The sequence below is a fragment of the Schistocerca serialis genome, chromosome 6 (assembly GCF_023864345.2).
Source record: "Schistocerca serialis cubense isolate TAMUIC-IGC-003099 chromosome 6, iqSchSeri2.2, whole genome shotgun sequence".
In the NCBI taxonomy this organism is placed as follows: Eukaryota; Metazoa; Arthropoda; class Insecta; order Orthoptera; family Acrididae; genus Schistocerca; species Schistocerca serialis.
Genome location: NC_064643.1, coordinates 445039956 through 445112044, shown reverse-complemented (window position 1 = coordinate 445112044; position 72089 = coordinate 445039956). Strand labels below are relative to the sequence as shown.

The 72089-nt window shown below is 40.9% G+C and overlaps 1 protein-coding gene across 1 annotated transcript; it reads left to right on the top strand.

The window, feature by feature from the left end:
* Positions 1 to 17776: 17776 nt before the first annotated feature.
* On the top strand, positions 17777 to 47148 carry LOC126484238 (cytochrome P450 6k1-like). Its single transcript, XM_050107652.1, has 5 exons — positions 17777 to 17866; positions 27213 to 28112; positions 28620 to 28856; positions 30210 to 30461; positions 46490 to 47148. Exons 1-5 carry the CDS (start codon positions 17815 to 17817, stop codon positions 46666 to 46668), a joined length of 1620 nt encoding a protein of 539 aa, XP_049963609.1. The 5' UTR covers positions 17777 to 17814; the 3' UTR covers positions 46669 to 47148.
* Positions 47149 to 72089: the final 24941 nt, after the last annotated feature.

The window sequence follows — 72089 nt, the reverse complement described above, 5'->3', positions numbered from 1 at the left end:
TTGGTGATACAGACCAAACAGCGAGGTCATCTGTCTCATTGGATTAGGGAAGGAAGTCGGCCGGGCCCTTTCGAAGGAACCACCCTGGCATTCGCCTGAAGCGATTTAGGTAAACCACGGAAAACCTAAATCAGGATTGTCGGACGCGGGGTTGAACCGTCGTCCTCCCGAATGCATGTCCAGTGTGCTAACCATTGCGCCACCTCGCTCTGTCAGTCTAAGTGAATGATGCTTCATAAACCTTTAGCACCAACCAACTTCACCCTTAAAGTTTCTTAAGTTCCCCTGTGGCGCTAGCTTACGAGCGTGTATTTGAATAATTTTTGTATTAGCTCCAGTGCCATTTTGACCGTGTCCTTGAAACCATTTCAATAAGTTATCTTCTAATGCTGTCCATTTTGCGTTCAGTCCTGTATTTGCACATTTAGTCTTCTTCATTTTTTTTCAGTTCATCACTAACCGCCGATCGTGAAAGGTTTGTTCTTTTAGTGGAGGGACGAAATTCCGCTCAGCTGATCTGTTTACATGTTCTTCTGCATTTGCTATTATTTTCAATTTATAGCTCATACCATATGAATACCTTTTAAATTTTTCCATTACGAAATTAGTTACTAACAAAAATATTGTGGTGTGATCGATTACACAATTCAGTTTCAATTCAAGTTCACTGGCACCGTAGGCTGCAACGACGCATCGAAGGCTGGACAAAATGGTCCGAATGGCTCTGAGCACTATGGGACTCAACTGCTGTGGTCATCAGTCCCCTAGAACTTAGAACTACTTAAACCTAACTAACCTAAGGACACCACACACACCCATGCCCGAGGCAGGATTCCAACCTGCGACCGTAGCAGCAGCGCGGCTCCGGACTGGAGCGCCTAGAACCGCACGGCCACCGCGGCCGGCGAAGGCTAGACAGTGTTCAGGATTTGTGATGGCGGGGCGGGTGGAGACAATGTTAGCAACTTGTGAATTCTCGAAAGTCATGTTCATCACATCGGTGCACTGCTGCTGTCAATTGAATCCCTTGTTGCCAGATGGAGGTTTCTCGCGGCATCGAATATATGGCATTTTTAAGACTGGCCGGAATTTTATGTCAAATACTGGACATTTTTATGTTAACTTCAAGACGCGCCTGAATTTTGTAGGCAATTTTTCGAAGAAAAAAGTGCATCTTACAGTCCATAAAATAAGGTAAGCGCGCCTAAAATTTTCAAACTCGATTTTCTCGATAAAGCTCGAGAGTTACGTCTTCCTGTTTACGTATATTGATGTCCTAGTCGTGCCGTACACACCCTGTCAATATGAATCAGATCGGTGCGGGAAAATTAGCACGGTCGCCTTGTTAGCAAGGAATATTCTCGTTTCCTGTGGTAGTCTCCTTGTTGTGTCTACCTTGCTTCGTTCGTCAAGCGTTACTTCGTCTTCAGGGTAGTAGGATTCCTTCACTACGTTTGCTACACTGTTCCCAGTTTTCATGTCAATTGTTAATCTCATATATGCTACTCCTTCGTCTTGGTTTACTCTCAGTCCAGGTTCTACGCTGATTAGACTATTCAGTCCATTCAACACGTCCTGTATTTTTTCCTCACTTGTGATAGCAATGTCAACAGCGAATTTCATCACTGCTATAATTCTACCCTGAAATTTCGTTTCCGGCGTTGCTTCCAGGATGTATATGGTGATTAGTAGTGGAGAATGACTGCATATCGGTCTTACGCCCTTCCTAAGACGATCACTTCCCTCTCTGTTTTCCATTTTTATTCATCCCTCTTGCATCCTGTAAGCATTGGACACCATCAGTCTTTCCAAAGAGCTTATAGTAGTTTGTCTCAGAATTTCAAATATTTTGAATCATTTTTCGTTGTCGAACACTTTTTGTGAGGCGACAAATCCTGTGAACGTACCTTCATTTTTCTTAGATCTTGCCTCGATTATCAACCTCAACGTCAGATCTGCAGCCCTGACGCCTTTTTCCTAAAGTCATATCGATAATCACGTAAACGATCATCATATTTATTTACCACTGCTTTGTTTGTTATTGTTGCCAGGGACTTGGATACAATTAGCTGTTAAGGTGACTCAGATAATCCTCTCATTTATCTCCCTTCCACGCCGTTGCGGTATGCTTACGGTCTCACAGATTGCACTTTCCAACTTGAATAATCATTAGGGTGTCATTGCCCCACTGATTCTAGAAAATCCTGTGGAATTTTATGCCTGTCTTTCGTCTTGTTTGATAACAAGTCTTCCAAAGGTCTTTCAGCCTCTATGTCCATTATGCAAACAAAATAATTTCTCTTGAAACCTACCAATTAATGTAATTATGTAACCGGTATAAATTTCTTTCTCTTTAGCGTTAATGAGAATTACAGCACTTTTACACAACGTTGAGACGCTGTAAGCAACCGAATACAATTGCGCATTAGGCTGTAGGGTTAGACTGAAGTTTGATTTCTCTTCCTCTTACCAAATGCTGTTAGAAAGCGACAAACTTCCAGACTTGTAAGAAATTTCGGGACATGCATTCCTTTATTTATAGTACATAAAAAAATACCTCCCGAACAGGCCATGAAGGTCCAACTGTACCGACCGGCCGCCGTGTCATCCTCAGCCCACAGGCATCACTGGATACGGATGTAGAGGGGCATATGATCAGCACACCGCTCTCCCGCCCTATGTCAGTTTCCGAGTCCGGAGCCGCTACTCCTCAGTTTGCCTCACAAGGGCTGAGTGCACCCCGTTGCCAACAGGGCTCGAACAGACCGGATGGTCACCCATCGAAGTGCTAGCCCAGCCCGACAGCGCTTAACGCCGGGGATCTGACGGGAACCGGTATTACTACTGTGGCAAGGCCGTTGGCATTTATAGTTTATAGCATACAAAGTATTATTTTCTGCTAAAACCGGCGTCAAGAGATAGGGGAAGGCGAGGCAAGATGGGGAAGCTAACTTTAAACCCTTAAAAAAGGGACAAAAATAAACAAATTCAAGTAGGTTTGATTACCATTTGTTTACTTAACCATTGAATTACAATAGCATGCAAAGAAACCTGCAAACCTGTTACATTTAGTTAGAAATATCTCGATTTGAAACATAAACTACCAATTCCCCGTCTTGCCCCATATGCGGGGTAAGATGGGGAACTAGCTTGAATTCATCTCTAAAGCTTAAATAAAGACTGGAATAACGAAATCACGTGACGATAAGGTTTCGAAACATGGTTCTGCAAATTGTAGAATCAGGTATTACGTTTTATTTAGGCCTCTTACATTCACATAGTACACAAGTGTGGACAGCCTCGTCATCATCACTTTCTGTCCCTGCACAAGTGTCGTGGGCACCCCGACGCTGAAACACAGATTTCTGTGGCACGTTGAACTGTCGAGCAGCCCTGAAAGAACCCATACGACCTTCCATAACAGCATTTACAACGCCTTCCATTGACTCCAATGACCAATCTTGCCTAGACGTTTGTCGCCGATACTTGCGAACCATCTGAAATAAAACACGTGGAACGTACTATTGAGTCAGATCGTTTCTGGTAATCTATGTTATGTAGTAAATACCATATTTCCAATAGTCAGCCGTTAAAGCATAGCAAGAATACTGACTTTGCATGGTTTGTGTATTTTTATTCACCATATAGCCTAAGGCATACTTTGTAATTTATTGGGAAACGTTGGAATAACGAAAACCATTCTATTTATAATTGTATTCAACGTATAATGTACGTGTTCAAAGCCCGCAGCGAGACGATAAGAACGTAATGGTTGGACAAATAGTAGGGGCAACACGAGGAAGCTCCCCATCTTGCCCCACCCCGTCTTGTCCCCTACTATGCTGTCAGGTTATATTACGCCTACATGAACACTATGTAGTGAACATTGACTACTGACACAGCAGTTTACTGTTAATAAGACGTACTATTCAGTGCTATATATACAGTCTGGACAAATGTTCACGAAACATATGTTTTAGGACCTCGAAACGTGTAAAACATTGCAAATCAGTATAACAATTGTACGTACCTTGCAAAGCTCACAGAAACCGCCGCGAAACTAAGGTTTAGCAATGTCAACACACTGGGACCTGTGTATTGATGATGTTGACGTAGCTATCTACAGATGGCAATACTCTAACTGTAGCTTACAGCCCTTCCCCGTCTTACCCCACCTCCCCGTCTTGCCCCGCCTTCCCCTACTAATAATTGTGGTACAACGGAACTCTCTCCTCCTTCCCCAACTTCGTGGGTTTTCATGTGCAGGTTGTTGGTACCTGGTGATTCCAAGTATAATTTTGGAAATTTTGATATAGTACAAAGCAATTTGTTTACGTTTACGACATCAAGTTTTGTCCAGCCCTCATCTTACTTTTTTGCCTGGTATTCTGACTGCGCGCAAGCGTATTTTCCTTCCCTGTTGGAACGCATATCAGAAGTGATTTTTTTGCTGGCACAACTGGTAACTTTTCCCCCCGAAAGCCGTTGAGTATTAGGCGAGTGTATTTGTTTATGTACGAACGGTGACACATCTTAATCGGTATTCACTTTCTGCTGCACAACAAAAAAGCATACTTGAGACTCGTCACCCTGTCGTGTATGTTCACTGGTGTGCAAAACGTTAGTAGGAAAGTAACTTTTGCGTGACGTGTAACTAAATGAAACTTGAATGGAATGGCTCTGAGCACTATGGGACTTAACATCTGAGGTCATCAGTCCCCTAGAATTTGAAAATAAGTAACCTAAGGACATCACACACATCCATGTCCGAGGCAGGTTTCGAATCCGCGACCATAGCAGTCGCGCGCTTCCGGACTGATGCGCCTAGAACCGCTCGGCCACCGCTTGAATCACACATATGAATGACTTGCAATAGAGTACAGAATGTAACTGAAACACACGACGAAGCAAACAGATATGACACTTTTATTTAAAGACTATAATTACGCTGGAATCACCGCGATTCTTGATGGTATCCTTGACATTATAAAGGGCGTAACATGGTCCGTAATATGGTGTACAATCACAACTGTCGGCAGTACATTCTCACCAACTTGCTCCCATACTATCTGTGAGATTGATAAAGAGTTCTTCTTGTAGTTCGTTCCATACCTCCACCAGCGCGGTTGACTAGAGGTGGACGGTCGTTGTTGTACGTAGACGTGATGCAAAAAGTTTTCCCAAAGCTTCCACATGTGCGCAATGGAATTTAAATGGAGGGAACGGGCAGATCAGTCCATTCACGGAACATCTTCTCGTTCCAACAGCTCCTCTACCTAAGTCGTTCGATGAGGTCGCTTGTCATCCACAAAAATGATGTCGGAGTCGAATGCCCCCTGAAACGACGAGCATGTCGAAGGACTATATAGTGTTGACCGGTGAGTGTACCATGTTCAAAGATCTGGAGGTCAGTACCCACATACAACGCTACACATTCCCACTCCAAAACATGTGGACCACCGAAACTACCATGTCCGTCAATGTTCCTATGTGCATCGTGTGTTCTCGTCTTTCGGCATACGAGGGTACGTAATGCACTCAGGAACACAGAAGAATTCTCGAAGATGATCGTTTTGGCGGTCCAAGTGTTATGGTGTGGGGAGATATAATGTTACGTGGGCGTACTGACCTCCACATGTACGTCTGTGAATGATTTGCGAAACATTCAGCTACATTCTGCACTACACTGTAAGAGCCCATATATGGTCCAAGTTTCATCGAGCCATGCTGCATGGCAGTGACACATCTTGCAAAAGTTACTTTAGTCCTTAATTGTTCCACATCAGTCTCTTGCCCTTCAATACGTCAATAAAAATGCGAAATTGTTATATATTTTGTTGCATATTGTTCTGTTTAGGCTTCTTTTGAATAGTTATATGACTTACACGCTTGTCAAATTCGGATCCTACCGCATCAGTTCACATGCTGCAAATAGACATAATCCTCCCGAAAAAGATGTGAAAAGTGCGATGACCAAGCAGTCACATACACATTATGAGTGTTGTAGCCCGGTCGATGTCCCTCGCCGAGGTAGGTCTGAAAGCGGTTCGTGAAACAGGTATTGAAGCAACAGACGCAGTTCAGATCGAGCCTAGAGCCACGTCTCGCAGCGAGATGGTGTGATATTTCCCTAGTCCACAAATTAATTTTAATGAGTTGCTCACGGTATATTCTGTTGTTTATCGTTGTCACGTGTCTTATTTGTAGTATTGTACTGCATCATCATCATCATCACTATCTACACCAGTCTTGTTCCTTTCCATCTGCTTCAAATCTCGTCAGGCTATTTCTTCATTCATCTTCCCAAAGGTCTTTTGCCTCTTGGTTTATACTGTTCGAGATATTCTTGCACCTGGCACACGGTTTATCTATTCTTTCCATCTTATGTCATACGGTATTGTTTTATTGTGTGAGCTATGCTTTGCATCTTCAGCTCCAAAGTCATAATTTTTCTTTCATGCATTAAAGTATGTCCAGCCACATACCTAAAGAAGTTCATTTTGCGTGCTCCTGTCTTCTTTTCATCGCCACTCTAGAGGCCCAGTTTCCACATCCATAAAGCATTGCAGGTACAGCCATAACTTTGTAGAACTTCAGTAAATTGTAACTATGGACTTTCTATCCCAACGTTCCGCGCATCGTTCCACAGATGTAGCTACGTAGGTCTAACTTATTTTGTATTTCATTATTTGGCCCAAATGTAATGCTGCACCCTAAATATTTAAATGTATTAACTTACTCTACAATCTTCTTGTCAATTTGGATCTTAACTTGTACGTGCTGTTGCCCTAAAACTATTATTGAATTTGTCTTTGTACTGGAGGTGTTCAGATTGTATTCTTTGGCTCTTATACGTACTGACTAACAATTACCTGGTCGTGCGCAAGATGCACTGTGCTAAAATCCACATTATTAATTTTGAAATGTTTTCATTGGTGACATCGTATATAATAAAAACAGCGGGTGAAAGGTGACACCCTTGTCTAACCGCTCGGTTTATTTAGGCCATATTACATCTGCTGTCTGCTATTTTTGTTTGTGTTCTGCTATTCATATGTAAATCATCACAGCTCTTACAAAAGAAGATTAGATCCTTCTGTTTCCTAAAATTTCCTGCATGCTGTTTCTATTTACTTCATGAAACGGCTTTTCGTAGTCAGTAAAGGCAAGGAAATTTGGTACACGGAATTCACGGGCGTTTTCTGTTAGATGTGTCACAGTGTATATGTAGTCTGAGCATGATCTTTCATTTCGAAACCCGTGTTGGGCATCTGATAATATACTTTCAGCGATTGGCGATAGTCGTTTTGTTGAAATTATAGCATAAAATTTATGACATATATTTAGATTTTATTACATCCTGAAGCATCCTGTTCGTCGTAGACGCTATTGTATCCTGCAGTTCCTCCAATGGTATTAAACCTACATTCCGATCTGCTTCAGCCAGAATCATCTGTGTATCTTGCATGCCCATCCAGAGTGTTTTATGGTATTGTAATCAATTAGTTTCAGATATTGTGTTAATTTCTAAATTGTCGTTATTTTTAGTTTAAATGTTTCAAGATTTTGTATGTTTTGTCTTATCTTTCTCTTACAGCATGTATAACAACCGTAATATATTTTTTCCCTGCTATGGTTTTTAAGTTCTCTGATTTTTCTTTTTCACTAGAGCTGGTTTTCTTACATAATGTGGTCTTAGATGTCGACCATATGAAGACTTTAACGTTTTTAAATAGGAATGTTTCTTCTCTTAAATTAGATTGTGTATTTTATCTCAGCAGTATCGCAGACCACCTTAAAAAAACTTTTCTTTTTTATGCCAAATGGTTCGGATGCTACTTTAACTGGTGGATTTTTTTAGTATTATTCTAGTCATGGTTGACGTTATTAACTGTTAAACTTATGTACTCTTTACAGATTTTCTGATATAGTAACTTGATGCCGCTACTTGAAGTAAATGTGATGTAAATATTGTATCAGCATTATTCAGTTTCTGTTTAGTTATTTTATTTATGCATTTATTTATTTATGCATTTATTTTACCTGGCAAGATTAGGGCCTTCAGGCCCTCTCTTACACCTAACCAGGAATACTCAGATTCAACAAATTTCAGTTTCTACAGAACATTAAGGACATATAACATGTTATACAGTATTAATGTTAAAGAAAAAAATAGAGATTATAAAAGTAGTACAATGATAATTATAACAATCAAAAAATAATTATGACAATCAAGAATAATAATAATAATAATAATAATAATGACTATGTATATGAAAGTAAACATATTTTTCTTTTATGAATGTCAGTCCTTTTGCTAGTTGGGAATTTTCTCGTTATATTCTTGCAGCTTGTGAGTTATTCTCATCAAGCAGAGACATAAGACGATGGAGTGGGGTGAAAGAGATATAGAAGAGGTAGATAGGTTAGAGGAAGAGAAATAGAATGGTAAGATTCGAAGCTATGATGGAGAGGAGAAAGAAAAAGATGAGAGGGGCACAACAATGGTGGCTATACCGTCCCTAATATGTAAGTCTTGAGTTCCCTCTTGAATGTTGAGTGGTTTTGGATAAGACGCAGATCACAGGGGAGCCAAGATGCTAGACGTATCCGATCTGGTATTGCGGTTGTGGAATGATGATAGGTGTTTAATATGAGAAGATAAGTATTGGAGGCACCAGTCGTATGGCTGAGATGGAGAATGACACGGAGAAAGATTTTGTGTTATGTAAAGGTACAGCCAAGATGCTAGACGTATCCGATCTGGTATTGCGGTTGTGGAATGATGATAGGTGTTTAATATGAGAAGATAAGTATTGGGGGCACCAGTGGCTAAGAAATCGATGAAGTAAGCACATCGTGTGGAGATCGCGTGCCTTATGTGGGCGTATCCAACCTAGCTGGGAGTATGAAGGACTGATATGATCATACAACCGTATATTGCATACGTATCTAACGCAAGCATTCATCACTAGCTCGAGGCATCTCGAATTTTCACTATTTGTGCCGTGTTGAACTACATCACAGTAGTAAAGATTAGGCAAGACTAGTGTTTGGACTAATTTTTGTTTAACATGGGTTGGAAATATTTTTCTAAATTTTTGAATTGCATGTAGGGAGGAGAGCGATTTCCGGCAAGCTGTACCTGTTTGTTCTTCCCAGTTTAGGTGTTCATCCAAGATTATTCCAAGGTCTTTTACTGTTTTTTGGTATGGTAGTTGGGTACCATTGAGGAGTATTTGAGGGACTGGTACGCGAAAGTACCGGCTGATTAACTTTGGATGAGATATAAGTATGACCTGGGATTTCTTGGGGTTTAGTTTCAGACCTAGATTCTGTGCCCATCGAGAAACAGAGCAAAGATCTGCGTTCATACTCGCTACTGCGTCAGCAATGTTCTTGGGGCTTGCACTTATGTACAGTTGGATGTCGTCGGCATATAGATGGTAGTTGCAGGAGTGAATCACTGAAGAAATATCATTAATGTAAAGTGAGAAGAGTAATGGACCAAGGACGGAGCCTTGGGGAACTCCAGAGTGCACGTTTTTCCATGATGACTTTTCCGACCCACAAATGACTTGTTGACTTCTGTTTTTGAGGTAGCTGTCGAACCAGTGTATTGCGCTGTTTGAGAAATTCAGCTGCTTCATTTTAATTAGTAATATATCGAAGTCAACTGTATCAAAAGCCTTGCTAAAGTCAAGCAGTGTTAGGATGGTAGCTTCACGTCTGTCCATAGCATGTTTAATGTCATCAGTTACTTTGATTAATGCAGTTGCTGTACTATGGTGCTTTCGAAAGCCTGACTGATATTTGTCGTGGATGTGATGAGTTTTGAGGTAATCCGTCAGCTGTTCATGGACGATGTATTCTAGGGCTTTAGATATTGCAGGAAGTATGCTCATCGGCCTGTAGTCACCTGGCGACTTAGGGTTGTCAGTCTTGGGTATAGGTTGAATTAAACTTTGCTTCCACTCAGTAGGATATGTACTACTGACAAGAGACAGGTTGAAGATGTCTGTGATAACTGGAGTAATAGTGTTTACGACGTTCTTAATCATGCCAATGCTCACTCCATCATTTCCTACTGCCTCGGAAGAGATTCTCATAATTGCCTTGTGTACTGTGCCGGTAGTGACATGTTTTAGGAAAAACTTGTCTCTCGAGAGATTGATATCTTGGGGCTGGTAATTTGTCGCTGCGTGGCAGTTTACAGCTGTTGAGAAGAAATCGTTTAATTCTTCTGCAGACGCTTGATAAACAGCGTCAGATCTTCGCTTCCCTATACCGAAACTGCGCAGCTTTTTCCACAGTGCAGCAGGTTTTGATATGCCGCATACGACAGAGCGGGCGTGTCTGATTTTGGCATTCCTCACGCTTTGCTTGGTACTATTTCGGAGATTCCTATAAGCTTCGTACGCCTCGGGAGTTGGGTTACGCTTGAAGGCCCTATGTGCAGCATCACGTTTATTCATTAACTGGCGTAATGCAGTGGTGAGCCACGGAGCGGGAGCTCTCTTTACCTTGACAGTGCGTTGAGGAGCATGTTTATCATACAGTGCAATAATTTTGCGACATAATTCCCGAATTTTTCCGTCTAAAGTCGGTTCATTGCTTATATCATGCCAAGGGATGTCTTCCATTTGTAAATGGTGTTATTATTGAGACTAACATGAAATGGTTTGAAGAGACATCTGGATCTCTGAATACTCTTGTGCCTTAATTAGAGAGCAAGGATTCTTATTTTCTATTACATATTTGAAGCAGAGCCTCTATCTCACCAGGTACATTGTGGACGTTTTTATGCCTAAAGGAAGTATTTGTTAGCCTTAGCCCATTGTATAATGAGAATATCTTCAATCTATATTTATAGATATTTATTACAATTTCCCCCTCAAATCAAATAACATTTGCCCTGGGGGTGTTCTACATGGAAATCTAAAACTGACTGCAGTATAAGAGACAGCTGCAGCAGTTTAGTATAGATTAGATTAGATTAGATTAATACTTGTTCCATAGATGATGAATACGACACTTCATAATGATGTGGGACGTGTCAGGTTAATAAAAGATGTCTGTACAAGATATTACATTACACAAAATATTGCATGACACTAGTGTTTAAGTTGGTTTCGAGTGGTCATCTAGAAATTCTTCTAATTTATTTTTAAATGTTGGTTGGCTATCTGTCAGGCTTTTGATGCTGTTTGGTAGGTGACCAAAGACTTTTGTGGCAGCATAATGTACCCCTTTCTGTGCCAAAGTCAGATTTAACCCTGCATAGTGAAGATCATCCTTTCTCCTGGTGTTATAGCTATGCACACTGCTATTACTTTTCAACTGGCTTGGATTATTAACAACAAATTTCATAAGTGAATATATATACTGTGAGGTTACTGTGAGGATCCCTAGATCCTTAAATAGATGTCTGCAGGATGACTGTGGGTGGGCTCCAGCAACTATTCTGATTACACGTTTTTGAACAATGAATACCTTTCTACTCAACGATGAATTACCCCAGAATATGATGCCATACGAAAGCAGTGAATGAAAGTAGGCATAGTAAGCTACTTTACTGAGATTCTTATCACCAAAATTTGCAATGACCCTAATAGCATATGTAGCTGAACTCAGATGTTTCAGCAGACCATCAATGTGTTGCTTCCAGTTTAACCTCTCATCAATGGACACACCTAAAAATTTTGAAAATTCTACCTTTGCTACAGGCTTCTGTTCAAAGTCTATATTTATTACTGGAGTTGTGCCATTTTCTGTACAGAACTGTATATACTGTGTTTTATCAAAATTTAAAGAGAGTCCGTTTGCTGAGAACCACCTAATAATTTTGTGATAAACATAATTTACAATTACATCACTTAGTTCTTGGTTTTTGGATGTTATTACTATAATTGTGTCATCAGCAAAAAGAACTATCTTTGCATCTTCATCAATGTGGAATGGTAAGTCATTAATGTATATCAAGAACAGTAAAGGACCTAAGACTGAACCCTGTGGGACTCCGTACTTGATAGCCCCCCAGTTTGAGGAATCAGCTGTTGTTTTAACATTACATGAACCACTTATTTCAACTTTCTGCATTCTTCCAGTTAAGTATGAATTAAACCATTTGTGCACCGCCCCCCTCAAACCATAATGATTTAGCTTATCTAAAAGAATTCCATGATTTACACAATCAAAGGCCTTTGAGAGATCACAAAAAATACCAATGGGTGATGTCCGGTTATTCAGAGCATTTAATATTTGATCAGTGAAAGCATATATAGCGTTTTCTGTTGAAAAGCCTTTCTGAAAACCAAACTGACATTTTGTTAGTACTTTATTTTTACAAATATGGGAGGCTACTCCTGAATACATCACTTTCTCAAAAATTTTTGATAGAGCTGTCAGAAGAGAGATTGGGCGATAGTTGTTGACATCTGACGTATTTCCCTTTTTATGCAATGGTTTTACAATGGCACATTTCAGTCTATCGGGGAAAACACCCTGCTCCAAAGAGCTATTACATACGTGGCTGAGAATTCTACTTATCTGTGGGGAACAAGCTTTAAGTACCTTGCTAGAAATGCCATCAATTCCGTAAGAGCTTTTACTTTTCAGTGAGTTTATTATTTTACTAATTTCAGAGGGAGAGGCTGGTGGAAATACAGTTGTTTCAAACTGCACAGGTATAGCCTCTCCTATTAGTAGCCTTGACTCTTCTAGTGATGATCTAGATCCTATTTTCTCCACAACATTAAAAAATGATTATTGAAAATATTTTCAATATCTGATTGTTTGTTAGTACACTTGTCATTCAGTTTTATGGCACTAAAGTCTTCCTGTGCTCTTGGTTGCCCTGTTTCCCTTTCAATAATATTCCAAATTGCTTTAATTTTATTATCAGAGTTACTGATCTCAGACATGATACACATGCTTCTGGACTTTTTAATAACTTTTCTTAGTACCACACAATAGTTTTTATAATATTGAACAATTTCGGGGTCAGTACTCCCTCTTGCTGTTAGATACAGTTCTTTTTTACAGTTGCAGGATATTCTTATTCCTTTAGTTAGCCAAGGTTTTTTATATGTTTTCTTGGAATTATGTTTAACTATTTTCTTGGGAAAACAATTTTCAAATACCCTTAAAAATGTATCGTGAAATAAGTTATATTTCAAGTTTGCATCGGGTTCCTTATACACTTCATCCCAGTCTAGCTGCTGTAGGCTTTCCCTAAAGTTTGCAATATTTATATTGTTAATTGAACGCACTGCTTTGAAATTCTGATTTGACATACTGCATGGAGCTATGTCATCTACTGTAACTAGCTGTGCACCATGATCTGAAAGACCATTCTCAACAGGATAAGCATTTATGTCCTTAAACTTATCTTGGTCTATAAAAAAGCTATCTATCAATGTCCTGCTGTTCTTTGTTATGCGCGTAGGAAAATCAATGATGGAGCTCAAATTGAAAGAACGGAGTAATACTACAAGGTCATTCTTCCTATTACACTCTTTCAGGGAATCAACACTGAAATCCCCACAAATGATCATTTGCTTCCCCCTGTCTGCCAGATAGCACAACAAAGCATCCAAGTTTTCAGGAAATAGCTGGAAATTCCCTGAGGGGGACCTATACACTGTTACAATTATGAAAGTGCCATCATTTAGTTTTAGTTCAGTGTCACATGCTTCCATATGTTGCTCTACACAAAATTTTTTAGTTTCTAAATTTTTCACGTTGTGGAAGCTTTTGTCATATATGGCAACTCCTCCTCTCATCATATTATCTCTACTTACATGTGCAGCTAATTTGTACCCCTTGATGCTAACCTTTTACATATCAGTGACAATGTGATGCTCAGACAGGCATAGTACATCTATTACATTCCCAGTTTCTATATCTTCTAAACAAAGCAGAAGCTCATCAATTTTATTCTTCAATCGCCCAATATTTTGATGAAATATAATAACATTATTTTTCACTTTACTTTTGTATCTTGAACTTTTTTAACATCTTTAGTACTTGCCTGGCTGAGTTTCCCACTGGACACTGATCTTACACTTAAAAAAGAGTTTCCACCATGAGATGTAGTTCCTCCCCCCTTTAAATTTCCTGCTATCAGCCCCGCCAGTTTACCCTTCCCTTTCTTGTTGAGGTGTAGGCCATGTCTAGTATAGTCCCACCTACAGAGTGAATCAACAGGAACCACACCAATGTGTGACCCTGCACCAGATCCAAGTAACCGCTCCGACTCCAAATTAACTCTCCTGACAGAAGAGCTAAAGTGAGGTCGGTCGTGGCGCTCCAGAACCGACACAAACACAACACTGGTATGACTCGATGTTGATGCAATCTTTGCCAGGTCACACTCTATGCTGTACCCTGGATCTCTGTCAATACTGTTGTCCGGCCCACCCACAATAACCACGGTATCTTCCTTAGTAAAGCCTCTACATAGTGAACCTAAATCGTCTGTAACCTGCCCCAGTCCAGCACTAGGTTTGAAAAAACTTGTGACCTATAATGGTTATCCCTACAATTATTCGTATGTAGTACACTCTAAGACAAACAAAACTTACACACTATGGAGGAGTTATGCAGATCGACAAAAACCGATATTCATACATGGGCGGTCGGAAAACGCAAAACTGTGAACTTTGGAGGACGATGGATAAACATATGACGCTGCAGCTGAATTTCACGAGCCGCTGACAAGGATAGCATGTCGCTACACGGCATGTAGTCTTTACTACTTTTATCCCCTGTACTCGGACACTAAATATGAGTCGCAGACGGGAGAGTGACCGATATACACAGATCTCAGCATTTGAGAGAGGACGTGCAGTCGGGCACAAAGCAACCGGTTGGAATCATCGGCGAATCGCTCAGCATTTGAATAGCAGGGCCACCATTAGTCGACGATGTTGGCAGGAATGGGTGAACCATGACCGAATACAGTTTCGAGTAGGAAGCCGTCGACCTAGACACCCACAGAATACAAGGACCAAGTAAGCGTCAGAGAGGCAATCAGAGGACCGGATTCATCATTATTATCGATCCCGAGTGCAACTGGTGCTTCAGCTACCAGAAGGACAATAAAACACGGCTCACAGAAAGGGGGCTGAGTTCACGGCGCCCCTTGTGCGCCTACTACCAGCACACCAACAAGCCTGTTCGCAGTGGTGTCGGCCACATTCGGCCTGGAACCTCACTGCTCAGTGTAGAATTGCTTTCAGTGATGAGCACTGCTTCAAACTGAGCCTCGACATATCGCACAGAACAGACACCACTCAAACATACACATTTCTGTATGAGCGCGCCGATTCCTTGACGTTTGTTTCAGTACAGATGCACTAATATCGTCTGAACTCCTACGGGAATTAATAATTTAGTAGTGGGGGGGTTAATGGACGAGGGACGCTATATTGCGGCGTGCGGTAAGATGGAAATTTGAGTCCCACAGAGACCGTGTGCAGATGGCCAAAGCGGTAAAGGCAACCGCTCATGAGAAACGGTGAATGCGGGTTCGCGTCCCGGTCCCATCCGAATTTTCAACTTCTGCCATTGTATTACCACAATGCCCTACGCGGCTGGAAGTCACGAATTCCTACTCATCCTTCTCTTTCTTTCTCCATTATCTGTTTCATATAAATTTCTCTTGGGTGTCCAGAAGCGATCCAACTGTTTCATTTCTCCAGTCTTGGTGATCAAGTGTTTCACGTAGTCAACCTGAGAATCGTGCGGTTGAAACTGGGACAGTGTATCCAGTTTCACCACCATGGAGCAGAAAAAACGGTGTGAAGCCTGGATTGTATTGCTTCGCTGTGTGGTATGCGAATGTTTCGACAGACAGTACTTTATTACAGTCTCTTTGACCGACATCAGTGCACATCAAGAGCACGTCTGTCAACGTCTGCGGATGATAGGCAGTTGGCACCATGTAGGTGATGTCGTAACGTGAAATTACCTCTGATACGAGTCTTGGATATAAAGCATTTCCACGATCAGAGAGCATCACACGGAGTGCTCCTTGCTTCAAAATAAACTCTTCTACAGGGAATTTTGTAGTTTCCAGAGCTTTGGCAGTCGGCACAGCTTTTCCGACACCGTAACAGGTGTGAACTGCAGACTGCAGACTGTTACCCACCGATTACCGTTTTCAGACTTTGGAAACTTCCCCAAGAGGTCGATTCCAAGCTGCTGCAGATGGGATTGGTACCAAATGGCCCGGAGGTAACTGTCACCCATGCTTGCATCTCTGAAGTTTCGTGGAGTGGCTGGCATAGTTTCTAACGGATTGATCTAGACTTGGCCGATGATACCTGCGTCTTATTCCGTCTAGAGTGCTCCCAAATCCCAGATGGCCAGATGTCGGAGCATGAAGGAGCCGTTCATGGATGGCTGTCTCTTCCCTTAACTTTCCCTTCACTTAACGCAGCGAAGACTGAGATTTCATCCGAGCGACTGTGTTCTGCCGAAAGGTTCCTTGAAAGACAATCGGCGTCCTTGTGTTTTCATCCGCCTTTTTATACCACTGTGATATCGTACACATAAAGACTCAGTGCCCATCTCGTCAGTCGACCATGTGGATCCGTCAGGCGGATCACTGAAGGATGGGATACAACCCACTGGCAATGCCCAATGACATAAAAGTTCACTCATATATTAAAGTCTTCGTTTTCAAGCCGTAGATAATAAATCGGTTATCTTCAGTGGTGGGCGTCATCATTATAAGTTGAAATAAATGAACGTGTTTTTAAAAGACAGGACTAGACATTGTGTACAATTTCTGTCTCTCGAATTAAATAATTTGTTCGTTCCAATTCATTAGGTATTTATTTTCATTCTTAATCAGTTTGAGGTATTTTTGAGGAATTGTTTTTCATTCTGGACAACTTTTATTTTTTGATTTTTGTTTATAGGTATGGATTTATCTAATATTATGAATATGGATGACTTGAACCAGGGTTCGTCAACTTCAGTATGGAATACAAATTTTACAGTTGTCGCTTTTTTCGCCTTCGCTAGCACTACTATCACTGCGATATTTTTCAGCGGATACTAGTTCTATCGAAGGCGAAAAGAACGACATACGAAAAGTTTGTATCCCGTACTATAGTCAGCTGAGGAATAGGATAGTTGTGATAGCAAAGACCTATATAGCTCAACTGAAGTACTGGATACAGATTTTAAGTAAATCGCTTTCTTTCGCCTTCGCGTAGTTCAGCTGAGGTATGGAATGGCGCTGTTATGTACGTCTAGTTTTCGTCTTCGCTAGCTTGCTAGTTGCAGGTCAACTGAAATATGGGGTGCAAATTTTACGTATGTCGGTATTTTCGCTTTCGCTAGTATCAGAATTACCTGAAGAGTAGAATGCTAGTGGTAGTAAAGGCGAAGAAAACAACGCTCGTAAAATTTGTATCCCGTACTTCAGTAGACCTACGTAGGTCAACTGAAGAATATGATACTAGTGCTAACGAATGCGAAAAAGTGGATATACGTTAAATTTGTATCCTGCACTGCTGTTAACCTATAAAGATCAGCTGATGTCCCGGATATAACTCATATGTCAACTAAAGTACACCACGCTAACATTACTTCTAACCATTTTTCTTTCTTTTTTGCACTTGTATTCAATTCTTCAGGTGAGCTACACAGGGTGGAGGAAAATTGTGTCACCAAATTTTAGCCCTGGATAGCTGATGCCAGTAGGAACCAAAATTATTTATGTTGTGTATGTTGACAACGCCACATTTTTAAACTACAGAGCTGCGCGGGATTAGCCGAGCGGTCACAGGCGCTGCAATCATGGACTGTGCGGCTGGTCCCGGCGGAGGTTGGAGTCCTCCCTCGGGCATGGGTGTGTGTGTTTGTCCTTAGGATAATTTAAGTTAAGTCGTGTGTAAGCTTAGGGACTGTTGACCTTTGCAGTTAAGTCCCATAAGATTTCACACACATTTTAACATTTAAACTACAGAAACTTGGCGCCACGTGCTCCGATTGTCATTGCACACACATCAAAAATAGTTTTGCATCACCTCGGTTCCAGTTCCGGAACCTGTACAGAAAATTGGAATATGGATCAACATAAACATCATTTCCGCCCTTTTTATTGCTCATGAAAACCACACATTGCATGTTGTATCACCATACAGCGAGACCTTCAGAGGTAGTGGTACACACTGGTACCTCTAATACCCAGTAGCACGTCCTCTTGCATTGATGTTTGTCTGTATTCGTCGTGGCATACTATCCACAAGTACAACAAGGCACTGTTGGTCCAAATTGTTCCACTCCTCAACAGCGACTCGGCGTAGATCCTTCAGAGTGGTTGGTGGGTCACGTCGTCCATAAACATCTCTTTTCAATCCCTCCCAGACATTTTTGATAGGATTCATGTCTGGAGAACATGCTGGCCACTCTAGTCGAGCGATGTCGTTATCCTGAAGGAAGTCATTAACAAGACATGCACGATGAGGGCGCGAATGTAAGACATAAAGACGAATGCCTCACTAATAAGGTGCTGATATGGTTACGTGTCGTACAGGCGTTGTGGTGGTTTCCATGACCACCAGCGGCGTACGTCGGCCTCACATAATGCCACCTCAAAACATCAGGGAACCTCCACCTTGCTGCGCTCGCTAGACAGTGTGTCTAAGGCATTCAGCCTGACCGGGTTGCCTCCAAACGCGTCTCCGACGATTGTCTGGTTGAAGGCATATGCTATACTCATCGACGAAGAAAACGTGATGCCAATCCTGAGCGGTCCATTCGGCATGTTGTTGGGCTCATCTGTACCATCTGTACCACGCTGCATGGTATCATGGTCGCAAAGATGGACCTCACCATGCACACTGTGAGTGAAGTTGCGCATCATGCGCAGCCTATTGCGCACAGTTTGAGTCGTAACACGACGTCCTGTGGCTGCATGAAAAGCATTATTCAACATGGTGGCGTTGTTGTCAAGGTTCCTCCGAGCCATAATCCCTAGGTAACGGTCATCCACTGCAATAGTAGTCCTTGGGCGTCCTGAGCGAGGCATGCCATAGACAGTTGCTGTCTCTCTGTATCTCCTCCATGTCCGTCAACGTTGCTTTGGTTCACTCCGAGACGCCTGGACACTTCCCTTGTTGAGAGCCCTTCCTGGCACAAAGTAACAATGGGGACGCAATCGAACTGCGGTATTGACTGTCTAGTCATGACTGAACTACAAGCAATACGAGCCGTGTCATCCTGGTGGAACGACTGGAACTGATTGGCTGTCGGACCCCTCCATATAATAGGCTTATGCATGGTTGTTTACATCTTTCGGCAGGTTTAGTGACATCTCTGAACAGTCAAAGGGACTGTGTCTGTGATACAATATCCACAGTCAACGTCTATCTTCAGGAGTTCTGGGAGATAGAGTGATGCAAAACGTTTTTTGATGTGTGTATGTCTACCACCTGTATTCTCTGTCCTGCATTCATTTGTTTCTCAATATTCGTCTTTGCTGTTAAATCTGTGCAATACATAAACTGTGGTAATTTCTGACATCATTGGTCAAAGGCGTAGGGCTGTATCCCATGCTTCAGTAATCCTCATCAGGCTAATCACCTGGCACAGAGAATGGTGGTCTGTCACACCAGTGAATGATTCGCCACGTACATTTGAGTTTGAGTCGTAACACGACGTCCTGTGGCTGCATGAAAAGCATTATTCAACATGGTGGCGTTGTTGTCAAGGTTCCTCCGAGCCATAATCCCTAGGTAGCGGTCATCCACTGCAATAGTAGTCCTTGGGCGTCATGAGCGAGGCATGTCATAGACATTTGCTGCAAGTACTGCAAGGTACCCTTGCTTGGTTGTAGAGTTCTTCATCTGAAAACATAACCTATTACTTTCCCAGCACCTTTATGAATTTGCGCTAGAATTAATAGTAACCTTTAACTGCTATCATCAGTGAGAAGTTCTGTCTCAGCATTCTCGTCATGCAATGGGGAAGATGTTAGCACCTCCTTAAGAACAAGGAAATGTCTTTCTACGCCCTCGTTTCAGGAAAATTTGTCATCTATGTACAGTGCTTCTTACAAGGTATGTGCCTTGGAACAGAAATAGTACGAGCACATTCCGGGAATATTTCTCAATTCACGAATGCGGCGAGGAGTTGGAAAGTCTACGAATGGTCTTATTTTCTCGGAATCAGGACGGACTTCATCGCCATTAATTTGATGCCCAAGATTTTTTTCTTATTTTAGGAAGAGGCTTTTTTTATGCTGGCGAAGCCCTGGGGTCTGAACACACTTCTCTGTCAGGTGGCTTAGATATTCTTCAAATCTCTTCTGAAAGGCAATGTATCCGGATAGCAAAGAAACATCATCCATTTAGGGTATCGAAGTAAATTGTACATCGTATGTTCGAAGGTGGTTAGAGCGCTACAGAGATCATGCGGCATAACTTTAAACTTATGAAATAATGAAGGCAATCTTTTCCGAGGCAGCCTTGTCAACCTTAATATTTCAGTAGCCTGTCTACATGTTCATTGTTGAGAAGTACTTCGCTTCTTTCAAGCAATACACTTGCTGCAAGTGATCATCGAAGGGATCGCTGTGTCAAAAATCTGCGCACAGTCACTGAATGCTGGCCCCTATTTTGACTGTATCAGAAGTGGGAGTCCTCCTACACATCGGTCACAAGGTCTGAAGATGGCATAATATATCGCCGACACTGATTGCTTAATAAAATAACAATTTGAAATTTAGATGGCCGAAAGGTGTATTGATTCGACATTCTGGATTTATTTCACATTTGCGACATTCAGCGTAGTCGGTTTCGTATCAGAGACCACAGTCTTCTTTGGCTGATGACAAAAAGAATTTGTTATTACCAAGAAGGAAGCCCCTTAGTCGTCTAGAGCACAGAAAGGCTAACTGTCGATGAAGACTTCACTGAGATTTCCTGACTTATTGATGACTGTCGTCCATGGAGGATTTTCATCTGTGACGACCTTACCTCCACGTATGATCACCTCCCTTAATTTTCCTGAATTCAGTGGTTAGATGGGCGGCTGGTATCTCGATACAGATGATATGAGCTGGAGAGCGATCTCGTCCAGGGTACAGTGATTGGATTTCTCCCACAGGTTGACAATAATAGTCTGCTTTTGATTTTTGTGATGGTCCATGTCTTGCGACGTAATAGTGGTAGAAAACTCATATTCTGTCTCTGCAGTAGTGTAGAATGTGTCCACATTGTTCACAGTGAAACTGGACTGCTGTGCTGTTCTCCAACCTGCAAATGTCAAGTTGTACGTGGGGCGTTGGTGTTGGTAATAAACGTGCTCTCAGTGCTAAGTATGTTGTTATATATGACTTCATACACAAAGGCAAGGACAGGTGGGTTAAAGAGTAGTTCGGCAACCATTGTCGTAGGAAAACTGGATAGGCGCAGAAATGATTAATGAACAAGTTAGCACAGTAAACAGAAGAATAACTTAACTGTATTTCTCCAAGCACACAAAGACTCATTACAAATAATACAGCAAGAAACAGAGTCCAGCTCTCAGCGTCAACGAGGAAAAGGTTCACTATAGTAAGCACTAATGGTGGTGTTGTAGCGAAGAGACTCCAAGTGAACGTATGGTGTCCGGCTGCCGCCGGCTTCCTATACTATGGCGGCAGAGAGTTCTTGTAGTCCAGAGCACCACTGAGTCCATTGGATCTCACATGTCTGCTGTCGATATCTGACGGAAACTTGGAATCCCATTGCCAACCTCGTGACACCCTTGGGGTAGTATCAATATGTGATGCCACAGTTGTACCTCATACATGACCCTGCTTTCGCATTTGGACTTGATTGCGGCTTCGATGTCATATTGTTCAGTAGAGGCACCAGGCTTACCACTGCTGCAATTAGGCAACATAAAAGGAGTGGCCTCCTTCGATACACAGTATACACAGTAGGTCCGTATTTCCACTTGAATTGACGGAGAAGTTGGTTGGGCGTGCATTGGTCAGATGCTGTGTTTTATGACATTGTGGAAAATCTTAGATGGCCGTGTCCTTCCTTCTTGGTGCATTTGACTAGCAGCGAACACTGGTGCCAAAGATCGATACAATTCTTCTTCGACATTCTCTATTACCTCCTGACGTATGGGGTCGACATTCATGGCTGTTATCTCTGGTGCCCCCCCCCCCCCCCCCCCCCCCCCGTGAACCATAGACCTTACCGTTGGTGGGGAGGCTTGCGTGCCACAGCGATACAGATAGCCGTACCGTAGGTGCAACCACAACGGAGGGGTATCTGTTGAGAGGCCAGATAAACGTATGGTTCCTGAAGAGGGGCAGCAGCCTTTTCAGTAGTTGCAGGGGCAACAGTCTGGATGATTGACTGATCTGGCCTTGTAACATTAACCAAAACGGCCTTCCTGTGCTGATACTGCGAACGGCTGAAAGCAAGGGGAAACTACAGCCGTAATTTTTCCCGAGGGCTTGCAGCTTTACTGTATGGATAAATGATGATGGCGTCCTCTTGAGTAAAATATTCCGGAGGTAAAATAGTCCCCCATTCGGATCTCCGGGCGGGGATTACTCAGGAGGATGTCGTTATCAGGAGAAAGAAAACTGGCGTTCTATGGATTGGAGCGTGGAATGTCAGATCCCTTAATCGGGCAAGTAGATTAGAAAATTTGAAAAGGGAAATGGACAGGTTAAAGTTAGATATAGTGGGAATTAGCGAAGTTCGGTGGCAGGAGGAACAAGACATTTGGTCTGGTGAATACAGCGTTATAAATACAAAATCAAATAGGGGTAATGCAGGAGTAGGTTTAATAATGAATAAAAAAATAGGAATCAGGTAAGCTACTACAATCAACATAGTGAACGTATTATTGTGGCCAAGATAGACACGAAGCGCACGCCTACGACAGTAGTACAAGTCTATATGCCAACTAGCTCTGCAGATGACGAAGAAATTGAAGAAATGTATGATGAGATAAAAGAAATTATTCAGATAGTGAAGGGAGACGAAAATTTAATAGTCATGGGTGACTGGAATTCAATAGTAGGAAAAGGAAGAGAAGGAAACGTAGTAGGTGAATATGGATTGGAGGGAAGAAATGAAAGAGGAAGCTGTGTGGTAGAATTTTGCACAGAGCACAACTTAATCATAGCTAACACTTGGCTCAAGAATCATAAAAGAAGGTTGTATACATCGAAGAAGCCTGGAGATACTGACAGGTTTCAGATAGATTACATAATGGTAAGACAGAGATTTAGGAACCAGGTTTTAAATTGTAAGACATTTCCAAGGCAGATGTGGATCCTGACTACAATCTACTGGTTATGAGCTGTAGATTAAAACTGAAGAAACTGCAAAAAGGTGGGAATTTAAGAAGATGGGACCTGGATAAACTGACTAAAGCAGAGATTGTACAGAGTTTCGGGAAGAGCATACGGGAACAATTGGCAAGAATGGGGGAAAGAAATACAGTAGAAGAAGAATGGGTAGCTTTGAGGGATGAAGTAGTGAAGCCAGCAGAGGATCAAGTAGGTAAAAAGACGAGGGCTAGTAGAAATCCTTGGGTGACAGATGAAATACTGAATTTAATTGATGAAAGGAGAGAATATAAAAATGCAGTAAATGAAGCAGGCAAAAAGGAATACAAACGTCTCAAAAATGAGATCGACAGGAAGTGCAAAATGGCTAAGCAGGGATGGCTACAGGACAAATGTAAGGATGTAGAGGCTTATCTCACTAGGGGTAAGATAGATCTGCCTACAGGAAAATTAAAGAGACCTTTGGAGAGAAGAGAAACACCTGTATGAATATCAAGACCTCAGATGAAAACCCAGTTCTAAGCAAAGAGGGGAAAGCAGAACGGTGGAAGGAGTATATAAAGGGACTATACACGGGCGATGTACTTGAGGGCAATGATATAGAAAGGGGAGAGGATGCAGATGAAGATGAAATGGGAGATATGATACTGCGTGAAGAATTTGATAGAGCACTGAAAGACCTAAGTCGAAACAAGGCCCCAGGAGTAGACAACATTCCATTAGAACTACTGACAGCCTTGGGAGAGCCAGTCCTGACAAAACTCTACCATCTGGTGAGCAAAATGTATGAGACAGGCGAAATACCATCAGACTTCAAGAAGAATACAATAATTCCAATCCCAAAGAAAGCAGGCGTTGACAGATATGAAAATTACCGAACTATCAGTTTCATAAGTCACGGCTGCAAAATACTAACGCGAATTCTTTACAGACGAATGGAAAAACTGGTAGAAGCCGACCTCAGGGAAGATCAGTTTGGATTCCGTAGAAATATGGGAACACGTGAGGCAATACTGACCCTACGACTTATCTTAGAAGCTAGATTAAGAAAACGCAAACCTACGTTTCTAGCATTGGTAGACTTGGAGAAAGCTTTTGACAATGTTGACTGGAATACTCTCTTTCAAATTCTGAAGGTGGTAGGGGTAAACTACTGGGAGCGAAGGGCAATTTACAATTTGTAAGGAAACCAGATGACAGTTATAAGAGTCGAGGGACATGAAAGGGAAGTAGTGGTTGGGAAGGGAGTGAGACAGGGTTGTAGCCTCTCCCCGATGTTATTCTATCTGTATATTGAGCAAGTAGTAAAGGAAACAACAGAAAAATTCGGAGTAGGTATTAAAACCCATGGAGAAGAAATAACAACTTAAAGGTTCGCCGATGACACTGTAATTCTGTCAGAGACAGCAAAGGACTTGGAAGAGCAGTTGAACGGAATGGATAGTGTCTTGAAGGGAGAATATAAGACGAACATCAATAAAAGCAAAACGAGGATAATGGAATGTAGTCGAATTAAGTCGGGTGATGCTGAGGGAATTAGATTAGGAAGTGAGACACTTAAAGTAGTAAAGGAGTTTTGCTATTTTGAGAGCAAAATAACTGATGATGGTCGAAATATAAAATGTAGACTGGTAATGGCAAGGAAAGCGATTCTGAAGAAGAGAAATTTGTTAACATGGAGTATAGATTTAAGTGTCAGGAAGTCGTTTTTGAAAGTATTTATGTGGAGTGTAGCCATATATGGAAGCGAGACATAGTTTGGACAAGAAGAGAGTAGAAGCTTTTGAAATGTGGTGCTACTGAAGATTAAGTTGGTAGATCACATAACTACTGAGGAGGTATTGAATAGGATTGGGGAGAAGAGGAGTTTGTGGCACAACTTGACAAGAAGAAGGGATCGGTTGGTAGGACATGTTCTGAGGCATCAAGGGATGACCAATTTAGTATTGGAGGGCAGCGTGGAGGGTAAAAATCGTAGATGGAGACCAAGAGATGAATACACTAAACAGATTCAGTAGGATGTAGGCTGCAGTACGTATTGGGAGATGAAGAAGCTTGCACAGGATAGAGTAGCATGGAGATCTGCATCAAACCAATCTCAGGACTGAAGACCACAACAACAACAACAATCTCTGGTGTGATCGGCCCGACATTTCTGGTTGCCAAATGCTCATATATCTCTTCTCTTACTGTATGGGGTATGAGTGAAGCTCATGACTGTTTTCCACAACTGCAGTATGGATCATGTTCGGCAGCCAATCATAACTCTTTCATGTAGACACATTTCTGTTTCATTTCTGATGAATTCCGCTGTCGTTGTGTCATCCTTTACCACAAGAGCTTATATTTTCTATGACTTCCTTCATGAAGTGTGAGATTTGGTCACCTTCTGTCAAATTCAGATACACGACGTGGCATAGGGTCAAAACGTTCTGGACTATGTCGTCTCCTCATGATACTGGGAACCCATTCTTGTATTGTTCTTCCACTAAGCGAGACTGCTGCTAGTTGTCGTCAGAGTTTGCTTCATTCCGCTTAGAATTTGTATCAGCTACTGACCTCCACTTCAGTGTTTTCGAATTACTGCTGGGTTTTGCCATCCAAGTAGAAGTGCACATACGCGTTCGTCAAACAGTCGTGTCGTCCCAAATCCGAGAGCAGGGTCGTCAGTGAACTATAATACTTAGCACTGAATGCACATTTATTACTGAGAGCAATGTACAGTCAGAACACAACCAACTTCCTCTACAGAGAGTGTAGCTATTTATACAAACTCCAATATTCGAGAATTAAAAACGTAAGATATTTCAAGAACCTTCCAGACATGGTAAACAGTAAATAACACGTAACTGCTGGTGTTTGGGTTTCAATTGGTGACCAGCCGGCCACTGTGGCCGAGCGGTTCTAGGCGCTTCAGTCGGGAACCGCGCTGCTGCTACGGTCGCAGGTTCGAATCCTGCCTCGGGCATGTGTGTGTGTGATATTCTTAGGTTAGTTAGGTCTAAAGAGTACTAAGTCTAGGGGACTGATGACCTCAGATGTTAAGTCCCAAAGTGCTCAGAGCCATTTGAATTTTTATTGGTGACCCGCAGTGCGGCGCCAGCTACAACTTAACAATCATAAAAAAGTATTGAAGCCTCTCTGATCTTTTCAAGGGCTTGTTATTTTATTTACACTATGGAAAATGTATCAGTCTCATTTATTGATAGAACAAGTTGTTCCCAATTTAAAGGGTAACAAATATCAGATGTCACCGTGTAGTATTTATGGACGATAGTCGAAATTAACACTGGTGAAACATAAATAGCGATAAATGATATAATTGTCTAAAATTTATATTGAGAAATATACGGAGGACTAGTTCGAAGCAGTTTTGCTGAAGAATTGGCACTGTTCCTAATGTTGTATTCTGTCTCATGGGGCAAGTACACCTGTTTAAGAATCTCGTACTTCTCTACAAATCTCTTGCCACAATCAAGACGGAAAATGGTACACTGGATCTGCATCGCCTACTGCATCATCATATGAGTGTATCTCCTCAACAAACTGTCTTCGACAGTTATCTCTCGACTAGTGTTAGAACAGTTCATTTTTTCCAGGTGACATTAGGTGGAAAAGAAGAGAGAATTTCATAGGAATTAGCTTTGTATTTCTGTTACGATGTTTGTAACCCAGAATTTACAGTGGAATTACATATCTTCTACAGTTCTGAAATAGATAGTTCTGTTGTATGGCAGAAGCCAACACTTGTCTTTCGTTCTGTTAGTGTGTTCCAATCAACTCCACTGTTGTTACTGTACTGTGGCTGTCGAGGGCTTCGACAAAGCAGCAAAGCATGTAACAAGTTATAAGTTAAAACACTAATCTTCAGTTCTTTCTATTTTTCACCTAGGAAACAAGATGGCCTTCTACTTCGATTCGTGGGTGACGGAACTGTTGGCTCTACTGTCAACGTGTTTCGTGATAATATACGTTACATTTAAAATAAATTACACCTACTGGAAGAAGAAAGGTCTGCCATATCTGGAGCCGTCTTTCCCACTGGGAAATGGTTGGAACGCAGTACTAATGAGGAAATGCCCGGGCGAAGATATGAAAGACGTGTACTTTAAAACAGAAGGCAAAGCTGTCGTCGGTATTTACTCATTAAATAATCCTCTTCTCGTTGTGCGGGATCCAGAACTGATCAAAATGATCATGGTGAGGGATTTCAACTACTTTCCTGACCGGGGCATCTATGTAGATGAGGAGACAGACCACTTGTCGGCACACCTCTTCTTCCTCGGAGGAACAAAGTGGAAATCTCTGCGCCAGAAGCTGACGCCCACGTTCACGTCGGGAAAAATGCGCGCCATGTTCGGCATAGTGCGCGACTGCGCGCGCATTCTCGCTGACATCATACCCTCGGGCAGAGATGTGGAAGTCCGAGAGCTGATCGCCCGCTACTCTACTGACGTCATTGCCTCCTGCGCCTTCGGCATTGATGTCGACAGTCAGCACAACCCCGAGGCGGAGTTCCGGCAGTGGGGGCGGCGCTTCTTCAAGACATCCCTGCGTTCTTACCTGACTCTGTCTCTGGGATTCTCTAATCCCAAACTGCGCACCCTGCTGCCTTTGCCCTTCACACCGAAGGATATCGCAGAGTACTTCACGCGCGTTGTAGATGACACAGTCAAACACCGAGAGAAGACAGGCATCATTAGGAAGGACTTCATGCAGTTGATGATTCAGTTGAAGAACAATGGATATGTTGATGACAGCTTCACAATCACTGGGGAGAAGAGTACTGAACGTAAGTCATGTTTCTCAAATTATATGATTTTTTAAAAACTATTTAATTGTAGATTTAGAACGTTGTTTACCCTGTAAATCTTAGATATTTTGTAGTAAGACACCGTTAGTCTGCTCTCATCCAAATCATTTGCAAGTAAGGTCTCATTTACTGGCATGATAATTAATATTGTCGATAACCAAAGACCAATACGTGCCACATTTCTTATCGTAAAACTGCGAAAATTTTGCTCTCATCTTAGAAGTTTTCAGTTAAATGAATTTTGTGAAACTAACACATTAGACAAGATATCCAGTTATAGGCACTTTTTATATAATTATTGTTGCTATTACAGTTCTTGAAAAGTAACTGCATTTTGTAAGGGCACCTTTCACTCACTAACTGTAAACGATGAAGAATTCTTAGAAACCATTTTCTCATGGTAACTGTGAGAGTTCGTAACATTAAGCTGATTTGCTTTACAACGAAAGTAACAGCATGTTTACAAACATAATTTGCACCTGGCAGAGACAAGTAAGACCCTGACGAATAAGGAGGTGGCAGCGCAGGCGTGGGTGTTCTTCCTCGCTGGGTTCGAGACCTCTTCCACCACCGTAAGCTTCTGCCTGTATGAGCTTTCTAAACATCTGGATATCCAGAAGAAACTGCAAGAAGAAGTTGATGACATAATGAAAAAGACCAAGGGTGATGTGACATATGAAGATATAATGACCAAAATGCCATACATGGAAAAGGTGGTAAATGGTATGTTGAATGGGTTGACTTTTTTTCATATATCATAATAAGTAAAATGTGGTCCTGCACACATAAGAGTCATTAAGAGAAGAGAACGCAAATTAGTAAACACTAGGTCAGACACATATTCGTTTAATTATGATGCCATTATCCGTAATAAAGCTGGTATTTAATGACAGCCATATACAATAGTGTTACTTCCTATATTTATGAACATATAGTATTTACAATAAAAACTATGTACACTGCCAGCAAAAATCAGAACACTTTATAGGAACTATCCAAAACTGTGGAACAGATAAAAACATTAACATTCTCAGACATAAGGAAGCGAAAAGTCCACAAATCTTATCTGGAAGGAACGTCCTGAGGCATTCTTAGAAACAGTGCCTCTCTCCTTATAGATCCAAGAAGACTCATGATCCATCCCTAACTATTATTACGAAATTCTGTAATAACATAAATCTCTCTCACACACATATATTACCTTTCTTGTTTGCTCATTTATTCAAAACTTTACTGTACTCACGATATCAGGCATTCAGCATAACAAGGTCTGCTTTATCAGTGCCTTAAGAACTAACCACAACATTTTGGGGTCCTAGAAGATCTGTTACGGAATTTTATACTCTGCTGTGTTATTAATTATCCAAAAGCAAGGAACTGTTGCTATGTATGAAAGAAACAGCAGAGTTTATTTCAGTATACAGATTAAATATTTATGATTTACGAACTCTTGGCTCCAGAAGCTAAAGGAACATAGGGAAAGTCTGTGAAAAGATGTTACGAGTAGCATAAGTTTTATTTTCTCTCACGAGTATAACGGATTTTATTTCGATTATAAACGCACAGAGTGCTGCTGATGGATTGTATTCTATTCTCCAGTAATCTTACCTTCCATTCTCTTCTATACAATAGCACCCCAATCACCAAGGATATCAAACTTTCATCCTGTTAACATATTTCATCAACTCCACTATTTCAGATATATTGACCCTTATTATTCATCATAGTCTTGTGATGTGCACATGAAAACCAGTATGGTTGGTGTTGTTTTATTTTCAGGAAGAATAATTCGGACACTGTCGATCACAATATCCTACCCTATTACCTACCTTACTGTTCATAGCGAAGCAAACACCTGTTACACCAGAATGCTGGCCATAGACCAAATGGTTTAGGAATTAGTTAATGACAAATCCTCTTCTGAGACCATTACGTTCATACATTATCTTGAATTGTTTTCAGAGTGCAAATTAACGGCTATCAATAATGGGAGATTCAAAATTTCAGAAAGAGCGCAACCGTCGAATACTTATTAAAACACTTCCATTAACATCTGTCCACCGTTTTTTTTTCCAGAGACCCTTCGTATGTATCCACCCGTTTCAGTTCTGAATCGCGAGGTGGTGCAGGATTATAAGCTGCCAGGATATGACTGTGTCTTGGAGAAAGGAACTAAGGTGATTATTCCAGTCATGGGACTCCATTATGACAGGAAGTTCTTTCGAAACCCCGAGAAATTCGACCCGGAGCACTTTTCCGAGGAGCAGAAGGCATCCAGGCACCCCTACTGCTATATACCCTTTGGCGAAGGGCCACGCATTTGCATTGGTGAGTCACTCCACTTTTCTTCTTGTTATCATTATTTTACAAAAACTGTATGAAAATGTCTTGCGTTAAAATAAAAAGAAACACTTCATACTGATTAACTGAATGAAACCGAATCATTTAACATGATAAAATCAATGGTGATACACTAAATGAAATGGAATGACGTGAAATAGTCTCAGAGAAATTCATTCAGAAATTCTAAACCAGAAATGTAGACTTTTTAGTGACCAAAACTGCACCCTGAAATACATCTGTCATTTGTTCCGGATTTCTATAACAAGAAGTGCAGTTACTGTCATTTCTTCATCTCACAGTGCACTATAGTTTCATCCTTTATTTGTTAAAAAATTTGTTTCCTGATAGAACCATGTATATTCATAAACAACTAGACTCAACGACATCAAACTATTATCCACTGAAAAAATGGAAATGAGCGTACAGCATTGTGGACCGGGAGTCCTCCATTCGGGGAAGTTTGGCCGCCGAGGGCAAGTACTTATTGCATTCGACGCCACACTGAACGACTTGCGCGTCGGAGATAGGGATGAAATGATGATAAGGACAACACATCACCCAGTCCCTAAGCGCAGAAGTTCTCCTGCCCCAACCGGGAATCGAACCGACAACTGAACTAACGGGGGTAGACTATTATCCACTTGTCGATTTGCATCACTATGGCCTCTCATTATCCATACCAAGGTTTGGACGGAGCGGCTGTAAAGATAATAGTTGTCATTAGCATATATCACACTAATGTGAGCAATATTGTCCATAGATATGTGATAAGGGAGTAAAGGTCGCATCATCTGGCTACTCGCTTTCAACCCTTTAAATACAAGCACAAAATAGTGACGAAGTACAATAAGAAAAGTCCTCGTCTTACTTTGCAATCGGCAACATCTCATTCTCTGTTTTGCTTATTCATAAGACTACCCGTTCACAAAAATGCTCTTCTTCAATAGTGCTAACACCAATCGTACCTTCTAAATGTCAAACCAGCAGTCTTCCCATATACTGGCCTGTTGTGTGGACAAGTAGACGGCTGCAAATGACTGCACACTCTCACCAATCTTTTCATTGTATTCCGTAGATATCATAGGGGACATGGGAAAACAAGCTTACAGTAGTTCTCTTTGCGAACTGTTAATGTGTATCTGTTATGTCAAATTGCACAAAATGTGACCTCGTTGAAGAATCTGTTATTGCTCTCTCCCGTTTGTACATCCATCTCGGTGAACTGATATTTCTAGTTCCTCTAGCTGGTCAAACTTCCTACCTTTCTTCACTTCGTGCACCGCTTCAAGATCTTCTTCAATACCTTTTACCCGGTGGCGTGTCTCGTATACGTGTTTAGCTGCTAAAGATGCTTAAGTAAGGCGGAGTTTATGTCCAAAGTTATTTCATGATTATTTTGTGCTTTAAATGAGTGTTTGAAAGATTGAATGCAGCTAAACAGATGATGGACGCTTCACCCCCAAAACGCGTAGCTGTGGATAACATCACTCATATTTGCGTGTTGTATGCTAAATAACAGTAGCGATTGTGGCGTGAAACTCTCTCAGAAACATGTATTGTCGCTCAGTGAGTGAAAATGATTATCTGATGCGCTTGAGACGTTAGTATCAGAAAAAAGTATTAGAGATAGTTAGGCAGAGATCACTATTGTCTCCAACTGACTAAAAGACATAGTTTAGGAATGTCTTAATTTATTTTATTATTTCCACAATGATGAAGTGGGATCACATAACAATTTAACTTTTATTTCTTTATTTTCACTGCACCTTAATCTTCTCCTCCAAGTTGACATATTATCTCCATGTGGACGTAGTTCTTTGCTTTTCCTTCTTTGGTAGCCTTCTAAATTCTAGATCTTAGTTCTAAAAGAATTTCTACTTGTTGAGTCTGATACATTTATGATATTTCTTTTCATTCCGCTTCTTACTTTTGTGACTGATGATATTGTCAGCGTCGTCCATGTTGGCGTTATCTTTTCTATGTACATGTATGCCTTAGTTTTTTTCTCTTGATAGTGTTCTAAAGTGAACAACTTAGTTGTAAAACGTGTTTGCATCTGTTGTATCCGATAAACTCATGATATGTCTTTTCACTTCGTTTTTTATTTCTCTCCTTATTAGTGTCATTGGCTTCCTCCATGTTAACAGTTTCTTTTTCATATGTGTGTTGTGCCTATGTTGTTCCTTTTGCTCCCATTTGGTTTTTTATTTGTGTTATTTATACCATCGCTTGCTTCCTTTTCGAGAACTATAGGAATATTTTTCTATTTGTCCGTTCTCATTCATTTCATCGAGGTATCCAAAAATTTCTATATTTACTGTTTTTTTTAGTTAACTGTTGCAACCGTGAAATAGTGACAAATCTTTGAATAGGTTTCAACCGTCTGGTATATACCATTTAAGGATTTTTCTCTTGAATATAAATACTTAATTGTGATTGGGTTCTTAGTGGAAAAATAGCTACTTGACAGCCTATAAACTTGGGAGGCTCACCATTTGGAAAAATTCACTGTGACCATAACGACGGGAATAGCAGCACCAAATGTGTTGATATTTGGAATGGCGCGGTCCATTGCCCAACGAAAGTCTCTCTGTAACAGTTCTGAAGCGAACGTCACGAACTGCCACATTTATTTTAAGAATCAGGTCAAAGTCACAAGGACTTATATCTAAGGAGTCTACTGGATAGTCAATAGAACGAATCAGTCACAGCTTGCGCTGTATGTGCCACAGCATTTCCCTGTAAATTGATGGGTGGTTTCTAATGAAATCGTCGCCGTTTCATTCCAAAATGATCAGAAATTGTTTTGCGATTATAAATGCTGTATTTACATATTCTGTATCAGTTATAAATTAATAGTTCGCACTGTTAAAGATCCAATCCTTGTAGTTCAGTAGTTAAAATCTGTTGACGTTTCATGGTTTCATGGTTTCATGATTTCATGGTAATATATTGCGAGTAACTGATAACTGACAATAAATAATAATTGGTAATGGATAATATAACCTGCACAGGGTTTGGCCACAGATCCAAACGAAGAGGGTTTGCATTTTGGAGCAGCTGAGGACCCACTACGACAGTTCTGAAGGAGAGGTTGCAAGCCACGATGCGATGATCCACACACGAGTTCGCGGCCCACCCCATTGAGAGCGGGCCACGCATCGATCAGGTCACCCCTGGGAAATATTTGTTTATTGTACTTCTACAGTATGTGCAAATCATATTAACCATGCACACTACCTTGCTTGACAGAGGAAGCCTGTTTATGATTTAGGTCGAAAGTGTCCAATTTATCGATATACACTTTCAGGTAAATGGCTTTGTCTAACTTTTTCTACTGAATAACTTTGACTCTCGAAGTGCGACTTTGGAAGCTTTTCAAAACACTTATCTACAGCTGGTGTGAGCTTTCCATCGGATTATAATAAACGTTTTCTCGTCACAAATTCTTTGGAAGTGGTAAAGAAGAAGGAAGGAAAATTTCACAGTAAAAACTGTCTTCGTTGCGGAATTATTTAATGTTAATGACATGTTTCATTGACATTAAATACTTTTGCAACAAAGATCGCTTTTATTCTGAAATAAATCGAAAGTGGTAACTGTACAACCCTGCCACAATGGACTGGAATAATTTTTAAGGAAGGAAGGTTGGGATTTAATGTTCCGTCGATGGTAAGATCAGATCTGGGAAAGGAAGGAAAGGATTGGGAAATTGCCCATATCCATTACAAGGGAACCATTCAAGAATTCGCCTTAAACAATTAAGTGAAATTGTGGAAATCATAAATCTGGTGTATCGGAGGAGGATTTGAGCCACTGCCCTCCTGAATGCCAGTCCAGGATTTTATCACTGTGGTGCCTCTCTCGGTATGGAGACATGTGAAATATGGCACACCAGGCTGCATCTACTATTCGCAATCATATACCGCAGTTTTTTCGCTGCTATTGGGGAAACCGCTTTCGAGAAGATTTCACCAACTGTGGAACCGTGCTACCAGGGCTGGACTGTGGCTGAGATTCCATGGTGCAGAACACTCGTCTGTCGCAGTGGTGAGCTGGATTACCTCATGCCGTCGCCTGATGTTACGCTGCCTCGGTGTCCTAGCTGATGGAATGCGGAGCACTGGTCACAAAATTGCCGGGCAAATCTGCCACAAATAAACGTCGCACTGACCTAGCAGCGTCTTGTCTTCGACTACTGCCGACGTCGAGACATACTTACGTCAGTCGACGGTCTCGTATGGGACAAAAAGCTTTGTTTACATGAAGTCTCATCATTTACTAGGAGCCGGTCTATGTACCGCTGCTAGACTCGATGATTCTGAGGCTCGAGCTGGAGTCACCATGAGCAGACGAGCACTAGGCTGACTTCGTCCAGTCTCTTGGAGTCTCCAGCGGGTCTTATAGGTCTTAGGTTCGAAACCTGCGCTCCAACGCGCCTCGCACCTGACCCGCTGCCAGGACAGCTGACCGTGGCAGACACCCCTGACGGCATCCTCTCACCAGCGAGGCCTCTGACGCCGCTACATGGGTGCCTATTCTGTATCTTTCCGCCCGTGTGCCGATCGTTTCGGTACTCAATAGCACCGAATCGTCTAGTAAATGGCTCTGAGCACTATGCAACTTAACTTCTGAGGTCATCAGTCGCCTAGAGCTTAGAACTAATTAAACCTAACTAACCTAAGGACATCACACAAATCCATGCCTGAGGCAGAATGCGAACCTGCGAACGTAGCGCCTAGAACCTCACGGCCACTCCGGCCGGCAATGGTCTAGTACTCAAATTGGGGTCCCTGCGTTATTCAGTATGCATTTCGGTAGCGATACCGTTCGGGTCTAGAGAACCAAAGCGCTGTTGTCGGTTCGCGTCGCGCAAGCCAATCAAAAGCAGAACACAAAGCGGCTAGCAGACGACACAAGCGCGCTATTCTTCCAAGTTACGAAAATTGCGTTACGTTGCCATAACGCATGTCGCCGCATTCCATCGAGCTGACGTGCCCACCTTCATCGCCCTTGCCTCCTCCTTAACAGTATCAGGCGCAGAGTATCCATTTCCATGATTCTCAGCTGAAATGCATAAAAAATTTTACAGTTTCTCTGACAGCATGTTTCCATGCATGCATAATCTTGATAGGGTATTTGACTGTATTCTGCAGATTGTCATAAATGTCGCATTACGTCATCTTATTCTCATTGACACTGACATCGTCATTTGAATTTTACGTTTCGGAAAATGAGTTAGGAATAGCGTGTAGTACCACATTGTACCAGTACATCTATAAAAACACCCGAAAAATTGATTCTGAGAGTTTCAAAGAATAAGAAGACAAACAGAATGTGGTTATAACACGCTCCTAGAGATACAGATGATTAAGTAGCCTACTTCCCTATATGATGAGTCAACGATTTGGTTCTTAAAAACAAAAAAAGTTTATAACATGCATCTCATGAATGAAAATGTTTGGTATATGACGCTACAGTCTAAAAACATTACGGCAGAGATCTTTGATCTCTGTCTACTGTGGTTGAGGAGTCAATCGCAGCCGGCGTGTGTGGCCTAGCGGTTCTAGGTGCTACAGTCTGGAACCGCGCGACCGCTGCGGTCGCAGGTTCGAATCCTGCCTCGGGCATGGATGTGTGTGATGTCCTTAGGTTAGTTAGGTTTAAGTAGTTCTAAGTTCTGGGGGACTGATGACCTCAGAAGTTTAAGTCCCATAGTGCTCAGAGCCATTTGAACCATTCGATCGCAGATAAATACTTGTGACAAGCAAGATTATGAAGATGACTGCTGCTAGTTACATTCCCAGTAATTTAAGTTGTGCTCTTAGATTCCTGTCTAACCGCATACTCGGAAATCGCTACATATTCGGAAAAAAATGGTGAATTATTTCTGACAAGAAAAAATGTAAAGGTCGCTGTCGGTTGTTTCACTCACAGCAATTTCATATTTCGTATTTTAAACACACAGAAATCACTATATCATTAATGAGGAAGTGCTCTCTTACATGTAAGTAATAACGAATATTGCAGAAAAATCTTAACTTACACGAATAACAATGTCTCAGAACGCGTTGCATATATGAAGAGGAAAAAAAAAAATTTGCATCCACCCATGCATGAACCCGTAGTCTTTCAGATCGCGTTCCCGCGCGTTAACCACGTGGCCACGCCAAACAACAGACACACAGTGCCTAAATTTTGTAGTATTGTGTAGAGAAACGTAGGCTGACTTCATTGCCAAACGGTGCTGCTTAAGTCATAAATGCGTGATAGTTTGAAAGGTTTCCAATATCTGGCTTCACCTAATTGCTTTCCATTGTTACTTGAAGGTTGTAAACACGTTTCGATAGTTACTAACTAACCCATTTGTAGCAAAAAGTACACAAAGGCACTAGCAGCGTGAGTTCACACTCACGTAATATACATAATCAGAGCCGATGTCTTGATATTTAATGATGTTTAACCTCTTATTTGAATAAAAATAACACGTATTTTGAGAGAATATTGACCGAAAACGTTTTTTGGATGTAATCATTCACAGTAACAACCTAACTTAACCATATTTCTAACAAAGGAAACTCAACGCTCTGTCATACATGCAACTCAACGAAACCCCTCAGGCTTTTGCCGTTACTGCATCGCAAATATATTTTTCGGATTCTGCCAAAATATACTGCCATGCATATTAAATGCTTCCTTTCTGCTTTTTAGCAACATAAATATATCCGGAATTTCACACCCAATCGCCGTGTGGTGTAGTACTGAACTGTCCAGGGCTAAAAATCGCTTATTACTGAAACTGTTTTACACTATTTCTACGTTAATGAAAATACTTGAACTGACTTTCATGTAATGAGGTGTGCTTCATTTTACACCTGTAATGCATCGAACTAATATTGTATATAATCTTTAAGTATCAAAGATGAAGAGTGATGGATAGAATGAAAATTAAATGCAGAAATCAGCTTCTGTACAACACCAAGTCAAGTGACGAAGAAAGACATTAAAAATACGTAATGTAGAGTTGACAAGCTTTAGAATTTGAAACCTTTGTTAGTAGGATCCACATCGATACCATTCAGGTATGATAAATGTTATCGAATGTAGCTTTGAGTTGTTATAAAAGCTTAAAACATGATCCAGATCCTGCTGCAATGTTTATGCGATGTTTTCATTCAAAAGGTGGATCAGAGAGAGAATTCTGTTTCAGAATTCTATACCTCATCGTGTGTTGCAGAAGAAGTGTATGATGCTACGGACACCTTTTACCTGTATCGAAGTGTTCACCTCATCGTCTGGGGTTTGCTTGTTTCCAAGAGATGGCAAAGTTTACCTTGTTTAACTCTGTGGCCGGAGGCCCTTCCATGGGAAAGTCGTCAATCAGCCCTCCGAAAAACAATTTTTTTCGCAAAGTTGACCATTATCGTCATAGTAAGCAGCAATTACAAGACGAAAGTGCCAAAAATTAACGACTCATTTATTTGAAGTAGGTGGTTTCATTTTGGAATACAATTTTTAAATGTTTCACAAAATTAACTTTTATTATCACAGAAAGCAACGAATACAGGAAAAAATTGACAAAAGTAGAGAATCCATTTTTTCGAGCTGTGTTTTCTCTTTGGAACCAGTGGAACATCTAGTTTTAAACCACCCACTTCACGAGATGTGTTTGAAAGCCATTCTGCATTTTTCCTAGAGACAGTCCCGTATCTCGAAAGTTCCATGAACTCAAAATGCCTAAAACACATTATAGCCCTAGATAATAAGCAAATATTTCCCTAACATTTAATACATTTACATAAAAAATACATGCGGCTCCATTGGATAAATTCGAAACCACTCACAACAACGCTAGGAGAAACTCAAATTTACGTTACAGTAACTTGAGGTATACCTACTTTCAATGTCAACGATCTGATCGCAAGAAGAAACCACACCATCCCCTACAATCACGTCGCACAATCTCGGCACCGACTGTTGCTTTGGCTGCTACAATGCACTACATTCGTAGAAATATCCAAGTTTACCTCTAAATGTCTGTCTTGCACTAGCATGAGTGAGTTATACGAAAGTCACTGGTGCTTTAAAAAAAAAAATTAAAAAAAATCGGTAAATGCGATGGTGCAACAGCCAGTCAGTGCTTGGGTTTCATGGCCGCTGTATGACAGCAGCAAGTCAGCGAACGGTTTCTATAGAGGGTGCCATACAGAGCTAGTTATGTATGTAGATAGTTCACCCATCCCGGGAATCGAGAAACACGACGATTTTTGCCTGTCGTCGATGTCGGCAAAATATACGTCTACCCATTCCTGACAAAGAGGGGTCTTAGTAGAAGGACAGACAAACAGTGCGATAATAAATGAAAAAAATTCGAGTGATATAGTTACATATTTACAGTATTTGGATTATTCCACTTGCTGTTCTGTGAAGCCTTGCTTCTTGTCAAAATTCATGATTCTAGTCCAACGGGAAGCACCCTATAGATTTTATGAGCGGGTTTGCGAGTATCAAAATATGTGTCATAAAAGGTCGTATCTCTTGACTGCACTGACTTCGAAGCTTCAATTTTTTATACCGCTAAGCAACGTTAGACCTTAGTATGTGATGTAAATCTCACCGTGATACGCAACCCCTTCCTGATAGTCGGGGATCTTAACAAACTGACATACAGTCACCGTCAGATAAGAGATGACGAACTTTTCTTTGTTGTGTGATAATATTACAAATTTACAGGTTTCGGGTTTTTTACTTTGGTTGTATTGTGAAACCTTGCTTCTTACCGAATTCTGTGATTCTAGTTCAACGGGAGGTAACCTATAGGTTTTGATGAGTAACCTATAGGTTTTGATGAGTGAGTTTGCGAGTATCAAAATATATGATGTAAATGGCCATATCTTTTGATTGCATCAGCACAGAAGCTTCAATTTTTACAGCACCAAGGGACCGTAGACCTTAATATGTGAGATAAGTTTCAATTTGACACGTCTACCACTTCCTAACGAAAAGGTTTTCTAGCAGTCCTAGAGACAGACGAACGACAGAGTAATTCAATAAGGATTGAGTTTTATCGATTGTCATACGGAATCGTAAAAATTAATGAAATGCCATTGGTACTCATAAGGTTAAACTAAGGGAAGGTATTCGTATGTACCTTCTGTCTTTGAATGATGTAAATTTTGAGATATGGGTCATACAGTGCGATCTAAAAGTCGAGCACAAGATAAGAAAAGTGTCTGCAAGTAGGAGCTGTACTGCAGTCGTTCGATGAGTCACCGCAAGATAGCACCACAGATATTACCAACAAAACACGACTATACTAACGTAAGGGGGTATAAGACCCATTATGTCTATAGTATTTTTAAGCAATTAGCCTGTTAAAATGTCGTTTTCCCAGGAGCAGCTACACGTAGTTGCATTGATGAATAGTCATTCGTATGCGCTTGCTGTAGAGGTATTTCGTAGGTAATGTCCAGATGCCACAGTGCCCAAAAAATCAACAATAGCGGGATTAATCGCAGGTTTCCGGGAAAGCGTATCAGAAATACGGGAACATGGAGAAAGCCTACTCTGACGGATGCTAGAGAAGCTGAGGTGATGGATGTGAGGCTGCGTTCGCCTTCAGAAAGTTTCAGGTTATCTGTCCAATCTTAGGTTTCGTATAGTAAGTCCTCAGAATCCTACAAAGATGTTAAAGTTTCGTGCATATCATGTTCACAGTGGGCAGGAACTGAAGGCGCCGGATAAGGAAAAGCACCTTTTGTCATTTGTTGACAGCCATGAAATCGCAGTAGTGGCCTCGTCTTCTTCGCTGATGAGGCCTGGTTTCACCTTAGTAGATACGTGAATAGTCACCGAAAATCTACATGTGTTTCACGTCCTCGCCCATGGTAATTAATCAAAGATTGTGGTGATGAAAACAGAATTATCCGGTTGATATGTAAGAATGAGAAATTTCCAGAGGAATGGAAATATGCCCGATATACAAGAAGAGACGCAAAATGCATCGGCTTGTTGGATGTAATGTCAAAGATATATACACAGTCTGTCCGTCGATTTTCAGCGTGCATACGACAGTATTCACAGGAGTAGCCTACACAAGGCACTGCGTGACTTCAGAACTCCTGAGAAAGTAGTGAGGATGCTACAAACTTGTATGGATGGGTCAAGGGCAGCAGTGCGTTTCAGAAGGGTCACGTCAGGAACATTCGAGACTGATACAGATCTCACACAAGAGGACGCTCTCTCGTGTGTTCTGTTCAGTGTAATGTTATGGAAAGTAATGAGACAGTATAAGCAACAGGAATGGCCTGGAGTACAGATGAATGGTGATTTCGATTGTATCGCATAAGCAGATGATGTAGTACTGCTAAGTGAATCAGAACATGAGTTTAAAGAAACGTACCAGTAAATGGACAACTACGCACAGGAGATTGGGCTAGAGATGTATCAAGATAAAACGGGTCTCGCATAAGCAGATGATGTAGTACTACTAAGTGAATCAGAACATGAGTTTAAAGAAACGTACCAGTAAATGGACAACTACGCACGGGAGATTAGTCTAGAGATGTATCAAGACAAACGGAGTTCGTGTAACTAGGAAGAAGACAAAACTAGGAAGAATTTTTGAGATAGATGGCATGACGTTTAAAAGAGTTCACGAATTCAAATACTTGGGATCTTGGTTTACCAGCAACAACAGGATAGAAAGGGATATCAAACAAAGAAGAACAGCAATGGAAATGAAATTCTTGTATTCCGTCCGGGAGACGCTCAGCTCAAAATCGATATCAGCAAACACTAAGATGGAAATATAGTGATATGACCAGCAGTCATTTACGATTCAGAAAACTTGGGCATGACGAAACAAAAGACGTAAAAATTATTGCTGTTTCAAATAAGAGTAACGAGGAAGATATAGAGACCATTATTCGAAAAAGCAGGACGGAGAAGAAAGAAGAATGTGGAAATATTCCTTTTGATGCAACAACCAACTTACTGCAGAAGCTGAAGGGCAAAACAATCCAGTGGGCAGGCCATGTAGCCCGTATGCCAGCCGAAAGATGCGTGACGAAAGCACTTGTGGGAAAACTAAACCCTAGACGCCCCATACTAGAGTCCTGCATGACCGAGTAAGCGAGCACAAAATACGAGGTGGGGCGAGCACACCCTAACTGGATAGGCTACCCGCACGAATTCTTGTGACCGAGCATAGAAGCCGTGACCGAATATGTAGCGGGTAACTTCAAACACATTACACGTGCTATTATCCGTGTGACACTACAGCCAGTACCGGCTTCTTATTTGCGGTGTGTCTCTCGCTGTAATCATGCAGCGCGAGGAAGCCAGTGTAGTAAGACGTAAGATTGAAACCAATGTTTACACACTAAGAAACGGGAAGGTCTAAAAAGCCAAGTATGGAGTACATTTCTGTTGGTTGTAGACGAAAACATTGCGTCTACTGGGTACGTATCGTGCATAAACTACTCCACTTTATTGTTTTTCCAGTCGGGAACCACTCATTTAAAGAAAGTAGCAAGAAACCTCACAAAGATCGTTTCTTTGGTCGTCCTTCCGCTATCTTAATATGCTTGAAATAAGTGAAAAGCAGGAAATTCTTAACAATGTGCGACAAATGTGTGCTACGTACGCAGGTACAACATTCAATCATTAACATAATCGTTTTTGCATAGTTAGTGGAAAGTGTATTATAGAGAAACGGGAATGTTGTGAATCGTATAATATTTCATTAACGTAAAACATCTCGTTTTTATGGGAATGGGGGTCGGGTTGTTTGGGGGGAGAGACCAAACAGCGAGGTCATTGGTCTCTTACGGGAATATTTCGATGATTTCCATATCAGTTCTGTATTACTTGTCTCTCTTGTTTATTATCATAGGTCCTTCAAGTACTGTGTCATCACCACCCAGAAAGAGAGCTCGTTTCAAGGAATGGAGGAACAACAGATCATCCGCAGCAGATGAAGTAGATCTGTACATTTTAATGCACCCCAGAGATGATGATAATGATGATGATGACATCTTAAAGTGGTGGAGCAGACATGAAACGGATCTGCCAGATTTGGCTGCAGTAGCAAGACGTATTTAATGTATCCCAGCAACAAGCGCACCTAGTGAATGGTGCTTTAGTAAAGCCGGCATGTTACTAACAAATTGCCGTAGCCAATTAAATCCGGAACGCGTTAGTAATTTCCTGCTGATCAACAATAACTATAATTTTGTTTATGTTGCAAACAATTGAAACGTATGACAATTTATGTCTGTAAATGTTTAGTGTTCTTTGCATGCTTTCTTTATGAAGATGTTTGTCTTCTAGATTACAGGGAAAGCACTTATTTAATGTTTCCTATAAATGAAAGGAAAAATATCTTTTGTTTGGAAATGAGACTCGTTTTCTATCCGCGATTGTATTGAAATATCATTTTACATTCCAGGTACTTTATGAATTTAGCTGTGTCACGTACCCGTTCTTGGAACTGTTACTTTTGTATTAAAAGAGAGCGAGAGAGAGAGAGAGAGAGAGAGAAAGAGAGGCATTGGATTTGTACAGTAAAGTACAGTGCAGCGAGCCGGGGCGAGGCGAGGTGAGACGTCAGCGGTGACCGCTCATGTTAGGTTATCCTTGTGTCCGGAATCCGGACAACAGACATGGGGCCAGTACGTGACCGAGGCGAGTCGAGTGGGGCCGGACACGAGCTGCTAGGTCCCCCCCGTCAGCACGCGAGCCGTGACCGGTCAAACACAGAGCGTTGCAGCACTCTACCCCATACGACGACCAAGGCCGCGTATCCCTGACGACTGAAGACCCCAAGAGGAATCGAGCACAACACAGAAACGAGCGGAGGCAGTTAATGAAAGCAGTACATGGTTTGAAGGGCCTGTGACTACTGGATATGTATGGATGTATGCTTCATGAAAACATCGCCCCCCCCCCCACCCCTGCCCACCCCCTACTTCCACACACACACACTGAAGGTACTAAAGAGTAACATAACAACGGAGCTTAACAATCAGTGTCAGTGTGCTCCTGAAAGTTGTAAAAAACATAGTAAAATAATGTTTGTGAATACGTTACTGAACAGAGTAATGGTTCTGAGCATATTTTATAAACAATGTGTGTGAAGTTATGAAATAAAATACATATTTTAAGTATACATATACACTTAATTAACTGTTGATGTACGCTGCATTTCGATCATCCTGCAGCATTTTAACTGTTTTGTGTCGTATTTTCTAAGGCAGAGATTGGGGACCAGCCCACCATTTACCTAAGCTAGCGTGGAAAACATTATGAGAACCACACTCAGGCTGACGTGTGAACCAGGCCAGTGATCGTAATTCTGCCGGACTTCTTGAAGCGGTATTGTTCGTACACTGCATTTAAGCGCTGCCGACTGGTAATACAAGAGATCGTTATACGTGAAATAATTCGCTCACACAATGTCTATTTGGATTAAAGTATGCATTCGAACAGTGTTTTATGTCACTAGTCACACTTCCTTATTCCTCTCTATACCTTCCCAGGAAAATTGATGAATGGAAGCGTGGTTGCTTGGACTGTAGAAAAGATAGAACCAACCAAGGATGAGTAGAGGTTGGTGGAAGGAAAATCTATGGACAAGGTTGAGCAAAGAGGTTTGCAGAGTTTTCACAACGTATCGATAATTTAGAGGGCGTCAGGTAGTTCCGCCTGTGGAAGACGTTGTTCCCGGAGTGCAACATTTTACGCACTGTGCAGTTGGAGCGCACAGCGTGGTATGGTAAGAGAACTACGTTAAAAATGAGCTATATTATCTTGGATCACACTCGAAACATATTAGTTAAAGTTAACATATAGAAGGAAATGTTCTAACACCTGGTGATTTGCGTGTTTTTGACAATTTAAATGATTGTAATTGTGTAGCTACGACAGAGTGTGGTGCTGTTTCTCAGCGTGGCGCTTTTGTGTTTGGAAATCAGTAGTTAAAACTTCTTCAGTTAACAGAGCAGATAAAATGATTCGTTTCTATGTATGGCTTCACAAATTTTATTTGGCTTCGATGATCTTTTGTTTGCATGATATTGTTGAGTGCATTTTGAGCTGAATGCATAAAGGAACCTTAAGCTATAAAATTTCAAAGTATTATGTATTACCAACTGATAATAATTGTTACAAATGTTAGAAGATTAATCAGAGTAGTCTGCGGGGAGCTATTTTAACATTTTAGGCTTTTCTTTGTGACTCCGAGATATATAACGGTTAGCATCCCTGATGGTAATGGAGACTGGCTATGAGAAATCCCTGTATTTCGGTAAGAGTATTTGCTGGAACACTTATAGGCTCGGATATATATAGACATGTGATAATTTAACGGTATCATTTTGTTAATTTGGGATCTTTCTCTTTGCATTTGCTTTGCAACTACAGCTTTCGCGCAAACTTACAGAGACACTTCTCAGCAGTCTGTAGTCATTAGTGTGTGTTCTTTATTGATGTTCACTCACTGACAAGGAAAATAGCAGCCAAGTGTATTTTTATTGATTAATGATGATTATTTTCATGTTTTCTTTGTAATGGGTGGTGGTACCACATGGTCTGCAACGTGTGGCTATGTATGCTTTGTGCACTGTACAGAGGTTCAGGATGCAATACTACTTCAGTGGCAATCGCAATCATTAGAGATTTGCTATTCAGTCATTATTGTTTGGTGAATTATGTCAATTACATTTGGTAGGTCGCTACAGTAAATTCTGTAAGAGCATCACGCAAATTTAACCGTAATTTTGACCATTTCAGTTAGCTATATTTAGCATAAATTACGAGTGTGATCTTATAGCCACTTCGTGTTTGAATAATTTCTCTGATGTGATTACTAAAGTTATATTTCGTTCACTTCATCGCTGAAGTAATCAAGAGTACTTTTCCACTGACTAACGCCTTCCTTAATCCTTCAACTAGAAAGATAGCTTTCAAGTGCAGTTACGTTGTTCTGAGACCTGATAGTCAGAACAGTAGTCTGCTGGTCTCCGATGCTTAGTCTTCCCACTGCCAGTGATATTCAGGTCGTAGTAGATAACAGAGAGAGTATCTAGCACGCCAGTGAGATCTGTATGTCGTGAGACGAGATAGTTTCCATTATATGAAGCCTTCCGCTACCTAACAGTGTTACGACCTTCTAATGGCCCTAGAGACAAAGATTAATCCCAACTGAGAATTAATGCATGCACCTTTGATGATGTAAAAGTCCCGATCTGAATAGGAGATGAAACTATTGTATGGTGGTCAATTTGAGAAATAAATTCTGTACAGCAACATCCCTGTGTTGCTCTTGATATGAAGGAAACCTTCGTACATTCCCAGTCAAAGTAAATACCCAATAACTGATTGTACCTGATTCAAGAGGGTAATTAAGCACCTGAAGGAAATGAAGTTGAGAATGCTAAAGAATCGTAAGTCGAGGGAAAACAGTTTATGGACAAAACGAATCTCTATCCCTCTATATCGATTGTGCTGGCTTATGACAGTGTCAAGGGATGTTATCCACTGTGCATTATTTCAATTAATCTGGGCGATGAAAGTTAATTAATATCATTTATTTAATTAATTGGGACATAGCTGGAGAGACACCCTGTTGTCACTTCACAGCAAGCAGAGGCAGGTAGCTTGAAGCTATAACCTTCAAAACTATTAAGAAATGGGACAGCCAAGCTGCCATAGTAGGTACGAATAAAGCTCGATAACAGCAAATGATAAAATCAAACAACTAATGGTGAGTTTGCACCCGTATAGCGATTAAAACACTTTTGCTACAGGACTTCTTCGTGTTTACAGTCCTGATACCTCTCTGGGGACGGGGCAAAATAACGCTGGTTCTGCGGACAGAATTATTTCGAAATTTATTACAGTTTATGTGAAAAGTTGAATGAAATGAATTTTTTGACACAGTGCGAGATTTCAAGCATGTAGCATTATCATTCCCAGTAGAACAAAGTAATAACCTCCTTGTTTTGTTGCAGGCATGCGTTTCGGGTTGATGCAGGTGAAGACGGCAATAGTACATCTGCTGTCAAAATTTGACATTCTGCCCGTCGGAGACAAGCAGTCTAAGCTACGCATGGCTCCCAACACTGTGGTGCTGACACCGATCGGAGGGATCCACCTGAGGTTGGAGCCGCGAAAAGTGCCTGCCTGCTGAAGTTCTCCAGCTGCTGTGAACAACTCCGCAGAAACCTCACACACACTCTGTTCACACGAAAAGCTTCATGGAACATGGACACCACTACATTAATTGCACTGTGATGCTTCAGATTGTTGATAGTGACAAAATTCCTACTGATACAGTTGGTCTCACAATAGATGTCACCGTTTCTGTACTGTGCATAGTGTTCATCAACACTGATATCACTGTCTAGTTGGATAAGTATCTATTTATAGAAAGTCTTGTATAGCAATGCCTATCGCTTCCTTGCCTTGTTGTTTCTGTATGTCACGAAGAAGAATTCAAGTCGAAACTTAGTTTATTTACATACCTGCTGTCTCTTCATTCTGCTGTTTGGAACTAAACACGTTTGGTACGTTTCCTGTTGTGTGCTGCTGTAGACATTAATATTGCCTGTGTTATAGCTCTGACCATGTTGTGCTTCTACAACTGATTAAAATGAACCTCAAGAGGAAATCGACAACTTTTTATTTCAGGCGGATGTAATAAACCAATGCCCATTTCAGTGTATACGTACATACCTAAGGGATCTGCCGTTCAACAAGACAAGGATATGGTTAAAATCTACTAAAAATAAAACACACACACACACACACACACACACACACACACACACACGCACAGACAGACAGACAGACAGACACACACACACACACACACACACACACACACACACATATATATATATATATATATATATATATATATAGATTCACAGTTACATATACAATGGATTACATGTAACTGTGAAACTGTCACAGCAAAATATATACCGGCCTATCATTTCGTTAATCGCCATAGGTATTGTGATATTTGCATTCAGGTGAGACACAGCGAAATTCGAAAAAGTTTGTAATAAAAAATATGGGTCCTATGATTTTGAATTTGGTGCATAGTATTACATAATGAGTTGCTGCATATTAAATTTAGCTAACATTTCGAATTTTTCTCTTCACTTGGGTGGGGGTCTCTGCCACCAACGCCAAGAAAACCGATCTGATGTAGCACACTTATTTGCGATCGCACGCGCTAACAAGAAAGCCAAATGAAATATCCACAACATTATTTCTATTTCATATGTGGTTAGAGATTCTGAAATGGGATCTGGGCACATGCTAACATGCAAACAGGAGAGTATATTGCCATATGGTTACTATCCAAACTTCATTATGTACATGTTATTCCATTAAGTAGAGACTTTTTCTATGAAAGAATGTAATTTTGAAGGGTCATGGATAGCTGGTGAAATGAGGAATGCTGTGGGTTTTTGTGCAGCATAAGTGAAGCCATTACACGTTTATTTTTGTACCGATGACGTGTTTTTCATAATCTATCGACCTTGCTTTCCCTCTGTTCACCACTTGACAAACTTAATAAACTATGGTTTTAAAATTCTTTCTCAATTGCGTCTGCACAGCGTGTTAGTAAGGTGACATTGTGTAAGATCTGCCGTGTTTTGGCAAAAGAAGCAAACTTCAACATACAAGAGAGAAGTAGGTTTCATTCAAAATTCACCATTCACGACAGTTGTCTGAAACTTGCAGATGTTAAATAAGCCATGAGAAAATAAATCAATGCTTTTTTTGCCTATCGCGATTCCGGTTTATAGCATCGCGACATTGCTGCTCGCCTTGGTCGAGATCCAATGACTGTTAGCAGAATAAGGACTCGGTGGGTCAGGAGGGTAATACGGAACGCCGTGCTGGATCCCAACGGCCTCGTATCACTAGCAGTCGAGATGACAGGCGTCTTATCCGCATGGCGTGCAGCCACGTCTCGATCCCTGAGTCAACAGATGGGGACGTTTGCAAGACAACAACCATCTGCACGAACAGTTCAACGACGTTTGCAGCAGCATGGACTATCAGCTCGGAGACCATGGCTGCGGTGACCCTTGACGCTGCATCACAGACAGGAGCGCCTGCGAACCTGGGTGCACGAATGGCAAAACGTCATTTTTTCGTATGAATCCGGGTTCTGTTTACAGCATCATGATGTTCGCATCCGTGTTTGGCAACATCGCGGTGAACGCACATTGAAAGCGTGTATTCGTCATCGCCATACTGGCGTGTCACCCGGCGTGATGGTATGGGGTGCCATTGCTTACACGTCTCGGTCTCCTCTTGTTCGCATTGATGGCACTTTGAACAGTGGACGTTACATTTCAGATGTGTTACGACCTGTGGCTCTACTCTTCATTCGATCCCTGTGAAACCCTACATTTCAGCAGGATAATGCACGACAGCGTGTTGCAGGTCCTGTACGGGCCTTTCTGGATACAGAAAATGTTCGACTGCTGCCCTGGCCAGCACATTCTCCATACCTCTCGCCAATTGAAAACGTCTGGTCAATGGCGGCCGAGCAACTGGCTCGTCACAATGCGCCAGTCACTACTCTTGATGAACTGCGGTATCGTGTTGAAACTGCACGGGCAGCCGTACCTGTACACGCCATCTAAGCTCTGTTTGACGCAATGCCCAGGCGTATCAAGGCCGTTATTACGGCCAGGGTTCTGTTTTCTCAGGATCTATGCACCCAAATTGCGTGAAAATGTAATCACATGTCAGTTCTAGTATAACATATTTGTCCAATGAATACCCGTTTATCATCTGCATTTCTTCTTGTGTAGCAATTTTAATGACCAGCAGTGTATGAATGGGACAGAAATCCGTAGATGTGATGTACAGACAAACAAACGATTACGATTTAAGAAAAATTGGATGATTTGTTTAAGAGAAAGTGCTTCACAAACTGAGCAAGTCAATAACGCTTTGGTCCAACTCTTGCCCTTATACACGCAGTTCATTTGCTTGGCATCAATTGAAGGAGATTTTGGAAGTCCTGAGAGATATCGTGCCTAATTCTGTCCAACTGCCGCTTTATATCGTCAAAATTCGGAGCTGGTTGGAGGATCTAGCCCATAATGACGTGTACAGGTACGGCTGCCCGTGCAGCTTCAACACGATACCACAGTTCATCAAGAGTAGTGACTGGCGTATTGTGACGAGCCAGTTGGTCGGCCGCCATTGTACCAGATGTTTTCAGTTGCTGAGAGATCTGGAGAATGTGCTGGCCAGGGCATCAGTCGAACATTTTCTGTATCCAGACGATCTTTCTGACCATCAGAATGGTTCAAATGGCTCTGAGCACTATGGGACTTAACATCTGAGGTCATCAGTCCCCTAGAACTTAGAACTACTTAAACCTAACTAACCTAAGGACATCAGACACATCCATTCCCGAGGCAGGATTCGAGCCTACGACAGTAGCAGTCGCGTGGTTACGGACTGAAGCGCCTAGAACCGGTCGGTCACAGCGGCCGGCTGCTTACCATCCTAGGATCTGACAAGCATGAAGACAAGCAGTAGAAACTCCCGCCGTGTGTGGGCGGCCATTATCTTACTGAAATGTAAATCCGGGATAGTTTCCCATGAAGGGTAACAAAATATCGTCATCGTACCGCTGGCCTTTAAGGGTGTCGTGGATGACAACCAAAAGGGTTATACTTTGAAAAGAAATGGCAAGTTGGACCTTCACTGCCAGTTGTCAGGCAGTATAGCGGCGACATACATATTTGTATTCAACCGCTGACTGGGGCGTCTCCAGACCCGTCTTAGCTGGTAATTGGGGGTGTTAGAATAAGATCGCATCGAATGAGATTCCAGACCGAGAACATGTCTGGAGACGCCTCGGACAGCGGTGGGATACCAACCTCACTGTCAACCTCCATACGAGCCGAAAACCATGAGTGCTGATCTGAGGTGTCATTTGCTTTCATAGCAGGACTCCTTTGGGTATCATCTGCGGCATCCTTGCAACACAGCGTTATATCGATGATACTCTATGGCCTCTTTCCTAGCATTATAGGAAGGGTTCTCAAACTAGGTAGGGATTCTGGTGACCTAATGGGGCAACTGGGCAAAATTTACGACAACATTCCTCAAGAGTACAGCCAACAACTCTGTAAATCGACGCCAAGGCGAATAACTGCTTGCATAATGGGCAGATGTTGACCAACGCATTATTGACTTGTTCAGTTGGTGGAAATCTTTCTCTTGAATAAATAATACAATTTCTTTCCAAATCGCAATCATCTGCTTGTCTGTACATGTACATAACATACAGTGATCTCTGTGACATTCGGATAATTACTTCGTGGTGAGTGGGTTTTCTTTTGTCTTAGAGTTTATATATCAAAGAACTGTTAATAAATGAAAGTTTGTCTGCAACTCACTCCATCTCTTACGTTGTATCTGAATTAACACATGTACTTTCTCAATTAAGAATAAGGCTTGAGAGTGAGTAGAATGGCTCAATGACCCAGAATTGTCGCATTATGTAAACACCCTTCTTCTGATCATCAACTGCTGCATGTCTATTACAAAGGCACTTATACCATAGTTCGTAGGAGGGGAGGGGAGCTTAGACCTGGGAGTGTGAAGTAGTTTTAGTTTTTAGGAAGACGAATGCCGAATTATAAGAAATCATAGAAAAGTTCTAGTACTGACCCCATTAAAATTTTTGACTTTTAAATCATTTTGTTCAAAGGAAAACACCTCACGGCTCTATTAGCCATTGATCGATCGTAAGAGGTCACAATCGTTGCTAGCAAAGGCAATGAAGTTCGAGAGTGTATTCTAATAAATATACACATCTATAAATTTAGATTAAAAGTAAAATTAAATATTCCTTTATTTTTTGTTTTTGGCCTGAAAGTCATACATTCATCTCTCAGTGTTTTAGTAAGCTCTAGGAATTTACATGGTAAGATTACATTTGTTTAAAATTTTCATAATTAATTTTAAAATTAATATATTAATTTAATGAAGGAGAGATGCTACATTATTTGGTAATGGCTGATGACACCTGATTAACTGTTTATGAAATCAATTAGCTGCTTTGCACGCCGTTTGCATTCGAAAAAAATGTTATCAATATCTTCTAATATTACTCAGTCATATTTACAATTGGTGTTATCTCGAATGTATACTCAGTGAAGATGACTGGGAAATGATCCATGATTAAATGTCATGTGAACTTACAAACATTTTATTCGTCATAATTGTGTGGAACTAGGGCTTCAAGACAAAGTTTGGCTCTATTTCTCCATAATATTCCCTTTATTGTCGTTGGCATCTTGTTCTTCTGTACAAGGTGTTCGGAAATTCCATTTACAAACTTCTAGGACTAGCAGAGTGGGGGGTCAATACATAATATTTTGAACAGGAACCTGTAATCGGAAGTGACTGTTTCTGTTCTACAACAGTTTAAATTCAAATGTTTACCTAACACACTTCTGCTTGAGAAATTGATTTAGGCGTGATGCAACACAGTTATCAGCTAACAATTCGAAAGGAGACGTAACGAAACATATATTTATCACTTAAGGGCATTTATTTGTATTAACTTTTGTACTCGTTTACATTATTCCAAAACAAGGAAGTACCCAGCATACCATGCATATAGACCAATACTGACACTGCCCGCCCCTGGTAGCTGAGTGGTTCGCCGGCACGCTAGCTCAGCGTGCTCGGTCAGAAGGTTAGCTACCCTTTGTAATAAAAAACTGAGTGAACGGATCAACCAAGAACTTGAACGGGTGTCATTGGACGTCCGCCACGAACAAAGCCAACGGACAATATGTGCCGGCACGGTAGCTCAGCGTGTTTGGTCAGAGGGCTGCGTGCTCTCTGTAATAAGAAAACTGAGTCAAGGGATCAAGGATCAACTCGAACGGACGTCTTGTGACGTCCGCCCAGACCAAACGCAACGAACTGTATTGAACAAAAAGGGAAAAAAAAAGTGATTAGCGTGACAGAATGTCAATCCCAACGGCCCGGGTTTCATTCCCGGCTGGGTCGGAGATTTTCTCTGCTCAGGGACTGGGTGTTGTGTTGTCCTAATCATCATCATTTCATCCCCATCGACGCGGAAGTCGCCGAAGTGGCGTCAAATCGAAAGACTTGAATCTGGCGAACGGTCTACCCGACGGAAGGCTCTAGTCACACAACATTTTTTTTATAACAATAGTGGCTCGATGTGGCGATCACTAACGTTGTTACAGACATTGAACCTACGAAGCTTGTTCTGGTGTGCACACTCCATTCCAACTGGTATTTCTTCAGTTTCTAGAGCAGCGGCCAGAATCCTTGACAGCAGATCTTCCTCTGTCTCTACAGGACTCTCATAAATTAACAGAAATGTTTAAAAGATAAATGGATGTTTCGTTACGCATCCTTTCATATTGGTACCCAATAATGGTCTTGCGTCACGCATAGTCCTCAAGCAGAACTGAAAGAGATAACATCAGAATTCTAACCGTTGTAGAACGTAAACGGTGCATTTCCAGTCATCGGTTCCTATTCAAAATATTATGTACTCACTACCCTCTACAATTCCTAGAATTTTGCAATGAGAATTTCCGAACAACCTGTATAACGTCTTCAGGTCTCATTGTGAAATAAGATGTTTTTAAATTTGCTGTTGGGTGCGGCGGTGAGCGCTAAGTCATGGAACATTTCATTGTCTTTAATGTTAGTGCATTTCTTGATCCAAACAAAGTTTATCATCTTAACTATACTTTTATTTTCAGTGGTGGCTTTCAGAATATCCATTACCATCTGATAAGTGTTCTTGAGAATGGCTGGCGTGCACATTTGTTGGAGTAAGATTATACAGTCCACTAAAATCAAAATGTTTTGTACTATGAGGTAGCTGTGGCGCCTCCAGAAAAAGTAGAAGCTCTATATAGTCTCTCTCGGGCCATTGTACAGTCACAAACTCCATCCTAGTTTCTACATATTATAGACCACGCAGAATGGCATGTAGTAATCATTCCAAGGCGCCACGGTCCCGCTAACTGCTCACAAAATCTAGGCAGTGATGCATTGACCATTGCGCGAAGGGAGTTCTCGAACGGCTGAAACCAAACATTTGGGTATAACGATTTGCTGCTGCCCGTCAAAACTCGGAGTCACTGCACAGACAAGAAAAACTCGTTATTGAATCCCTCTCATTCTGCAGGGTCCAGTTTAGTATCTGTCAAGCTACCTTTAGCCCTGTTGACAGAAGGGCGATCTCTTGCGCCATTAAGTGTGGATTTTATGTTGTCAACAGCACCAAATTTCCTCTTTTTGGGGATGTTTTAAATTTTGTCATATTCTGACAGAAGTGTTCATTCCTCCCGCTTTCAGATCTGTTGCAGTACCCCTGTTGCGCCTAAAATGTGAGAAGCGACTGCAATTCCGCTAATGAGGTCACCGATGTGGAGCAAGCGTCGTTCGGTTTTGCATCTAGCTCCCAATTCTACGTTGTATGATCTTGCAATTCTCTCTGCCTGACTGCTTCGCTGCAGCCTCCAATCGCTTCTTTATCTCTTTACCCACCTTCTCAATGTCTCTGCTTCCCAGGTGTAGTATTTGTGCGAGTACTGTCGACATTCTGCTGTCGCAATCTGACATGATAGGATTCGCACCTGCTCAAGCTGTGTCACGATGATATGTACATGTGCCTCTGGCTTCTCCAGGTCCTCTTTCGTCACTTCTCCAACGGTTCAATCATTCCATTTCCATAACAATTTCTTTGGGCAAGAACTATTCTTATATCACTGCCCTGTTGTTAGTGAACAAAAATATACCGTGTGTATCGAACTTTGTCCATGAGACGAGCAAACTATTTTCCGTAGAGAATATTGGTTCCCCTGGATCATAGGCCTAGACATGCAGCCCGAAGTAAATAAGTCGAGTTTGATGTTGGTAAAGTGATCCACTGCATTACTTTGCTTTTGAAATTTTAGTGGCGCTTTCATAGCGCAACCATCTTAGGGCTGCAGAGTGTAGATATACGTCACATATTTAAACTTTTAAAAGATTTTTTCGCATCTATCGCGTTACAGGCTATAAGACCAGCATTGCAAATGAGAAATTGCCACTGCCACAATTCAACTCAAACCTACGACCATTTGTCGTGAAATGTATTTTTATTTTACTTACCTAGTGAACAGACGTCATGCTACGCTGCTTGTTTAAAACAGACCTGTAACCCATTCCCACGAACTTGGGAATGTGGTCTGATTTACAGTAACTTACTGACACCAACACAACACTCTAGAAATATTACTCTCTGAAAGCTGCAATTAAAACCTCTAAAGAAAAATAGCTGGCTGCAATTTTAATAGTCAAAATGAATAAAAATACTTGAAATAACTTACACTGCACTGACGTCTGGAATGAAACTATCTTAATTTATAAATATCCGTCTCTCTTTATAAATTCTAACAGTCTGCCTTGGATTTCATTTCCATTTTAACATTTAATTTTCTACGAAATTTTACTTTCTCTTAAAGTCTTGATGAGCAAAGTAATTGAAAAGTGATTTAGACAAGATATATGAATGGTGTGATGCGAAAAGTACCAACTGACCGTAAATAATAAAAAGTCTGCAGTTATCCACATCAGCACTAAAGGGAATCCGGTAAATTTCCCTTACATGAAAAAGACACAAATGTGCATGATCACGAACTTCCTTCTGCGAGTACGAAAATATTTTGTTGGCATCCACCCACATTGTGAGAAATGATCACTGTAGCGAAATAAGAGAAATCAGGGCTTGCACAGGAAGATTTCTGTTATTCGAGAGGGGTACAGAACAACTCTTTCTCCATCATGAAAAATGGAAAATGAATAATAATCATATTGTTTGTATAAAACGGCAAAGAATCATTGTTATTCATAATTAGAAGTATTACATTATATTATAGAGCGACTCTCTCTCTCTCTCTCTCTCTCTCTCAGTGTGTCTGTCCCCTCTCTCTCTCAGTCTCTCTCTCACTCTCCAGCGTATACTTTAAAATTTGGTTGTGGCATGAGAAACGAAAAAAAAAAACAAATAAATTCCTACACCTCCTTCTACAATGTAGTTTTAAAAACATTTTAATTACGTTACATTTGGTGCGGGAAATTATTTGCATTTCTCTGGAGACAAACACGCAGCACGTGAACTAATTCTTAAGAAAAGTGTATACCAGAAAGTGTTCGTTTACACTTGTCTCCCCAAATGCAGACAGTTTCTTCAGCACACATGGAAAAAGTAGTGCATACAACATTTATTACGTTTAACATTCGTGTTGAACACCTGCTATTTTTATCAATCCGCTAGGTAAGTGTAAATACCATTTCCGCCTTAAATACGTTATTACTCCAGTAAACCAAGAAAAGGTATGTATCATTTTATAACAGTTTCAAGACATTAGTTTGCACTTTCATATATTACCATTTTCGTGTTGGTCACATGTCAAAGGGAAGGCTGTGAATTCTTACGTTCGTTAGTGTCTGTTTCTCCACTTAATGAAATTCACATCAGAAGGCAACAATTGTCAGATGAGAGTCGCATTTAATTGAGAGGATGTGATACATGACTTTCACATTCATACTACCATTCATCTTTTGTGTAGCACCAAACACGTTTTCCTAGTAGAACAGTGTTCAACATTATCCTTCAATCTTTCAATTCTCTACATCCAAAACCGAACACTAAATGGCCTTTTATTATTTCTCTACAACTTAACCACATAAATCGCCTCCTCCAGGCTCACCAAATAACTAATAAATAATTTTTTCCCTTCCTCTCCATAGGATAACAATCCATTCTGCCTCACATACCTAATATATAAATGATTAACACTATTTATCTTCTGAATAGCACTTACTCATTTCTCTTTTAACAACTCTTACAAACAACAATCACAGTTCATGGTGATCCAGGCCCTTATGTAAGCCTTACTTTCGTATCAAAACACTTATGCCACTCACTTACTTACTAATGTTGTCACACGTCAATAAAAAATCTTTTCTGCCTCCACTCTTCCTTTCATGAAACTTCTTAGCTTTCAATAACCTGAATGTCACTTAAAAATCCTTCTCTGGTATACTCATTTAAATACAGTTCTTCAGTATTACAATTATTCTTTATTTATTTACATTTCTTCATTTGCAATATGCGTGGCAGATAGAATTTACTCTATGTAAATGTTCAAAATACCATTTTTACTGATGTTCAGTACACAAAAATAAGAAGCAATTCAATATGAAAACTAAACAGTAAACTGTAAGATAATAAATTTGACACACTCTTTGTACCCACACTATACCTAATTTGCTTCTTTTACTTTATAGTTATATGTCTCTTCATATATTTCAGAAGGACTACTCTCTCATCTCTTCTTGGTATTAAGTTCTTGTTTCTTCTTCAGCAGTACAAAAATCTACTCAATTTTTTAGTAGTCAGTCCATTCCTAATGTAATCTGCAGTCCTATGTTAGCAAGAGCTAACACAAATTTCATTAACCAAGTGTTTTTAATACAAAATTCCACTAATACTTCCTTCTCTATCTTGACATTTCCAACAAAATTTTCACTCCTAATCCCGCTACTATGAACAATGTGTGCCACAAGTTCATTCCTTCTATACAAAGTTTTACGTTAATTTTTCGCTTTACAGACCTACTGAAAACTCAAATCACTCCAACCGAAATCACTCCTTCTACAGGTAAAGTAACTGTCTTTTCGTGTTTCTGAATCACCTCGCAACATGTTTTGTTAGTTAAACATACGCCACTTTTGGTGTCGATTATTAATGTCAACTCTGTTTCATTAACACGTCCGCTTATAAATGGTTTCAGTAAGTCAGACTGCTCCTTTAACTGTTCCTCTAGTAGCAATTCTTTTACCTCTAGCCCTTCTCGACACCTTATGAAATCTGACATATATTACTGAAACAGGTATCCGGTTGTCAACAGAGCTGGTTCCTGTGTCAAGTGGGCACTAACTAATTCCCACACTTTCGGTGCCAACTGGTTCCCTCCAAGGCCTATTAGTGTCTCTTGGCTCTTGGCATATTCCTTCATTCTTTGGGGTGGACTGACTGACTGGCTCTTCCATACCTCCTCCCTTAATTGCTATTACTATGATTGTTATTACAGTTCTGGCTTTGGTATTCATCATTTATATTATGGTAAAACCTATTATTTCCCACTGTTGTTAGTACTTTGCTGGTTGTGTACCATCCATCCACAACTGTCTTGACAGGTATGTACCTCTTAGCTACTCTCCATTTTGACCAGGTATTGATTTTATAACCACTCTCTTGTCGCTTATTATAACTATTTCTTGACAAATTTAAGGAGTCAGATAGACCAAGAAATTCTAAAAATTGGTACACACTGTCCCAAGTTCTTTCTATCAGTTTTTCTTTAGTGACTGTGGGTAGCCTACTGATAAGTACTTCAATAAAGAGAGGTTCAGAAACACCTTCATCTAAAAGCAACTGCAGCTTTAGTCTCTTCTGTGCACCCTCTGAACGAAATTGTGAGCCGGCCGGAATGGCCGTGCGGGTCTAGGCACTACAGTCTGGAGCCGCGTGACCTCTACGGTCGCAGGTTCGAATCCTGCCTCGGGCATGGATGTGTGTGATGTCCTTAGGTTAGTTCGGTTTAAGTATTTCTTAGTCTAGGGGACTGATGACCTAAGATGTTAAGTCCCATAATGCTCAGAGCCAAAATTGTGACTTAACTCCTTTTCAAAGCTCTCGTAAAACTCAAATGTGTCATCGTTCAACAATTCCCACCACAAAGCACTTTACTCTAAATGATTTATCACAAAACGTATCATTCTTCTGGAGTCTCAAGCTACAGATAAAGACCAATGAAACACTTTCAGTAAAATAACTAGTTAGGTTATCCCTTCTGCTTCAAAGGTCAGAAACATTTGGTTTCCATCACTGCCCATTTCAAACCTAAATTCTTCCCAAAACTAATTTTAACACCACTCACTTCTGCCTGTAAGGAGCACTACTGCTAAAATTTACTCTTCGTTGAATTCTCTCTAAATGTCCCATATAAATTTCAGAATGGTTCTAAGTTGTCTAATCCTCTCTTGTAGGGGACTGATGACCATAGATGTTAAGTCCCATAGTGCTCAGAGCCATTTGAACCTCTCTTGTAACAAGTTCTCATCTTCTCCAACTGTGTAACGAAAAGGGTGTCTCAACACTACCCTGTGTAGTATCACTGCCACAGATACTGCTACAACGCCACGCCAACACAAGGTTGGCAGCCCGTCGTCTGCCCAGCACAGCGCCCAGATAAATTTTTATTTGAGTTATATTTGCCTTCAAGTAACGATTCCTTAAACGTGTGGTTATCCAGACCACTGCTGTACCCAAAGCTTCACGAGTTGTTCTGGAAGGGTTATGTATTCCATCTATGTACCCTGTGAGTATAGCTTTTAAAAAGGAGGGGAGATATGCACTGAGAATAGAAACTGATTCACATGGAATAAAAATGTCCAAATTTAGCTTATAAGTAGTAATGCTGATTCGTTCCATGAGGCCCATGAAACACTTTCAGTAAAATAACTGGTTGGGTTCTTCCTTCTGGGCCGAAGGTCAGAAACTTTTGGTTTCCATCAATGCCCATTTCAAACCTAAATTCTTCCCAAAACTGATTCCACCACCACTCACTTCTGCCTGACAAGGAGCACAACTGCTAAAATTTACTCTTCCTTAAATTCTCTCTAAATGTACCATATAAATTTCATAATGATCCTAAGTTGTTTAATTCTCTCTTGTAACAAGTTCCTATCTTCCCCAACAGTGTAACGAAAAGGGTGTCTCAGCACTACCCTGAACTTTTCTTCCTTTTGATACTCTGCTCACAAATATCGACACTTGTCACACATACACAATCCACAAGCCAATCACAAGTTCTAAACTTCTTTACTACCAGTTCAGCACCTGTGAAATCTCAGTATTCAGTTTCTTGTCGAAGTTCAAGCCTCCTTGTATACGCTGTCACTCATAAGTTTCCTCGTCTCATCTTTACTTCTTGAACTAATCGTTCGGATAATATTCAAAGGCATGACTTTATTATTGATTTTATCCATTTGTCCCAAAAAATTATCTTGCAAAGGTGGTTAAACTCTTTTTAACCTTTACACAGTTTCATGGCTGGTTCTCTTTTTACCTCATCTACCAATTTTCTGTTCCTGTTTTATCCTATTGTCTCTCCTTCTGCCTCCATTGTACATCCTCCTGTTTCTCCTTCTCACTATGTTGTGCCAAATCACTCTTTTCATCATCTTATAATATTTTTTCACTTGCTAGAAAATGGGCAAAATCTCCTCTATGTCATCACCAGTGGACATTTTGCTAAAATTTAAAAACTTATTTCGGATACCGAAAATAAATTAATTAAAAATTACTGTTTTGAATTCTATTTAAAGCATTATGTCACTGGTGTACTAGTTGCAAAATACAAATATTTTTGGGGTCCCAAAGTTGAAAAGTTAAGATTTCTGAACTTAAAAATTACTACAGTCGCTAATGGAGGCCTGCAGTTACATTAATAATGTTTACTCTTCATATAAACCAACAGTTGCCAAGTTAAGTGTATGCAGATGCAAAAAGAATTATTGTTCGTCGAGCAGTTTACCTTGGACGATATCTGTCCACCGTACTCTTTCTCTGCAATGGTCCTTAGTTAACCTCCAGCATACAATCAGTTCATTTCTCCGCCGACAACGCTGTTAACTGAGTCACTCCTCAGCTTTCAGTAAAAACTGGTCAGAAGAGCAGGTGTGTGATGGTGTCGTTCGAGGAACACAGTGGCGAGTTCGAACTGATGTGCTGGTCCCCTAACTCGCCAGGTCTGAACCCGGTCGAACACAATCTGGATGTAATTGAACTTGGCGTCCGGTCTCATTGCCCCCCCCCCCCCCCCCCCTCTGGAATTTACGGGTATTAGTTGACTTATGTGTGTGACCCACCAAGGCCTCTCTGCTTCCACGACACATCGCCGCTGTATCGGTGCCAAAGGTGGATGTACCGGCTATTAGGTAAGTGGTCATAATTTTCCAGCTGATCAGTGTACGTCCCCAATTGAAAATTTTTGAGACCAACTTGGAGGTCAAGTATCCAGGATATCAGGGACCGGTTACCAGTGGCTAAGCTCTTCAGAGGCTTTTTGTTGCTCAGCCCACCCAAAAATTTGAAGAAAACTACAATCAGATTTAGAATATAGCAATATGTTTTGTATAATACTACAGGTTCATTCGATCCATCGGTGAGTGGAGTCTTTGCAGGTGGCAGCCGGCAAGACGTCAGACAGTCACATGTGACGTAGGAGTGTGACAACGAGGCTGGCCTCAGCAGTGAAATAATTGTGTGTTACTGCTGTTCAGGATTGGTTTCACAAAACTTGTTTTAGTAGTATAATTCGTAAGCGCAGGTAATTAACTGATTCTATTACGGCTTGTGCAGAGGGCACATTTGTGTCTTCATTTCGCGAATCAGATGACAAACCATTTTCGCGCTGGACTTAAGAAACAAAGAACACTTACAAAAATAAGCGAGTCACACAACAGTTAGAAATTAAAATGCTTGATGGGAACAAATCAGAAAATTTCAATTTCCTTGGTGTATAAAGTATCCTTGGCTTTCAGGTTGATCTGTAAGAAATAAATTGTAATGTTACACATCTTTATTGTTTGGTGGGTCTGGGAATGGAAAAGAATAGACGTCAGCTTCTTTCGGCATATGTGCAACAAAAAATTTTGACAGAACATCAGAGAAACATCAGAATTACAGGAGGCACGTTCAGAATTGAGAAAGTTATCAGTTTCGGGATCATGGACAAACTGAGCATTCAATTTCTGAAGGAGTAAAACTTCTAGCCACAAAAAATATGCTTTGAAACAAAATAGATTATTAATCGAGAGACTTATTGATGTTCATTATTTCTTGGGCACGCAAGAGGTTGCATTCAGAGGACGCACTGAATCTGAAAGAACAGATAACAAAGGATATTACCTAGAATTATCGGAACTTTTGTTTAGACAAGAGCAGTTTATTCGTGATCGCTGTCAGAGCACTTCCACGTTCAAAGCAACACAGTCACAATTTAAAAAAAAATATTTTAATCAGTTGCCAGTGTCATTAATGATTGCATTAAAGAGGAGTCATGTAAATTCGTTGCAGTACAAACAGACGAAGCGCTGGGTATTTCTTGTAAGTTACAAATGAGCGTTATTCTCGGGTTTTGTAAACAAGACTGTTCGATACGAAGATTTATTGGTGTTCACAATGCTCGTAATGACAAAACTGCTCACGGTTTATAAGAAACTCTACTCAGTGCACTTGACGTTTGCGGAGCTAGGAAGAACACAGTGAGTCAAATATATGATGGAGTCTCGGTAACGACAAGAAACGTGGAAGTGTCCAGCCTTTTCTTAAACAAAAACAATCGCGAGCTATATTTTTGGACTGTTATGCGCAAAAAAACTTAATCTACAGCTGTTACATTGTTCCAAAAATATCAAAGCAGTTCGGCCTTTCATGTACAGTCTTGTAGCATTCCATTCATTTTTAGCAAGACCTTAAAGAGAACACAAGTCGTAGAAAATAAAGGATTCAGATTGCCTCAGATAAGTACTACAAGCTGAAATTTCAATTCAAAGGCTGTGCAGACCATGTGTGTCACATAGCATGAATAGAAACAGTTTTTGCAAAATATCACCACACATGATTAAGACTGGAATGAAGAATCGTTCAACAGTGGGTTGCTTAGCATTCTTAATAAAACTCAATTCTCTTTCCTGTTTTGCCTTTACAAAAAATTTGTATATGCTGATCATCTCTAAACACATCTTCAACTTGAAATTGCCTATATTAGTATGTGTGATGCTGAAATCAATAACACCATTAGTTTTTAAATGATATGAATTCAGAAAAGGCTGTGACGTGTATTGAAAGTTAAAACAAGTAATTTCACATTGAAAAATGTGTTGGTGTCCATGGCTACCTGTCACTTAAAATGTTATCTTCTGACACATTAGATAAAATGACAGTACAAATGGAAATGTGTTTTGTAGATTTTCTGAATATTTAATTTAGAGAATCAGTTTGAAAATTATAAATCAAATTTCCCAACAATGAAACTGAACAGCCTTCTCACAACTTACCCATTCTTCAACAACGATAGAATAGAAAATGAGTACAGAAATGTTTACATTAATAATCATAAATATTTACAAACAGCAGACCTTCTTAAATTCATAAGGGACAATAATCTTAAAAATATCAGAAAAATCAACTACCATAGTTTTGAACATTCCAAATGTCCGATGCTTGCATTTAAATCTCGTGTAACATGCTATATAAAACCCCACATGAAGAACTGTTGGTGAGGTCAAAAGAGCATTTATATTTTTCAAGGAGTAGACCTGCTCTAATAAAACTTCTTGAAAGAAAAGAAAAATAAAAAGAACAATCAACAACAAATTACTGCTGTAACACATCCAAATTCTTCGATTTGGGAAGACCAGGAGCTGCGACGATTTTCAAACTAAACATGTGCTGGCGTAAGCTGCCGCCAGCACACCAGTTGGCAAAGATGTAGCGCGAAGATCGTTAGTAGGCGTTCGATCAAGCATATCTATCACGAAAGATGCCAGAGACAGACTCGCAAGCAACACGCCGCCAAAGCCCTCTCGGCGGCTTGTATTTAGGCCGCCGTTGCTGACCAGAGGGCCTAATTAACTGACACTCAAGTTTGGCTTCTGTTAGTTGCAGTGCAGGCTTAGTCACTGACTCACGTGGGCTACGACAGTGCATAGCGACCAGATTGAGACTAGCAGACAGACTAGAGTTTCTAATAGCAAGATTACTGATATTGTCTGCAAGAGGACTATTGTAGATGACCTTGTACCACAACACATGGACTCTATCTGTTCAAGCAAATAACTGTTTTAATACACGTGTGCATTTGTGTCGTAGACAGAAGATACTGGCCACCCATAACAACATCCTCTCCCTTGCCTCCTTGGTACAAGACTCTACAGTGGTGACGAGGATTCTACAAAATAAATATTTATCTGAGTTATATTTGCCTTCAAGTAGCGATTCCTTAAACGTGTGGTAATCCAGACCACTGCTGTACCCAATGCTTCACAAGTTGTTCTGGAAGGGTTATGTATTCCATCTATGTACCCTGTGGGTATAGCTTTTCAAAAGGAGGGGAGATATGCACTGAGAATAAAAACCAACTCACATGGAATAAAAATGGCCGAATTTAGCTTATAAGTAGTAATGCTGATTCGTTCTTTCTTCTTAGACATAGGCATTGTTTTGTAGATTGTAAACGACAACAGTACATAATTTCAGAAGGCAGAAATTTAATTTCAATTTTGTCAGAGTTTGTATTATATTTTGTTTTCAATAAAATGTGAGTAAGTAGCAAGAATGACTTTAATTTTCATATGATTATTGAGTTTCTCCCGGCGTATTTGATAATCAAAATATCCACGGGTGTACTGCCGGTCTACAGTGTCCAACGGGCACAATATTTCAGCGATCATACATGTCGCCATCATCAGGTGAACTGACGGACTGAGCTCCTGTGAACGTGCCGGCACGAAGATCTGTACGCTATGGCTGCTCACAGGGAACTGGGTTCGGTCGCGGCGTCGGCCGATTTAAATACCCTCCGCCCGCGGCGCGCTCCCTCTGCTGTCCGCGCCCCGCGCCACGGTCGCGCGGTGGAACAGATTACGACGGCGTCTGAGACGACGTCTGAGTGATGGCTCTGTCCGCCGTGGTCGTCACAACTATACGTTTGCTCGATTTACTCCTGATTAACCCAATCGCTGGTTCCCAAGCCTTGCTAAGATTATAGCCACAGTTACGTTTTATGATGTCGTCATTGGTGCTGTCCCAGTATCTGGACGTCTGTACCAGAATCCTCGTGGGTTCATACTCCATAGCATGATTTTCCGACAAACAATGTTCAGCGACCGCCGACTTGCTCGGATAAATCAGTCGAGCGTGCCTCTGGTGTTCACGGCATCGATCCTCGACGGTACGCATCGTCTGACCAATATACGACTTGCCACATTGACACGGAATCTGGTACAAGCCGGACTTCCTCAAACCGAGGTCATCTTTGGCGCTTCCCACCAGCGCACGAGTTTTATTCGGAGGACAAAACACAGTTCCGACACGGTGTTTCTCCAAAATGCGGTCGATTTTCCTCGAGAGCGCGCCTGTATATGGAATAAACGCAGTGCCTACCTCTTCTACTCCCTCGTGATTTCATCCATCTCCACAGGTTGTGCTGTAGTGGGTGGGCGGAGAGCACGTTGAATCTGTCACTCTGAGTACGCATTTTTTTCGAAATACAGTTCTCAGATGTGCCAATTCCTGGGGTAGACTCTGTGTCAGAGATAGTGCGCGCCCTATGTTTTAAGTACCCCATTCCTCTGTGAAAGGTGGTGGCAGCTGTCCGCGTGCAAATACAGATCAGTGTGCGTTGTCTTTCGATACACCCCATGACCTATGGTACCGTCAGCCCTTCTCTTGACTAAGACGTCAAGGAAAGATAATTTACCCTTCGTTTCAGTCTCCATAGTGAATTTGATGTTTTGGTGTATGGAGTTTAGATGTGTAAGGAAGTCAAGGAGTTTTTCCATACAATGTGACCAGATGACGAACGTGTCGTCCACGTAACGGAAAAAGCATGTAGCTTTCCATTCGGATCACGATAAGGTTTCCTCCTCGAAGTTCTCCATGTACAAATTCGCTACCACCGGCGAGAGTGGGCTACCCATAGCGACTCCCTCCGTTTGTTCGTAGTTACCTCTGAGCTCAGTCCGTGAATTCATCTGATGATGGCGACATAAATGATCGCCGAAATATTGTGCCCGTTGGACTCTGTAGACCGGCAGTACACCCGTGGATATTTTTATTAATTTTTATAGTTTCGCAACTTGATAATATATTCAGAATTTTCTTGTGATATGTTTACTGTAGCTGAAATGCAAGTCTTCAGAAATTTTAGATGTAGATGAGATATGAGGGAAAATTATCAATCCTCTTTCTATATTATAAGAAAAAAATTTAAAATAAGGTAAAATTACGGATACAGCGACGTGAATGAAACAGGTAAGACACCTTTCTTTCAGTTACATTGCCGGGAAAGAAACGCAGTACTCTCAAGGATAAATTCATTTTATTGGAAAGTGATATGACAGGTAATTCATTTATAGGAGTATATGACAACGAAGTTCACCCCCCCCCCCCACTCCCTCCGCATTCTCACATGCAAACTACCATAAAAGTACCGAATGGCATCCTGCAATAAATGTTCCAAACGTTTTACAACCGTTGTTGTAATTCGGCAGTGGTTTCTGCAGAATCTGAAGAACGAGTAAGTTCCAGCCTCATCATATTCCAAAAGCGTTCAATTGGAGAGATATCGTATTCTTACTGGCTAGCACAGTTGTCGTATATCACGAATAACACGTCGCATCGCAGCAGCGGCAAGTGGCCATGCACTGTCCTGCTGGAAAAAGCGCATCACCTTACTGTCAAAGAAATGGCAGCAGCACGGGGATAAAGACCTGTAAAAAGTAGCGGCAGAAGGCAGAAATTCAATTTGAATTTTGTCAGAGTTTTTGTATTGTACTTCGTTTTCGATAAAATTCGAGTAAGTAGCAAGAATAAGTTGTAACTGATGGGCCCCCCCACACCATGAAACCAGGGTTGAGACCTGCACATCGTAGGTGAATGCGGTCCATAATATGTCGCTCACCCAGCCTACAGCGTATACGTGTACGTCCATCGCTCGCGTACGGACAGAACCCACTCTCATCAGTGAAGTATACACACACCGACGGGCTGCATTTTTGTCCGGCAGAGTATTTAAGTATTCGATGACTCATGAGAAAGAGCCAGTGACTAAGCGGTTCTAATACCATCCCTGGGAAGAACGGTTTTGCTTATCTACAGTGGCGAGGCGCGAGGCGCCTCTGCAGCTTCCATATATCATTCGCAGTCACGTGCGGACGGGTGAGTTGCAGAAATTCCCAACTCACGTTGCGTATTCAAGGACGTGCAGAACATATCGCGCAGTATTCCACACACCAGTTGCGTCATCAGCGGACAAGTATTGCGCTGTCTGGTCTTCACAGCACGCATTTTTCATTCTGTAACCGACTCCCCTCTAAACCTGCCAGTTTTCTGTGTCTTGTAGCGAACACACACGTTCACAAGCCACATACCAAACTGTACATCAAATGAGAATCAGTGCATAGTTGAAAACATTAATTGATATTATCATCCAAAGAGTAGGACTGTAAATTATGGCGTGGGGTGTTGTAGTCAGCCTTATGATCTTTTTTATTTTTTTTCAAATTGCTTTATGACTGGTATTATGTGGCCCGCCAAGACTTTGTGTACGGTGCCCACCTCTTCAGCTCAGAGTAGCACTTGCATTCAACTTACTCGATTACTTGTTGGATGTATTCCACTCTCTGTCTTTACATACATTTTTTGACACTTATAGCTCTCCAGCTATTTGTAGAACTCTGAACATAGGTGCAGTCATTCTGTTCTTCACGGGTCACATTCGATTAGTCCTCATTTCTTACCTAATTTGTCAAATGATATTTCAACATCGTTCTGTCACACTACATCTCGAACGCTTCGATTCTTTTCTTTTCTGTTTTCCTCGTCGTCCATGATTCTCTTCGCTACAATTCTGTGCTCCGGTTGTACAATCTCAGAAATTTCCTGCTAAAATTAAGGCCTATGTTTGATATCTCGTCGATGTAATTTTTATTAACAGGATGTGTTGAGCACGACTAGGAATTTTAACATGTTTGAACAGGAAGACCTACTCTCTACCGTTTCCTAGGAAATCGATTTTGAAAATTATAGGCGTGTTTGCATACCTCGTAGGGTCGCTAATATCCCAGGAGATAGCTGTCGAGTGGGTAAACACGTACTTTAATAAGGTCGAGGCACTGGGTCGAATATCGCCGTAAGTAGATTTCTATTTCATTCCCACCTAATTCTAACAAAACATTTATTATGACCGTGGAAATTATTAATATTTAATAAAGAATCTATTATTTTCCTATGCTTTATCCTGAAAAAACGAGAAAAGGTTTTAGTTTCTTAAGGAGACTCAAAATGCGTCTACATTTTTGACAACTACAGCGTGTAACCTAAGGAGTACTGCCCGAATCAGGATGATACTGATAATAGAAACATGCAAAACAACAATTATTGCGACACACAGCAAGTGTAATGACCGCTGAATTTTTTCATGTGCATGGTGTTTTTTCAACGTCCCTATTGCAGAATGAACTTCGTTGATATTCACAAACGGTTCTAGGTCGTCAAACAGTTTACAGACGTAGGACACATTTCAAAGCATATCATCGAATACTGGTGCACACAGCTCACGAAAAAAGTAACAACGGCGGCGAGGCTCGATCCCACGACCTGGAGCTTATGAAACTAAGGGCTTACTCTATCGGCTGGGACTCAGTGCATGTTACAGACCATACATATTACATACCGTATTTTACGGAATATAAAACGCTCCGGAGTACAAGATACACCTGATTTTAAGTAATTTTTTAAAAGTAACATTTTTACCATTTTTTGTTAGATTGCTAAGCCAGACTAAAAACATTCTTAGTTTATAAAACCGAACTGACCTTTAAAATCCTTGAAAATCTTCATCTGAACTTTCATCTTCTTCTACTTCTTCTCTTTTCTCTTCATCCTCATCGTTGTCCTCTTGATATATAAGATTGTCTCCACTGCCATTGAGACCATTACTTACGCCACACTTCTTGTAAGATTTAAGAAGACTGTGTTCTCTCACTCTAGACTATGAAAGTTTTATCCACTGACACACTTGTTTGATTGTAGATGGTTTCAAAGCTCCCTTCAGGGTGAATTCATGTTGAATTTCATCCATCACACATTTGTTCCATTCCTCTCATTGTACACTTAAAATGGCTTATTCACCGAGCGTCAAGAGATTGCAAACGTGCTGTAAGTCCTCACGGAACAACAGCAAGCTCTGTATTTTCCTGTCTCAGTTTCTCTATCACATAATTTTTCAAATGACGACTAAACTGAATTAGGAGAAGAAAAGAACTCTTCTTCAATAAAGCATCTTACCTTCTCTCTCACACTCTGCTAATCCATTATTTCCTACCAGCCTCGTCCATTCAACCTTTGTCGTGTAATGAACACCAACACCTGGCATTGGTTTCCACTTGAAGATCATCATTATTTTAAATTTAGTACCTTCAGTACAACATGAAAGGACAATAACATAGTACATTTTTCCATGTCCACGTGTTTTTATAATCACTTTTTTATAAATTATCATGGCAACAGTTCTGTTACTTGGCACATCAAATGTCAGAGGAGTTTAGTCCATATTAGCTATTTGGTTTAGTTCCACTCTGGTTTTCTTTCGATGCTGAATAGTAAAACAATGGAAAGATAATATTTTGTCTTTATACTCTTCTGGAGTTTTCTGAAAAACTTTGGTTTTCGTTTGCATGCGAAATCCATGACGCTTCATAAAGCTGTAGAATCAACCAAGTTCACCCTTGAAGTCTACTAAGTTCCACTGTAGCGCTAGCTTACAGGCGTGTATTTGAATCATTTTTGTATTGCCTCCAGTGCCATTTCGATGTCCTTGAATCCATTTTCAATACGCCATCTACTAGTGTTGGCCATTTTGAATTCAGTCCTCTATTTGCACATTTAGTCTTCCTCATTTTTGTCATTTCTTTACGATCCCACAGACCATGAATGGATTTTTCTGTTGGTGGAGGGCCGAAATGCCGCTCAGTTGCCCTGTTTTCACGTCCTTCTGAAGATGCTATTACTTTCAGTTTACTGCCCACATCATATTAATAACTGTTACCTATAGCACAAATCACTTTTAGTTCAAGTTCACTGGCACTGTAAACTGCAATGACGCACCGCAGCATGCTTGTGAAACCCCATAACTCATATTCTCAGCATCGGTGTACTCCCTGCTGCCAGTTGTATTCAGTGTTGCCAGGTAGAGAGAGGTTTACAGCAACACTGAATATCGACCATTTTTAAGACTGGCGGGAATTTTAAGTCAAACACTGGAGATTTTTATATTAATTTTCGAGTATACGAAGCACCTGAATGTTGAAGGATATTTTTCGAAGAAAAAAGTGCGACTTCTAGCTCGTAAAATACGGTAAGCGCGCCTAAAATTTGTCAAGCTCGATTTATCAACGAAGTTTGAGAGTTACGTCTTCCTGCTTACATATATTGAAGTCCTAATCGTGCCCTACACACCTTGTCAACGTGAATGAAATCGGTGAGGGGAAATTTGTACTATCACCTTATTAGCAAGGAATGTTCTCGATTCCCGTGGTAGTATCCTTTTTATATCTTCCTTGCTTCGTTCGTCATGCGTTATTTTGTTTCCAGTGTTGATGTCCAGCTTATCGTTAGTCTCATATTTGTTACTCCTTCGCCCTGGTTTACTCTCGGTCCACGTTCTACGCTGATTAGACTATTCCATCCATTCAACACGTCCTGTATTTTTCCCCCACTTGTGATAGCAATGTCAACAGCGAATTTGACAATTGGTATAATTATACCCAGAAATTTTGTTTCCGACGTAGCTTCCAGGACGTACGTGTAATAGTGAAGAAAGTCTGCACATTAGTCTTACCCCCTTTCTAATACGAACGCTTCCCTCTTGGTTTTCCATTTTTATTCATCCGTCTTGCATCCTGTAAGTACTAGGCACCACCCGTCTTTCCAAAGAGCTAATACCAGTTTGACTAAGAATTTCATATATTTTGGATCATTTTTTCGTTGTCGAACACTTTTTGTAAGGCGATAAATCCTGTGAACGTGCCTTCTTCATTTTTCTTAAATCTTGCTTTATTATCAACCGCTACGTCGAATCTGTATGCCTGAAGCTTTTTTTCTAAAGTCGTATTGATGATCATGTAAAAGATCATCAAATTTATTTACCACTCATTTGTTTGTTATTCTTCTCAGGAACTTGGATGCAATTAGTTGTTAAGGTGCCTGATATAATCCTCGCATTTTTCACTCTTTCACGCCGTTACGGTATGCGAACGCTCTTACAGATTCTATATTCTAATTGGAATTATCATTGGGGTGTCATTGCCTCACTGGTTGTAGAAAATTCTGCGGAATTTTATGCCTCTCATTCGCCTAGTTTGATCTCAGACACTCCAAATATCTTTCAGTCTCTACGTCCAACACACAAAAAACACAATTTCTCTTGAAACCTACCATTTAATTTAATTTACCTATTATATTTTACCGGTGTCTCTACGTCCAACACACAAAAAACACGATTTCTCTTGAAACCTACCATTTAATTTAATTTACCTATTATTTTTTACCGGTACAAATTTTTTCTCTTTAGCGCTGATGAGAATTACGCACTCTTGTACATCGTTGAGTCATTGCAAGCAACAGAATTAATGTGCATTAGCCTGTAGAGTTAGACTGAAGTCGTATCTCTCTTCTGGTTACCAGATGCAACCACAAACCGAAAAACTTCCAGACTTGTAGGAAATTTCATGCTGTGCATTTCTTTATTTATTTATTTTATTTTCCACTAAAACTGAAGTCAGGGGATAGTAATATTCGTGGTACAATGGATCTGTCTCCTCCTTCCCCTACTCTATGGGTTTTCATGTGAAACCTGTTGGTATCTGTGTATTTCAGGCACAATTTTGGAAATTTTGATGTAATACAAAAGCATTTTGTTACCGTGTTCGACATTAAGTTTCTTCAGACCTCATCTTGTTCTCTTACCCAATGTTCTGAATGCGTGCAAGTTTACTTTTCCTATACTGCTGGAATGCATTTCGGAAGTGATTTCTTTTTTGGCACAACTCGTACCTTTTTCCCGTGAAGGCTGTCGCCTACTTGGCGAGTGTATTTATTTACGTACGAACGGTGACGTGTGTTAGTCGGTATTCACATTTTACTGCACAACGAAAATACGTCCTTGAGACTCATTGTACTGTCGTACATGTGCACTGGTGTGCAAAACTGAAGAAGGAAAGTAACTTTTGATTCATGTGTCACTGCCAACTGACATAGCTCAATAAAACTTGGACTAGAAATACAAATAACTCTTACACTAAAGTGCAGAAGGTAACAAATAAATACGCTATGAGTCGAACAGATGGTTCAAATGGCTCTGAGCACTATGGGACTTAACTTCTGAGGACATCAGTCCCCTAGAACTTAGAAATACTTAAACCTAACTAACCTAAGGACATCACACACATCGATGCCCGAGGCAGGATTCGAACCTGCGACCGCAGCGAGCGAACAGAAATGACATTTCTATTCAAATACAATAATTACAGCGAGGTCATCGCGATTCATGATGGTCTTCTGGGCATTATAAAAGGCGTAACATGGCCCGTAATAGGGTGTACAATCACCACCGACGGTAGGACATACTCCCCAACTTGCTCCCTTGCTGTCCACGAAGT

What these genes read in the sequence shown, in the direction of transcription:
- LOC126484238 (XM_050107652.1), top strand. Translation starts at nt 17,815, where the DNA reads ATGGACTGTGCGGCTGGTCCCGGCGGAGGTTGGAGTCCTCCCTCGGGC. An exon ending in GAGTCCTCCCTCGGGCATGG is followed by an intron (nt 17,867 to 27,212) that starts GTGTGTGTGTTT and finishes TTTTTCACCTAG; the next exon opens with GAAACAAGATGGCCTTCTAC. An exon ending in AGGGCCACGCATTTGCATTG is followed by an intron (nt 30,462 to 46,489) that starts GTGAGTCACTCC and finishes GTTTTGTTGCAG; the next exon opens with GCATGCGTTTCGGGTTGATG.